This window comes from Sciurus carolinensis, chromosome 11 (genome assembly GCF_902686445.1).
Source record: "Sciurus carolinensis chromosome 11, mSciCar1.2, whole genome shotgun sequence".
Lineage (NCBI taxonomy): Eukaryota > Metazoa > Chordata > Mammalia > Rodentia > Sciuridae > Sciurus > Sciurus carolinensis.
Window position 1 is genome coordinate 28,481,516 of NC_062223.1, and position 72,089 is coordinate 28,553,604.

Consider the following 72,089-nt stretch of genomic DNA (forward strand, 5'->3'; position numbering starts at 1 on the left):
CCCCTTACTTTGCTCTCGATTCTGCATATGAGAGAAAACAGCCAACCCTTGACTTTCTGAGTCTGACTCATTTCACTTAGCATGATGGTCTCCCATTTCATCTACTCACTAGCAATGCCATAATTTCATTTTTCTTTGTAACTGAGTAAAACTCCATTATGCATTTATACCACATTTTCTTTATTAAAGATCTATTTTAACACTAAACATTGACTTATGATTTAACTGAAATAAACAAAAGGTACAGAGCATATTTTAAATCAGGGAGTTAGGAAGTAATACAGTCAGATGAGATTAAGATTGGTGTTGTTACCCAAATAATCCAGGCTTTTTAAGGATAGCTCATAATAACATGATATTATATGTTTTAAAAGCCTGAAAATGTGAAATTATTCTTCTAGAATATAATTGCTATGCCTTCTTAGTTTTCTATAGAATAACTGAAAATTGAGAATGCAATACTTCCAAGTAATTACAGAGCACAGATTAAAGTTTTGGACTCATGCAACATATGGTGTTTGTATAAGATTGATAAAGTATATTAAATGATAGCTCCTTTTAACATTCTCTGCTTTCTAATAAACTGAGTTGAATACATATATGTGATTATCACTGTAAATATTTTTGTGTTTTGTCTGAAATATCAAAAACAATAACCTGCATTATCAAAGTCCTTAGTTAGTTATGGGGATAATTTTTTGCTTATCTGTTTTCCAGTTTGGGCCTGGAAAGACATAAACCTAATGACATTTGCACGATATTTTAAAGCACATTTTGTCTGTTACTTGATAAAGAATATCAGAGAACTGCAACCGATAGGTCAGGCAGAATATTAGTATACAGGTCAGGTCAAAGGCCTGAGAAAAAAGTGAATTGGTCAAACTCATGCAGTAAATTACACATGAGAAAAAGACTACACTGAAATGAAAAATTTAACTTGCAGTCATTTTTACTAAATCAGAAGGATGTAACTTTGGGGAGAAGTTAGAGCCCGACTAAATTATTTTACATTTTTGTTATTAATTTAAAAGCTTACAGTGCAATAGTTAATTGATTGAAATGTCTCACTTGAACACTATAAGAGCCCCTCTCCTGATTATTGTGGGTAATGATTGCCAAAAGATAATTTTCTCACAGTTAATACTGACTTTCATACTCTGGAGGGATTGATTTTTTTCACTTTTTATACACAAATTTGAATGGTAACTTTACTGAAAGGGAAAAGACTTATAGTACTTAAAGTAAAATGTAATTGCATTAGTGCTGATCATTTGTCTTATATAGCTGATCTTAGAGAGTGACTGGTGTGATTAAGTGAATGATCAACATATTGATTTTCAATAGTTCTTCCTTTGTCCATTGATCCCATTTGAAATTCTATAAATAGTAAGCAAGTTCTTTACCCTAAGCCTTTTTATAGCCACAGAGACATGAACACACTTGAACTTGCATTACTTTGTGACAGTGATAAGGAGGAGGTAAAAATAATGGAAGGAGCAGGAAAGAACCAGCCTAAGATTCCTGCACTAGTCATGTAAGGGCTGAAAGGAGTAAGCATTCTCAGGATGGTTGATGAGGAAAAGCTGGAACGCTTATGTACACCAATTAAAATAAGTTTATTTTTGTGTGAGGAGTGAAGACATCAGGTAAGATTAAAATGCAAAGTAAAATTGCTATTATTGTTTTCAAATACCTAGTTGAATGCCAAATATACATTATTATTCTAATATGCTTTGAAAATGAAGATAATATTCCTCTCATGATGGTTTTAGTTGAATATGAAAAACAGTTCTTTACTTATAAATTAAGTAGATCTAGAAGTTTAAACAAATTTATAGGTTAAACACAAGAGAAGTCATGTACATATTCCTCATGATCCCAAATATCTCAAATTGTTGATTTTCTATGCATATTTTTAAATAGAATATACAGAAGGGAGTTTCTCACTTAAAATATTACCTACATATTATTCTTCAAATATTTGTATTTCTATAGTATTTTAGCTCAATGTTTCTTTTTGTAGATATTTCCTCAATAACAAATAGGAGAGCAAATCTCTGATCTGATTTTTTCCCCACTAAAAGTGTCAATTCTATCATTCTATTGGTATTTAATATCCATTTATGTTTCATAATACATGGGGATAAAACTGTTAGATGTTCTCCATTATTCTGCAATGCTAGTCTTCATCTCAGTTATATAAGATATTTAGTAATAATTAGTATTTTCAACAAAGTGAGAAAAGACTGTAGGAAATTCTTCATAAATAAGAATGAATTTTCCATTTTCTTCAACTTTTAAATCATTTCCAGCATACTCTGCTTCTACCTGGAGGGCCATATGATCTATCAACATATTTAAATGTAGCCCAATAATCATGATTCATCTAATTACAGGTGACCACAACCTGCTCTGGATCATGGAATATAAGAATAACATCACAGAATTTATTCTTTTAGGACTTTCTCAGAAAAAGCAAATAGGCATTCTCTGCTTTTTTCTGTTTTTACTTTGTTACATTGCAATTTTGACTGGAAACCTGCTAGTCATGATCTCCATCAGCTGTAGTCAGCTCATTAACCAGCCCATGTATTTCTTCCTGAGCTACCTGTCACACTCAGATCTTTGCTACACTTCCACTGTTACCCCCAAGCTCATCATGGACTCGCTATTGACCAAGAAGTCCATTTCCTATACTGGATGCATGACACAGTTCTTTTCCATGCACTTCTTTGGGGGCATCGAGATCTTCATCCTCACAAGGATGGCCTATGACAGCTTTGTGGCCATCTGCAAACCCCAGCACTACACAGTCATCATAGGCAGGCAGAAGTGTAATGCCATGATTGCTGCCTACTGTGCTGGGTCATTCCTGCATTCCTTTCGTCAGTTTCTCCTGGCTGTCTTCTTACCCTACTGTGACCTCAATGAAATAGATCACTACTTCTGTGATGTGTATCCTTTGCTCAAACTGGCCAGCACTGACACAAACAAGAGTGGTTTCTTGGTCATTGCCAATTCTGGACTGATGGGCATGGTGATTTTTGTGGTCGTGCTGATATCTTATGCTGTTTTCCTATCTACTGTCAGGTCTTACTCTGCAGAATCGCCACAAAGCCATCTCTACCTTGCAGTTCACATATCACTGTGGTTGTCCTTTTTTTTTTTTTTTGCTCCTTTACTGTTTATTTATATTCAACCAGCAACTACTTTACCAGAAGACAAAGTATTTGCCCTCTTTTACACTATCATTGCCCCCATGCTCAATCCTCTGATTTACACACTAAGAAACATGGAGATGAAGAATGCCATAAAAAAAGTATGGGGCCGTATCATGAGAAGTAAAGGAAATAGACTGAGAGACTTCCCTGCATTTCACCACCCAGCTTCTTGAAGATGTTATTGCTACCTTGAAACCTTTAAAATGCATAAAGTTTGGCAATGTCTTCTACCTAGCAAGCTTATGTGTAGGTCTCTATTTCAGAAAAAGTTTATTGTTCTCTGGATGTATGTAGGACTCATCTCTGCTGTACTTTTCTTTTTTTTTACAGGGTTTTTTGGTACATATTGCCTCTCTTCTGTTTCATTTGGTGGTTGTGTGATTAATGTTGATATTTGGCAGCAGAGTAGACAAGGCAGTTTGCAACCCAAATGAACACTGATGATACTTATCATCCAGTATTATGGATGACTGTATTCAATGAAGCCAGTTTCAGCCTCCAAAAGTAATTTAAAAGTAACCCACATTCATACTTTCACTCTCTCATACTCAGAGAATATTCTCAAAGATCTGGGACACAACAATATATCCCCAAACACTCATCTTTTACTCTTATAACCAGCAGCATTCTTGAGATTCTCATGTTTGCCAAGACCAAAGTTTTTTCCAAAGACATCAAGAAAACTCCATGTTTTGTTCTAAGGCACTTCCTCTCCTAACTCTGCTCATATTTAAGTCAATTGCACCTTTCTGGCCAATTCTAGTACCAAGAATTGGTACCAGTGTATTGTTTGAGCGCTCAGGTTCTGGATGAAGATCTGATTACTAACCATGCACGTAGTGGTCAACATGATCTTATATAACACAATCCTCCATCTTGTGGAGGATTGGCATGTGATGTGTTAAAGTCCTGCCTATAACATAGAACTTGCTTAGTACACATAATTTATTTCATTTCCTCATGCACTGCTATGATCAGAAAAGTTACGATTAGATGATGGCTTTCCTCAACAAGACCAGGAGCATGTGCATGAACAGAAAGAAAAAAAAATTAAGGAACACTCATATGTTTTCACTAGGTTTCTGTTACAAGTGAAATTAGAAGTTTTCTCTTGGAAAATATCACTTGAACTAGATGGGTGCACTGTTGCGTTTTGTTTTTGTCATGGTAAAAGTAAAATGTTTTGCTTGTGACAATTGAATGTCACCTGAAGCAAATTGATCTAATATAAGGGATTACTCAAAGTTGGTTGGGATTGTGGAGGAAAGAAGTTCTTATAAAATTTCAGTAATATTTAATTAATTGCCAGGAATTTATTTTCAGGCATAAACAGAAGGAACACTAAATAAAATGGCATTTGTTAAGAGTTGCTATGATGGCTGAAGCATATAAAAAGGAAAACACATACAATCCTGAGACTCCAGAATAAGCCCGAGCAGCACACAAGGCAAAGATCAGCTTCACTGCTCAAAAGGGGAGGATCACGTTCTGATGTACAATAATCATTTTGCCTCCTTTATGAAGTTGTAACTTTATTATTACAAATAAAATTTCAAAATTAAAACAGACATTTCTATCTTATTTTTATTCTTAGAATAAATGTTTTTAAAAGGTATTATTTAAAAACACGGAGCAAAAGTGGGAAGCCCAATCAATAACAGAAATTTCTATCTTTAAGCTGTTTGTACACTGAAGTTCATCCTTTTCACCTCACAGGGACACCTGTTCATCAGTTTTCCTCTCTCTGCTGGATCGTGATAGTTACCTAAAAACTGAAGGACAAATGGTCTGAGTCTTTGCAGTTTGGGAAATGTAGAATAGATCTTCCATTGAGGTTATTCATATTCCACTGAACTTGTGGAGAGTAATCAATAATTCTGTGGACACAGAAGTTAATGTATAGAATATAACAGCCGTGTCAATCTGTCCATAGCAGTGCAGACTATTTCCAGGGAAATGCAAGTGACTGTTTCCCTGTGTGTGTTTACCAGTTGTGTGGGTCTTTTAGCCATTCTCAATTCATGTTGGCATTTCTTATCAGATTAAAAATGTGTGGTATTTTGTGTTCCTTCTAAACTAACTATGATATCTTATTGATGTCTACCTGAAACTCTGACTTAAATACCCTCTTTCATATATTTTATTTGTATAAGTGTCATAATTATGTTTTCCTTTTAAAATTTACTATTTTGCAAAATAAACTTCTCTGAGACAAAATATCTTTTGTCTCTACTTTGCCGTCCCTCTTTCCTCACTTCTGATTTCTCCTCTTCCATTCTCATGGTTTCTAATTTCTGTCATCTCAGGTTTATTTTAAGGGGAAATCTTCCCCTCCACTTTTACCTCTCCTCAGTGACTGAAGCTGCTCTTTATGAAGACTATCACTGACTGTCATCTTGATATCTCAAGGTTTTCATGAAAATGATTCCTCCTATTTCACGAAGGCATTTCACTTGATTATGGGGGTCGCACCATACTCTCCTAATTCTCCTGAATTTCCTCTCTCAATTCCCTTTCTGGGCTCTTGATTATCTCATCACATTCTCTATAATGGAATGTTGCAGAGTGCCGTGTCCTTTAAATTTTGGGAACTGCATACACTCTCATGGTTTGAAGTACTCCCAATATTAGAGGACTCCAGAATTCTTGTAGCTTCACTCAGATCACTTCTTCCAACTTACACATACATCACTGCTCACTGACTAATGTAATACTTCCTGTTCATGCTCCCTTCTGAGCTTGTCTCTTTGCCTTTTGTTTTAAACTGAAAAAGTTCAGTCCCATCAAGGTCTAAGCCCCAGAATGCTGCACATTGTTTGGATGCCCCTTGCCTCTACACTGTCTGGTCCTGCTATTTTCTATCTCATGCATTCTGACCACCATCCTTGGTCTGCTCAATTTCCTAAATGTCCTCTTTGTGGCTTGCCCTGGAGGTTTCATCTTCCAGGTATATTTTCTTGGCTAGTCAATTTATTTGCTGAGCTTTTTACTCAAAGTCAACTATACAATTCTATTCTGTTCAACCAATATTAAAATTTCCAAACACATTTACATTAACACTTGTTCACCATGAATTTATAGTATCTAATATATTATGTGTTATACAGTTACTTTATGTAGTTCTGTCAATTAAAACAACAATCTCAATGAAGGCAGAGAATCAGTGATGTTTTTACCCTTTAGAGTAATGTTTGGCATGTTGTAAATCAGTCAATAAATATTCAAGAAGGCATAAATAGTTAAATAAATACACTGACAAAAATTTCAAACATGCAATATTACCTAAAATAAGAGCATATTCTCATACAAGACATTATATTTATATTCATTTTTATTTAATAAAAGTAACATTTATTATAGAACATTGAGAATATAATGATAACCAGAAAATTACTCATATTTATGCCCAAACCAATATTTTATGATGCAGTTTTCTAAGCAAGCAAACCCTTTTTTAGTGTTCATATTACACAAACTACTATAGATGTTTTTAGCAGTTCATTCAATTTTCAACCAATTTTTTACTACTATCAGAATCCTGAGTTTGTTTGTGCAGGCAATTCACCAGTCTTCCTTAGACTTAGTAGCTGTCTGGCACACCTGTAAGTCAATGGAACCTAAAAAATAGTTTGTCATAGAATTTTGGGAAATTTTTACTTCCTTATTAACTTTTGTTTCCTTTTCTTTTTCTTCCTTCTTTCCTGTGGTCCTCAACCCTGCAATAGTCATATTGTAAACATAAGGACGAAAACCTCATGAAAAACACGGTAGAGCAAGAATTTAGAAGAGATTTGATCTTGGATTGATGATTCAAACAACTCTTGCAGTGACTGTAAGTGGCTGTATCATTATTTCAAATAATCCAACGATCACAGAGAGCACAGGGTCCTGTTTTGGCTACTTAAGAGATGAACAAGTCAAGAAACCCCTAGAGGCTTGGGTTATCCTCTGCATATGGAGCTTCATTACTGTATCAAATCCATAATGTACCTAATAGCTTTCCATGATCTTTTAAGAAAACACTATTTTGTAGGAAATAAGCTATTCTATAAATTGATTTCATCAAGTCTTCTTGTCTACAGTCAACTAAGTTTGAAGTATGAATTTGTGTGTATTAGAGGAGAATCAATTACCTCAATGTTAATACAAATATTTCCTTACTAACTTTATTATATACAGACTTGAAGGAATGTAGAAGAAAAACTGAGTCATAAGCAAAGTAAGTTTTACTATTTTTAGATCACAGTCTGATGTTATAACTGTAAAATGAGCCATAAACTGAACTGGGTTCACAACACCAAAATTGGATAGAAAAAATCATTACCCTCACTCACAGAAAGTTCAAGATATATATTGTATGTATATTTTGTATATTATGTATATGTATGTGCACATATACATTTTATATATGGACGTGTGTATTCTGTGTAGTGTGTTTGTATATATACTGTGTAGTATGTATGTGTGTGTGGTGCAGGTTCTAAGACTCTTCCTCTTTGTTTCCACTAACTCATTCACTAAAGCCACTGTGATTAGCATATGATCTCATTGAGAGTGGTCCAGAGGACATGTGATGTGGTTGGTGTTTTGTAATTGTCAGGAAGTTAACTTTCCAACACAAAAGATCCATTTATGATAGTCCACTATGTGACTCTGGACATAATCCATATAATGTTCCAAGTATATACACATATACATACCTATAAATTAGATTAGATTAGATTAGATTAGATTAGATTAGATTAGGTATCATATATGTTGCCATAGTAGTTGCTTTCATTATTGGGATTTCACAGAATTTGCATGTGTTTTCCAGAGAAGTTAATCAGGCTAGTCAATAAGAAATTGTATCTAAACCTCTGACTTTGATGTTCAAATCTTTAAAAAACTTTGCAACATTACCTGTCCACTACCAAGTGCAGGAGTTCTGTTATTAATAGTAACCTAGTGAAAGAAGCACAGGTGTTTGGTTCCCTCAGTATTTGAGGATATCTATTGTTGAGAAGAGGGAAGTACAAATGTCTCTTTGTAACTTGGTGCTTGTCTCTGAAAGTAACTCTAAACTGAGGTAGAAATTTCTTTACTGAGAGCAAGACTGTGTCTTTTCTACCATATTTCATTGGAAGGAAACAGGACATTGACAAACTTTAGTTTGCTCTGCTCATTTTTCTGGCTCCATTCTTAAATATCAAAGTCTGCCCTGGATCCACAACTTGGATTTCTATGTGCTGTTAACAAAGTATATCTCCAAATATTTTGTTCTAAATGTTCTTTTTTCACATGTAGTATTGCTTTTCATACCTCAAAAATTTTGAACTCCATAATAAATGTGTAAATGAACATAGGTGTAATGATTTCATGGACCCACGATTACACAAAAGATAGGTGGAACACAATACCTTTAATTTAAACATTTTATTTATGTCCCACTACAGAAGATTTATTGCTGTATTAGTAAAACTGTGTCACTCACAGCCAGTTTTCACCTTCCATGTTTCCTCTGGGCCCATTAAATACTTCTCTCTTCTTCTAGTTGGATGATCTCATCAACTCTGAAGTTTATATAATCTGCCCATATTATGTAAGTGTCCATGTGCTGGACAAATGATTCCTTTAAAGCAAGTTGCTGATGGTAGATGCTTAAGCTTATGAAAATATCACAGGATAATGAATATTACTTCTAAGATTGCACATTTGCAAACATAAATATGTCTTAAGTGCTTTGTGTCTTACTACTGAGCAAAACATGGGTCAACATTTTAAATATATTTGACAGAGATATCCGGCACTATGTAAAAGAATGGAAAATAAATAAATACATAAAGTATAAACAGATACAATTTTAAAATACTTAGCAATTAGATTATGTCAATTCTATAACTTTGAGTGTGTATTCAATATACTGTTTAGTCATATGCTGTTAATAAGATTACATGGTTCCTTATGTTCAAAAGTAAATGATAATAAATTGCATGAATTATTGCTAGAGATAATTTTTTTCTGGAATGAATAGAATTTTCTTCCTGATATTCCACAAGATTTTAAGGTTGCAGGAGTAATAAAACATTAATGGATATGAAAGATTCTGATAGGTCAAACATCAGCACAACAGTGCCTGGTTCTAAAGGAAAATATCACTGCCTCTGCATCTTCCCTGGATTTCACCCTAGTTCTGAGGTAGGAGTGACTAAATCAGGAGATCTGTATAGATGCAAAGGCAGCAATTCTGCTGGAAAAAGACAAGTGCCTGGACCAGGGAAGACAATTGGGAGTTGAGAACAAAGACACAGAACTAAGACAGTTTATGAGATTTACAAGACATGGGAGAATAGAATAATTATAATATTAGTAATTACTTAATGCAGAAAATGAATAAGTTGAAAGTCATTAATGGAAACTAAGAGCTAAAAGGATTTCTTTCTCAGATAGGCACATGGAGGTTTAGCATAAATTTTTGGCCATTCAGACATCACTTTTGAACTATTAATGACATAAGTGAATGTTCTCAATTTGTGAGAATAACATATATAGTAAAATAGAGAAAATACTATGATTTGTTCTTAAAAATATTTTAATATATTTTGCAAGAAAAAAAGCATGTGGATTTTTTTTGTTGTTGCTTTTTGTGACTCACTCTCCTAAACATGAAGGAACAATTTTCTCTTTCATACACTATGAAATCCTAATTGGTAATAATGGAGTTCATTTCAATGTATGCTTTTCCAAACTTTTTTATAATTTTAAGAGCAGAAAACTTCATCATATTTAGAAGCAAATGTGTTAGGAATTTGTAAAATTTCTTTAGAAGACCTCCATATCATTTTATCTCCCTTCTTTTTTCTCTGCTTTTATCCTGATTTTACCATACCTCCAGAATTGTTTTAAATTCCTATAAAGTGTTTCCATATTCTAAAAGTCTTCAGGATCTCAATTATTTTCCTTTTTCATATGATCCTATAATGCAGTCCTTCTCCATAATAGTATCTTATTTTCCTAAGGAGCACTTTTCGATGCAGAAACAAGTTTGATGAAATTTACTTCTGGTGTCTCTAGAAAAATCACTCAGTAGTCTTTTTATATTTACAGGAAGATTTGCTTATTATTATTGTGAATCAACTTGTTTTAACAAATGCATTTATTTTTCAGAACCAAATTCAGTGGAAGGTACAGAGATTTCCTATATATACTTTAAATATGCACAGCACTTTGAAACTGATTTCATTGACTAACAATATGCATATAAAGTTTCTTGCATGTCTTTTTATGTCTTGATGACCCACTGCATATTAACATTAAGTAATAATCCTTTGCCTGTATTTATTGTTTGTTTTTTTTTTAAAGGTGGTTTGTCCACTGAAATAATGAATGACAAATCTGATTCCTTCAGATTGGAAGAGTTACAAAGAAGTATACTATAAATAAATTAACTATAAGATAATTTGCATATTTTAAAAATTAATTTGTGTGTTTCTAATGCATTTTTGTCTGTTATTTTTTTTTTCTTACATAGTAGCAGGAAAGTTTCTTGGATTAGACCCAATGCCTAGCCATTTGTTTCCTTATTAGGCATAAATAGGCAGAAAAACACATTTTATAAAAAAAGTTCCTTAGGTTTTATGGGAAATGCTACTCATTTGGGACAATAGGTACAATTCATGTAACAATATTTTCAGTATTTGCAATTGACTCCTTCCTTTCACTAGTTATTCTTGTTCTTTCACTGGAAATTCAGGATATTTGAAACCATGGATCTATGGTATAACAATTTCTACTGTGCTGATTTTGTTGTTGTCAAGCTGATTTCTAAATACCACTACATAATGTTTATGTGAATACCCTAAACTTAAAATTAGCATTTTAATAATGTTTCAATATTCCTATCACTATGAAATATGCATCATTTTACTTTCCAAAACCAATGTTTATATTTAAAAAAAAATACCATTTAAATCATATTTACTTTTTTTTTTTTTTTTTTTTTTTTTTTTTTTTTTTGCAGTGCTGGGGAATGAACCCAGGGCCTTGTGCTTGTGGGGCAAGCACTCTACCAACTGAGCTATATCCCCAGCCCTAAATCTTATTTATAATATAACTTACTGCTCAAGCATCACCTTACCTGCTCTGACTGAAATGTTTTCTTATGTACACAAGTATACCTGTGTAATCTCAAAAGTTCACAAAAATCAAGATTTCAATATTGTTTTAGGTTCAATTAAAATTGCATTACTCTTTACTTTAAATGCCTATGTCCTATTGTTGTCATTCACTCTGTTTAAGAGCTATGAGTTTCTAGCTACTTAATTGACATCTGGTCTTTTTTCTATTATAAGTAAACAGCTGATAATCTTTAAATTAACTATATGTTTCCTTTGAGAACAGAATATGAGGCCAAACTTTTCTCATTGCATTTTTCATCTCAGTATTTCTCAAAGTGTATATCAAGGGATTGAACATGGGAGCAATGATTGTGTAAAATAAAGCAAGCACTTTATCCTCAGGGAAAGCAGTAGGGGGCCTAAGGTAGGAAAAGATTGCAGGCCCAAAAAACAAGACTACCACGGAGATATGAGATGCACAGGTAGAGAGGGCTTTGTGTCTTCCTTCTACTGAGTGATTCCTTAAAGTGAGTAAAATAATGGCATAAGAGAGAAATAGTATAACAAATATAACCAGTAAGATCGCTCCTGAACTGACAAGTACAAGGACACCGGTCATGTAGGTATCAGTACAGGCAATTTTTAGCAAAGGAAAAATATCACAAAAGTAGTGATCAATTTCATTTGGACCACAGAAAGGCAAGTGCATTGTCATAGATAATTGAGGAAAAGAATGGGCAGCCCCACCAACCCAGGCAGCTAAAATTAGGAAGTTGCATTTTGTCCTGTTCATGATCATCATGTAGTGGAGAGGTCTGCAGATGGCAACGTAGCGATCAAAGGCCATGGTTGTAATAATGAAGATCTCAATGCTGCCAAAGAAGTGCATGGTAAAGACCTGGAACATACAATAATCATAGGTAATGGTTTTGGTTCCCTGCAGCAGGTCACTAATCAATTTGGGTGTAACACTGGAAGTATAGCAGATATCCAGAAATGATAACTGGCTAAGGAAATAGTACATGGGTTGGTGGAAAAGAGGGCTACATAGAATGGAAATGAGAATCAGAGAGTTTCCTACCAGTAGGGCAACAAAACAGAGTAAGAACAGTAAAAAGCAAAATATTTGCACATTCTTGTCATCAGAAAGCCCCAGAAGAATGAATTCTGAGATGTTTCTCTGGACTTCCATGTATTAAGTTGGGTATGTGTATTTCACAAATAAATTTAATATCTGTGAAAATAAACAAAACAGAAATTAAAGTGATAAATGAAAATCCTGATCCCCATAGTGTAAAATGCACTAATTAACTTGATATCATAGAATCATCATATTAAGTAGTATTGATTTACTGAAAATATGATGTTTCTTATTTATTATGTCTCATTTTTACAAACTTTTTTGTGTAAATTTAAAATTGGTGGTCAAACTAATTGTGCATTTTACTCATTTTTACTTGTAGTTATTTAAAAATATTTCAATCTTATATTGAAAATCAAAAACATGACTCTCATTCACATAATTAGATAAAATAAAAGCTAAATTTGTCCAAGACATTTTTTAAATGATGTGACATTCCTTTTCAAAATAGAAAGTAGCAACTATAGTGAGAAGTATCATTATAGTTAAATGATTTTCTTGCCAGTGATGATGGTAATGAAAACTCTTAAGAAAATTAAATCATAAAATGAAGAAATAAAGGTTATTAAGCAGTCACTGAACAGGAACTAAGTACAGTGGCAGTGCAGAGAAGTAGAAACCAGGAAGAATGAAGAATGAACTGACCAATGCGATCCTACAGCTGATTGTCAGTCTTTCCAAGCCTCGTTTTCCTCATCTGCACCAAGACAACATTGCAGAATTAAGAATGAAATGATGAATCCATGAAGTGTTGTGAAATACCCAAATGTCATGGGAGGGTGATGACAGGTTGGTATTCAGTTCCTACACTTTTTCCTCTTTAAGTTCATAGTGCAGCAGCAAATGAAGTTGGGATGCCCACAAATACTTCAGTAAAGAAATAAATAGAAAATAGCACAGTGTTAACATAATGTGAATTTAATGAATATGATTGGGTAAACTTCAATATTGACATAGTGTTTATAAATAATCGTAAGATAGACTACTGAACGTCAAGTTATTTTAGATCCTTTCTTAAAATTAATCATAATTATGTTTCTTTCATTCGTTCTTTTTCTTTTTCATTCTTTCCACACCAGCATAGGACTAGATGGGCTGGGCCGGGGAATGGAAGCAGAAACAGCTGAGTCAAAGTTGGAGAAGGAGGAGGGATTGAGGGGGAGAAGTAGGAGGCATTTGAGTTTTCAGGAAGAGTATAGAAGTGCAAGAAAGAAGAGACTTGAAGATAAGGAATCCCTTTCCATCTCCCACTCGCTTGCGGAAGCTATGTGCCAATATCTTTGGTAGCCACAATCCACCTTCCCATGGAGCAATCTTTCATCCCTGAACAGGCCAATTTGTGATTGGTAGTCATTCCTTCCCATACTAACATTTTAGCATTTACCGGGAAGGCCATACAGGGAGTGGGGAGGTTAGAGTCAGTGAGTTCTCTCCCAGTATCATAAAATGGCTGCTGGGAAGATTTCCCACCATCCAGAGGCAGCAGCTCTTTGGGGGGAACCTTGGAGCCCCCTTTGGGAGGTCCTGGAGAGAAGCAGTCCTTAAGGGTGGATAATGTAGGGCAGACTCTCAATGGGGTAACCTCCCCTAAACTGATTTCCCTCTTCCTAACAAGTTGTTCTACACGATCCCATGTGGACCAGTCAAATGAGTTTGCTTCAGGCAGACAAGGGGATGCCTTAGTGAGGGCCTTCCAGGTCTGAAATGCCTGGCTATCTGAGAGTTCCAATCCTCTACTTCTAAGGAGAATCCTAAGGGAGTCAAGGGAGGGGTCAGACTTGGAATTGGACTGTCCTATATTTTATGGGAGTACACTCACCCAGAGTCTGATTGGCCTGTTGGTGACTTCATCTTCCTCACACAGGGCACCAGTTGTTGATCCCTGTTGGGCAGCAAGGTCTGATGTACCTTCTCAGGGCCTGCCTGAGGAGAATACGGGGCCGAGCAGGATGATGAGTGTCGGGGGCAAAGGAAACACACCAGAGCCGGGAGGTCTGACAGCGCACAAGGCACAGCAGGAATCTTGTTTATTGAGGAAGTCACACAGGTTTTATGTAGGTTGGAGGCTAGGCAGGAACCAATCAGCTTAAAGGTCAGCAAGGCAAGGGGGGTTCACACAGGTGAGGGTCCCATAGGACTATATGGAAAGCATGAGCTGATCTCGTTCGCAGAACTGTTGTTAACCAATCCCTGATGGTGGTCCAATTTATCATCTAGCCCACTCGCCAGGGAGTAAGGAGTCAGCCTGAGTTAGTTAACGTGTCATTAGTCCCAAGAAAGATGGATGAAGAAAAAAAGAACAGTTTCATACTCTCCTGAGACTTGTGAGGAGGCCCAAGTGGCACACATGGCAAAGGCCAGCATCCCAGACCAAAGGGGAAGATCTCGTTCTGGTGTACAATAGCATTTTGCCTCTGTTTAAGCAGTTGTAACTTTATTACTAAAAATAAAATTTCAAAATTAAAACATACATTTCTTATTTTTATTCATAGAGTAAATGTCTTAAAGATGAATCATTAAAATATAGGGAACATAAGTGGGAGCCCAATCAATAACAGAAATGTCTATCTTTAAGCTGTTTATTTGTGCACAGGAGCTCATCCCTGTCACCTTGCAGGGACATCTCTTCATCAGTCTTCCTGTCTCTGCTGGATCACTCATGTCACTCTAAAAACTACAGGAAAAATTGTCTGAGTCCTTTGGGTTTGGGAAATGTACTGAGTAGCTCTTCCATTGAGGTTACTTGTATCCCGCTGAACTTGTGGAGTGTAATTTATAATTCTGTAGACACAGAAGTTAATGTATAGAAAATAATAGCCATGGCAATGCAGTCTTTCCATAGAAATGCAGATTATTTCCAGGGAAATGCAAGTGACTGTTCCCCTGTGTGTGTTTACCAATAGTGTGAGTCTTTTAGCCATTCTTAATTCATGTCGGTAGTCTTATTAGACTAAAAATGTGTAGTACTTTGCGTTCCTGCTGAACTAACCATAATATCTTACTGATTTCTCTCTAAAATTCAGACAAATAAAATCTTCCATAGATTTTATTTTATAAGAGCCATAATTATGTTTTCTTTTTAATATCTACTCTTTTACAAAATAACCTTGTCTGAGACAAAGCATCTTTTCTCTCTATTTTTCCTTCCTGATTTCTCACTTCTGATTTCTCCTTTTCTATTCTCACTGTAACTAATTTCTGACATCCCAGTTTTTATTTTAAGGGGAAGCTTCCCCTCCAGTGTCACCTTTCCTCAGTGACTGAAGATGCTCTTATAAATTTTATCAATGACTTTCATCTTGATATATCCTGGTTTTCACAAAAATTATATCCCTCTTTTTTTACTAAGACATTTACATTTTCATGTGATTTGGGGGTCACACCATACTCCCCTAATTTTCTTGCAAAACATCCAAAATCCTCTCTCAACTACTTTTCTGAGCTCTTAATCATCTCATCACATCCTCTATAATGGAATGTTGCAGAATATGTGTCCTGTAACTTTTTGTTACTGAATACATTCTCATGGTTTAAAGCAATCCCTATTTAAAACACCCCAGAATTTTTGTAACTCAAGGACATGTGATGTGGCATGTTTTTGTGATTGTCAGGAATTTAACTTTTAAATTTATAAGATCCACTTATGATAGTCCGATCTGTGACTTTGCCCACATTGCCTATAATTTTCCATGTGTATGTTTGTGTGTGTGTGTGTGTGTGTGTGTGTGTGTGCGTGTGTGTGTATCATCATAGATGTTGTTAGAATAGTTGCTCTCATCCTTAGGATTTCAGAGAACTCACTTGTTTTGTCCAGAGAAGTTGATCAGGGATTTGATTGGCAAATAAGGTATTGTATCTAGGCCTCTGATTTTGACATTCAAATCTTCAAAAACTTTGCCATATTACCTGTCCACTTTTGCAGCAATGTTTAGATTCAGTAATAAAGTAGGGTAGAGGCATTGATTCTTGACATTGGAGAATAAAATAACATGTTCAAAACCTCATTTCTGCCAGCCACTGGTATGCATATATGCAATTCCAGCAACATGGGAGGCTGAGGTAGGAGGACAGCAAGTTTGAGGTCAGCCTCGGCAACTACACAAGGTGGTCAACATCTTGGTGAAACTTTGTTTCCAAATTAAAAATGGAAAGTACTGGGGATGTAGCTCAGTGGTAAATCACCTCTGGGTTCAATCCAAAAAATACAAATAATTATAAATACTAAAATAAACATATTAGTAAATAATGGTAACAAATAAAATTAAATAATTAATGAAAAGAAATAAAAATAAAACCTCATTTGAGACAATTAGCAGAGCAATCTAAAGTATTTTTATACAGTTTTCTTAACTTCAGAGTTTTTGTAATTTTTTAAATTTGTTTTAATTAGAAATACATGACAATAGAATACATCATACCTCATTCTTTTGGTTGTATATGATGTAAAATAACACTGGTCATGTAGACATACATGTACATAGGGTAATAATTTTTAATTCATTCTATTATCCTTCCTACCCAATTTCACCTCCCCTTCCTTTATTCCCCTCTGTCTAATCCAAGTATCTCTATTCCTCCCAAGCCCCACCACCCTTATTGTGAATTAGCATCCACATATCAGAGAAAACATTTGGCCTTTAATTTTTGGAATTGGTTTATTTTGCTTAGTATGATTTTCTCAAACTCCATCAATTTACCAGCAAATGCCATAATTTTATTCTTCTTTAAGACTGAGTAACATTTCATTGCACATACATGTGCCACATTTTCTTTATACATTCATCTCTTGAAGAACCCATAGGTTGGTTCCACAGATTAGATATTGTGAATTGAGCTGCTATAAACATTAATGTGGCTGCATCACTGTAGTATGCTGATTTTAAGTCCTTTGGGTATAAACCAAGGAGGGATCAAATGGTGGTTCTATTCCAAGTTGTCTGAGGAACCTCCATAATGCTTTCCATAATGGTTGTACCAATTTGCAGTGCCACCAGCAAGCAGTTTATGAGTGTACATTTTCCTCGCATCCTGGGCAACACTTAATTTTGCGTGTATGCTTGATAATTGCCATTCTGACTGGAGTGAGATGAAATCTTAGAGTAGTTTTGATTTGCACTTCTCTAATTGCTAGAAATGAAATGCATTTTTAATATGTTTGTTGATGGATTGTATTTCTTTTTCTGTGAAGTGTCTGTTCAGTTCCTTAACCTATTTATTGATTGGGTTATTTGTTTTTTTGCTGTTGAGTTTTTTGAGTTATTTATATATCCTGGAGATTAATGCTGTATCTGAAGTTCACGTGGCAGAGATTTTCTCCCAATCTATAGACTCTCTTCTCAAATTATTGTTTCCTTTGGCAAGAAGAAGATCTCCTGAGTCCCTGATCTGCTTTGAGTGCCCAGTATTAAATTCCAGTAATGTCTCCCCTAAATCTTGATCACCTTGTTGAAAAGCTGCCTGCTGACTTTTCCTGGTTAACTGCGTGGATCTACCTGGAAAGTGATCTCTCTATTCCATCATCTTACCCCTTCTGCTTCATTATTAATATCTTAATAGATACAGATAACTCCATACTGTTTTGTGTGATACAATTAGGAAATAACAACAATAGCAAAAAGAATCAGACACATGTTAAATCCTCGACTTCTTATTCAAGTGAAAGGACAGTTTGAATTCATAGTTTTAGTTTTATTGATATGAGATACCTGGTCACTATGAACTTATTCATTGGATGTGTATGGTATCCTAGATGTTTTTAAAATTTCACCTCACTTTTCAAGTTTTTTTTTGTTTTTCATTTTTTAAAATGACAAATAATAATTCTACATATATGGTGCTTTGAATCACATAAAACCATTTAAGTTTTCTTTCCCTGTCGAGCTATTTCTTATTGTATAATCTTCTGTTCAGTTTTCCTCTACATTTTTAGCTATGTTTTAAGAATTTTATTTTTTTTAATATCTCTGATCTTGTTTCATTCCAACAAATGGATTTTATCCAAGCAATGCACACTCAACTTAACATTCCTAATAGTAGCAAGTCACAAATATATTGAAGATTCACTCCCTTGTTCACCTAGAGTCCAATCCCCATGAACTTACTCAATGCAAAGTCCCTTAGCCAAGAAGTCAGTCATCAAGACCGAGGGAATTCTTCTTAGCCAACAGCCTCTCTCAGCTCCTCAGATGTCTTCGGATCTCCTCAGGCATCCAATAAGCCAGAGGCTGGGTGGCAGTTTTTGCCATGGGAAAGGTGGTCAATCGTCTGGCCTCGGTGACAACGGTTGATCAGCAATCAGTGATAAAGTGGACAGCAGCCCGGGCAGTCAAGAGACAAAGTGACATGGAGTCCTCTGGTCATGGTGCTGCTGACAGTTTGCTCCAGAAGTCCAGGGGTTTAAGTAGTGATTTTAAGCCCAGTCATGCCCTGGTCTTCATTGATAAAGACTGGAACACAACTAGACTAGGAGTCACCACTCAAATCGTAGATAAGGGTTCATATTAGCATTGTTCAGGGGTGTCATCCTGCCACACAGCAAGTTTGTCACCAGGTGCCTTTATTTTAGTTTTACAAGTCCAGACAAATACCAAATACAGCTTAGTATTACTATATAACACACAACTATAGCAATTCCTATCATTTCCTTGTCTCATTAAAGTCACATATACTCTTCAAATAATAGCACAATCAAAAGCAAAATTAACTCTGAAGTGGATAAAATACATTTAAAGATTTCTTGCCAGAAGAAAGTGAAACCAGAATTGAGGACAGGCAGTTAGTGTGCTCACTTCTTGGGACTTCAGAACATCAGTCATGGCCCCCTTCTCCCTCCCAGGAGAAGTCTGTATTATTACCTTTAAATAAAACCTGCTTAATATGCTTGCCTTGGCGTGCTTCTCTGATGTTATACTTCAACACCTGAGGAAGCAGAACTCATGTAATGAGATGTAATGTTCAGACTTATTGAACACCTGAGGACATCCAAAGACATCTCTCTGAGGAACTGAGAGAGGCTGTGGCTGAGAAGAATCCCCTTGGTCTTGCTGACTGACTTCTTGGCTAAGAGACGTTGCATTGAGTAAGTCCATGGGGATTGGATCTTCAATGTTTTTGTGACTTGCTATTATTAGGAATGTTAAGTCGAGTGTGCATTGCTTGGATAAAATCCACTTGTTGGAATGAAACTTGATTCCTCTCTTACTCACTGCTTGTAACAACTCATCACCAGTAAATGGCAGTATCATAAGTAATATTATTTATAATAAATATTTAAAATATATTTCTTATAAAAATATGTAACCTCCCATTGTCAAAAAGAGATTCCTAATAGCCCTTCAGTCTCAATGAGATTGAATAAATCAGGAATGATTCTTTTATGAGACCATTAAAAATTATACATAAACATGGACCTTTAAAATATATTCTAAATAAAAATTTTCGAACAGTAGTGTAGAAGGAGGTTGACATTTTTCACATCAGAAGGATTTCCTTATATTACAGATTCACTAAAAAAATTATTCCTACTTGTATTGAAGGAATATTTAAAGATAGGCGGTCAGTGTAGGTAAGTAATTGGGTCAGATATAGAGAAGATGAAGAGGACTCTAGGGAACTGAAATGTTAATGCCTCCAGGGCCCTTCCTTCACCCTTACTCCTGCTCCAACCTGTTACTAAGGTAACCTGTCCAAGAATTGTTCCTCCCTGCAGGGAGTTGTACAAGTTCTTAATTAGCCTTCAGGGCTGCTCCTCTCCTGCCTGGATCACTCCACCTTTGGCCCTTCCTCCTTGCCCATTTGCTTCTCACCTTTTGACCATTATGCTGATATCTCCTGGACCTAGTTATTACACAGTAAGGAGGCAATAAGGGAGAAGAGAGCAGGAGAACAAAAAAAAAAAAAAAAAAAAAAACTAAAATGTATAAAAGGACAGGTGCTCCCACTTTTTGGGATACCAGGACACCAGCTATGACTCCCTTCTTCCTCCTAGGGGAAGTGTGTATTACTATTTTTTTTAAATAAACTTGCTTTCTATACTTGCCTTGGCACTTCTCAGGTATTTAATCTTCACATCTGGGAAACAGAACTCCTCATTGATAACCATAGTATCAGTATCACAGGAAAGACAATATATGATGAGACTCCAAGTTTTAAATATTAAACAACATACACAGCATTCCAAATATGCATTTTCAATGAGTTATTGTAATGCAAGTATAAAATATAGTTTTGTTGTGACCATAAAAAAAAAGAAAAAGAAAAGAAATCAGGTATGTTTGCTTCAGGGTAACATTTTTTGTTCACAGTAGGAGATTATATGTTATATACATATAATTTGGTACCTATTACTAAATGCATACCCTATTAGAAGGGTATCAAAAATAACAAAGTGCTCATAAAATCTGAGTTGGACAGGAGATTGGAGAATGATCTAGTTTAAAAAAGTATTTCAGTAAAATTCGAAAACATTCTTTTTCTTTTAGGGCTTTAGAGTTTTACATTGTAGTTGGGTTCATGATACTTCTAAATACATTAAAATTAATTTCAGTTCAAAATTTCCCCTTTTCCCTCACTCTCTTTGCTCCAGAACTTGCTCCCCTTTCCCATTCTCTTTCTTGTACTTTATTCTGTCTTCTTTTTGATCATCTGTTAACTTATATTTGATTGGTTCTTTATGTTCTTCTATTCTTCCCTCCCCCTTTCCTTTATTTTCCTGCATGGGAGAGGAAACACTTGATCTCTGAGTTTCTGAGTTTGGCTAATTTCACTCAGCATGATATTCTCCACTTCATAAACAATGTGTTATATTCTTGATGCATTAAAAATAAAGTTCTGAAAACCCTTACCTTAGAAGGTCTATTCATACTGGCATAAAATTTGACCTTAACAATTGTGTTCTGGTGTAGGCAGGAGGCACTGTTGTATTCCCAGGGCAGCATTATGACCCAGAGAGTTGATCAAGATGGTGAGTCAGTTGTAGGATATCTTAGAAATGCAGTGTTCTTTGAACACATTACACACCACCACATTGCCATTACCTAAAGGTTCACTTGCCTTCATGAGATTTTCCACATGTACTTAACCAAAAGTCATTATCAAATAAATAAACTAAATTTCATAGATACATAAGAAAGATGTACATTAGAATGAATCAACATAAGGGTGCCGTTTTAATCAGCCTTTTCACTACTGTGACTAAAAGATCTAACCAGAACAATTTTAGAAGAGGAAGAATTTATTAGAGGGCTCAGTTTCAGATGTCTCAGTCCACAGAAGGCCAGGGCTTCCGTTCCTCAGGGCTTGAGGTGAGGCAGAACATCATGGCGGAAATGTGTGGCAGAGGGAACCCACTCACATGATGATCAGGAAATAAAGGGACTCCACTCACCAGATGCAAATATATACTCCAAGGCCAAGTTTCCAGTACTTCACCTCTTCTAGTTATCACTCAGGTAATTCTTTCAGGGGATTAATTCACTGATTGGGTTAAGGCTTTCACAACCCAATCATTTCTTCTCTGAACTTTCTTGCATTGTCTCATATGTGAGCTTTTAGGGGACATCTCACATTCAAACCATACCAGGGGCTTTATCACTTCATCATTTCTATATTTCTTATGGATATAATGCAATGGTTTTCCATACCCTTCTACGCTCAATGACCACTGAGAGAGGATGTTTGAATTCTACTGTATCCATGGCAACATCATCACCACTGTGAACCTGAAGTATTTTCCTGGAACACCCCAATAGGTACTATTTTCATTTACTTCTCATCTCCCTCTGTACTAGTATTTCTTACCCATGGAGTAGTGCCCATGTCCATCTGCCACTGCTGTGCATGTTTCTTATTTCCATCTTCTTCCCTTAGATTGTAGTGCTCTCAGAGAAGTCTTTCAAATTTCTGTCTTCCATAAAGTCCTGCTGTTGATTAGATACTGACTGTGGCATTGATACAACTAATTTCCTACAACTATTAAGTATAGCTATGTTATTTCCAAGTGCAATTATTTCTTGCTTTGCTAATTCTTATGCAAATTAGATATATTCAGTTGCCCATTTTTCTTCTCTAGGCACTTTGGAAGTCACTTATTTAAATGAGAATTAAAAATCCTTCTCTAATTCTGTCTGAACAAGAATCACTTCAAACTTGCAATTAGAAGCTTTGGTTCTCATACACATTTTAGAAGAGAAGATAAGTCAGTTCCACATTTACCCATTTCTTAAACCCATAATCACACAGGATTCTGGATGTGAAGACTTCTTTTTTGCCATCCTGGGGAGGAGTCTTTATACACAAATGATGCTGAACATAGTAATCTGGAGGAAGACTTCTCTAGAGCGTCACTTCCCTCCCAATTAATAAACATAAACAAATGTGATAATGAATTAAACTTCAATTTGTCTTAGATTGTGGGAAAAAAAGGTGACCTATTGTATTTAATGGTGCTAATGTTATCTGTGCCATTTTTAATATAGTAAGAAATGATAGTTGTAGAGTCCTGGTTATTATTTTTAGTACCATTCTTCAATAGAAATCGAAGGGCCTCTTGATGAAATGAGTGATTTTAAGTCTGGGGTACAAATTATAAGATCTATTGAACAGTATGTGGTAGCACAAAGTAGGGAGTTATAAAATGCACATACATTAATGAACATATACAAAAAGGAAACTGGAATCAATGGATAGAATCCATCAAAATCAAACTATAAGTGAGTAACACAATATTGAAATATAGCCTAAACCATAAAATAAATATCCATGAGTGCCCAAGTATATAAAATATTGAGTAACTAACTAAATAAGAAAACATAAAACACATCCCATGAAAAGCTTCCAAATGATTTTACAAGTTTTACTACTTTAGGTACTTCATATAAGTAGAATCATACAGCATTAGACTTTTTGTGAATGGCTAATTTTTCTTAACATAATGTTCTCAAGCTTTACCCATGTGTAGCAAGTATTGGGACATCCTTTTAATACTGAATAACATTCCATGGTATGTGTATACCACATTTTTAAATTCATTCATTTGCTGTAGAATTCTTGAATTGTTTGTGTGTGTTGGCTAAATAATGCGACTAAATGTACATGATTGTACATGTATATCTCTTAAAGTCCATGAGTTCAGTTCTGTGTTTACACATAAAAATGGAATGGTGGGTCATCTAGTAGTTCTAATTTTTTAAGGAGAAATGTCTTTCATATAAGTCAATCATTTTATATCCCTAGGAAGAGGGAACAAATGTTTCTATTTTTACACATTTTTTCCAATTCTTCTTATTCTTTATTTTAAATAGTAGCCACCTGAACGGATTCAATGTTCTATTTCTCCATGCTGTTGACTTACATCTCCCTATGAACAGAGATGTTGAGCATTATTTCTTCTGCTTATTAGCCATTTCTTTATCTTCTTGGGAGAAGTGTCTACCTAGTACTTGGATTATTTTTAAAAATTGAATTTTATTTGATGTTTAGCCATAGGTGTTTACATATGTGTGTGTATATATATATATTTCTGGATATTATCTGTGATCACATATGACTGCATGCATTTCTCCCATTTCATGAGTTCCCTTTTCATTTTATTGATTATACCCTTTGTTGTAAAGAAATTCAATATTTAGATGCAGACCAATTTATCTATTTTTCTTCTGTTACCTGTATATTTGGTGTTTTATATGAGAAATTATATGAGGGGATAGCGGTATCCTGTGGTGGTGCTTCATTATGTTCTTTTCTGATATTTTTAGAGTTTTAATTCTGACATTTTTTATCTATTTCAAGTTGATTTTGTATGGTATAACATAATGGTCCAGCTTTCATGTCTGACACAAGGAAATTTAATTTTCCCAACATCATATATGGAAAATTATCCCTTTCCCATCAAATGATCTAAGCACTTTGATGGAAATGATTTGGTGATATCTGAGAGGTGTTATTTCTGAGTTCTTTAATTTTTTACATTGGTAATATGTCTCTTTTGTGTTGTGATACATTGTTTTGAATACTATAATTTCAATTTCTTCTTATTAACATATATTAAATTGTAAAAATTTGTGGAATCCACTATGCTATTTCTACAAAAGCAACACTGTGAGTTGACAATAATCACATACCCTCCATTCACCCTCATCCCCAGTGTCATCTCCACTGACCCCCATCTCGTTCCTAAGGAAACATCTTTAAGATATATAATTTTTTTCAGAATAAAATATACATATGAGAGAGAATGTACAGTATTTGTCTTTCTATGTGTGGATTATTATTTGTTGGTTTGTTTTTGTTTTTGGCCCTGGGGATTAAATGCAAGGGCACCTAACCATTGACCTACATCCCCAGTCCTTCTTATTTATTTTTTATTTTGAGATAGGATCTTACATAGGGCCTCACTAAATTACTGAGGCTGGTCTTTAACTTGGAATACTCGCCTCAGTCTCTCAAGTCACTGAAATGATAGGTATGAGATTCCAGTCTAGCCTGTCTGGATAATTTTACTTTTGCTTAATTGAAAATCTTCTTTTTCCATCCACTTTTCCTCCAACTAAAGGGATTTAATTTTTTTTTTTAATGTCAGAATAGCACTCCACAGTGTATATGTACCACATTTCTTTTATCCTTTCACCTGGTTATGGAAATGGAGGATGACTCTAAACATTAACTATTGCAAATAGTGCTGAAATAAGCATGCATGCGCAGGTTTCACTTTTGTATGCTGACTTCATTTTCTTTGAGTACACACCCAGGAGAGGGAGAGCGGTATCCTGCAGTGACTCTATTTCTAGTTTTTTGATGAGTCTCCATACTTTTCTCCATAGTCCCACAACAATTTACATTCTCACAAACAATATATGAGGGTTCCTTTTTTTTCTACATCCTTAGTAGGATTTGTTATTTGTGTGTGTGTGTTAATAATGTTGATTCTACTAGGAATAAAAAGTATTTCACTGGAGTTTTCATTTGCATCTCCCCGATGCTTAATGATACTGAGTATTTTCCCTATATTATTATAACTAGTTTTCTAGATTTACTGTCGTTCCTCCTTTTCTTTCTCTCTCTTACAGTCTTATTTTTTAGTTAAGTGATTTACTTCAAGTCTTTTTATTTCTTTCATATTCTTTTTTATTTATCTGTTATGGATTTTTGCTTTGTGGCTATCATAAGTCCTGCTAATAATCTTATGATGATACCAAGGTATTTGAAATCATGTAAACAAAACCAGATCATAAAGACAAGATTAGAAATCAAAACAAGAGAAAATACACTAATAAAATACTAAATATTTGTACTCTGTTCTTCCTCCCCAAATCATGAAGTACTGATGTCCTCTTTAATATCTTTATATTATTATTGTATTTTGGTTTTGCCTATTTCTAACATACTATCATTATTTATTTTATTGCTTTATCTTCATCGTACAGATATGAGTAATTAATTCAGCATATTTAAAATAATATAACTTTGGGAATTTGTACAGTTATTCTTGCTCATGAATTTTGTACCTTCTGGTTTCTTCCTTTAAAGCACTGACTTCTTTTCCTTTCAGTTTGAGAAACTCCATGAACTCCAATTAGCATTTCTGGTAGAACACGTGTGATGGGAATATATTCTCTGAACTTCTGTTTGCCTAGGATTGTTCATTTTTAAAGGATAGTCTTGCTGGGTACAGTGTTCTGAATTGGCAGCTTTTTGTTGTTGTTTTTCTGTGTGCTTTTTTTGTTTGTTTGTTTAAAGACCTCTCCTGGCCTTGAAAGACCTGCTGATAAGTCTTCTATTAGGTCAATTTAGGCACTTTTAGGAGTTTTTTTGTTTCTTCCCTATTGCTGCCTTGAACCTTCTTATCTTTTGTCTTCAAGAACTTGATTGTATGATATCACAGATTAGATATGGTTGAATTAAGTCTGACCTTTGGTCTTCCTGTACCTGAGTAAGCTGTCTACCATCTGGCATTCTCAAGTTCATCTTGAACCCCAATAGCTTAAATATTGGCTCTTTTACCTTTGGCTCAAAGGTTCCATAAACTTTGTTCCTTCCTCTCCATTCTGTTTTCCCTTTTGCTTCTCTGAATGTATATTTTCAAATCATCTCTCTTTGATCTTATAATTCTTTGTTCTGTTTGATATATTCTGCTATTGATGCTGCCATATTTTTATTTTCACATGGTATGTTTTTAGCTAAAGGATTTTTATTGCTTTTAAGTTGCTTTAATCTGTGGTATAGTATTGAAACATTTTTCTATGTTCTCTTGAAGCTTGATGGGGTTTCCTCTCGATGCAGTGTTCCTTTGTGTTGGGATAGGGGTAATGTGGAAAACTTTCTTTCCTGATTTAAAAAAAATGTGTTATTTCTTATTATTATACTACAATCAAACACTGTGGTCTTCACTTGACTTTGATATCTGTTTTCTGTTTTTTAGATACTTCACAGATAGGGGTTTATATCCTCTATTTGTCCATGTTTAGGTGGTGCATGTATATGCTGTGAAACCATCATTAATCAGGCTCAAGTTGTTTTTCCACCTCATAGGAAATTCTCCTTAAGTCCACAAATAGACCAGGAAAGAGAAAGCAAAAGAGTACTTTCTTACTCACTACATCTATTTCAAGACTGGTGGAATTGATTTTCTTCATGTTCAACAACTGAGACTTGGAGGACAAAAACAAGAAAATAAAAGATTTTTAAAAACCACCAATATTTTGGTCATTGTCCTCCAGTGCCAGGGTCCAGCCCTAGCAGGAGTCCATGGGTTCCACACTGGTAAATGGGGCGCGGGGAGACAGCGTCGGCGATGGATGGAGAATGAAAGACACAGACTCTAGTTCTGGTGCAATCAATCCCACTTTATTCTGGGGAAGGCTGGGTTTATATACATTTTTTTTCAAGCTATAATGGCAGTCTTGTGGTTAATATTAAAGAAGTTTCCAAAGCATAGGCAGAAATTGTTTTTAACAAGGAACAGAAAAATTATGAGAAAACAGTAACCTTACAGATTATCCTTACCTAATCACAATTATTTTAAAAACATCTAACTACGTTGATGAGCTAATACAATGTTTATTTCCTTAATATCTAAACTCTATGTGACCTAAGATGATTATTATTATTCTCGCAGTTAAAGTGATAGACAAGTAATCTCATGTGACCATCTCTACTAGGTACATCTGGTTAATATGTAAATTGCTGAGTTAAAGGCTACAGGAGGGCAGCGGTCGCAATGGTTCTCGTGGCCAAGTTTTTTTTTTTTTTTTTTACTGAATAGATTACCTTGTCTTATGTAGCTCTTTTTTTTTTTTTCCAGAACAGGGCATTGTGCACCAACATTTATTATAGGGGTGACCTATTCTTTGTAGGAAGGAAGGAATGTTGTGAAACCTTATTCTTTTACCCCACCACCATCGTTAGAATTTAACCAGCCTGTTGGAGACAAAGGCAGATCTATAACCATTTTCTCCAGAGGCTTTCAGGGACTCATTGCATGGTTGTAAAATTATTTTTAATTTTGTTAGTGGTAAAGACCCATTGTTTTTCAGATTGTAGGTAATATTTTCTGGAATTTTTGTTGTATTCCCCTCATCCCCTTAAGCAATCCGTTCAGACTGAAATGAATAATATATTATCAGAAAAACACAGCAGAGAAAACACCATGCTTTGGAGAAAAACATCTGGCAATTCCTTTTAGGATGAGCCTTTGCAATCATCCTCCAGAGGATCTTTGTCCAGCACTGGATGGAATTCCAGATGCCCCCACACTCCAGGGTCATCCAGGACCTAAAGAACAATGGGACCCCTCTCAGGTCTTGCAAATCTGGTGAGTCTCCCAATTCCCTCATCAGGGGAATCTAGAGAAACCTAGAAAACAGGAAGCCAACTGCTGCATATTCTGCAAAGAGAAGGTTCACTAGGAAGGGAAATGTTTAAAATGCTTCCAAGTTAATTCATATGCGGTCAGCAAGACCACTGTTACCCATCCTGGCAGATGTTAGAATTGGTAGAAAAAAATGGAAGGAACCAAGAATTTTCTCACAAATTTCTAAAAGTGACTCCTGAGAAGTTTCAGCTGACCTTCACATGAAAAAGAGGGGGGTTACTTTTGGGCCAAGAAAGGGGTCACTAAGTTGGTCTTAAACAGTCAGTAGGAAATGATAGTCAAAGACAAGTGCATTAATGTGAGGGTAAAAAAAAGTAAAAGAACAGTCATATATGGGCATTTAAAAGGGAAAGTCAATGATCCTTTCAAATGTAACTTGAGATGTTCACATTTGATAGCCAAAAGTTAAATGGGATTTTATGCATAAAATCTAATAGAAACTCTCAATGAGTCTTGAATCCCATTTCTATGCATAAATATAATGTACCAAGTAATAAATTTAAAAATAAAAAGTAGAAAAATAGAATCTGTTAAAATAATTTTTGTCTTAAATAATTTGATTCTGACCTAACAGATCTGTCTTTTAAAAATCCAAATCTTGAGACACCATTGAAGCTTACATGCCTAACCTCAATACACTGTTACCATTATTAAAACCCATGGTGATATACTTCTTAATCTCCTAAAAAAATGTGTGTTTTCCAAATGACAAAAATTCCATGGTTAAGTCCCAGAGCTCTTCTCAAGATCCAAAGGGCACAAAAGGCTTAGCCACTTTTAACATGTCACCGGGCAGATGGTTCCTATACACTGGTCACTCTATCAAGGTTGCAGGTAGCCTGGGCACCATGGTCAAGGCTTACACTAACTCACAGAGGTTGACTCTCTGGCTGCCATGATGCTACAGAAGAGGGGAGCCTTGGCTGCCTAGGAGAGGCATTATAGTTTTCTCAGGCAGTGTAAGAGCAATCCTAAAACAGGGGTGGAGAGACAATCCACAGGTAGAGGGAGGGCATTTCTACAGGAAATGGACAAACCTTTTTCACTTTGCAAAAGTTCTTATTTCTTTTTCTTCAATTTTCTCAGTTCCCTCATCCATGTGGTGATGGAAACTTGGATCTCACCCATGATTCTTCTCTTTCTAATCTTCCTTCTTATATCAGGGTTATCTGCAGCTTTTAAAAATATTTGGGGAACAATTCCTCTCTCTCTCTCTGTCAGTTTGTGTTCCACAGAGACAGAACTGGAGATGAAAATTTTTACCAAGTGACATATGGAAGTCAAGCAAGCCAATATGGTAGGGGAAAAAAGTTTGCCATCTCAAGTGAAGTCTGGCTTTAGCTTTGGCCTCTGCAACTCTACAGTACTCCTTATACTTAATAAAGTGGTCTGTGTGGAGACCAGGGGACACAAACCTTTTGTAGTATTTCGATAGTCTGTTATTGTCCACTTGATTCACAAAACAAGGTTCTATCTATATCACTTGTTAGATTAGAAATGCTTTCAATGTTTGACCCACAGTCCTTAACACTAAGCTTTAACAGTATTATGAGACATTTCCTGATCTTGGCCTCTCTGTCTCTCAAATATCAGAAGTAACAATTTACCTTTATACTAAGTTAGTGTGCAGAGGAATGCCTGCCACTAGTGGGGTTTTAATGAAAATAGTGTTGAATGAATAGATCATTTAATAACTACAGCTAAGTTGAATTGAAGCTTTTCTGCATTTTTTTTTTTAAATCTATGTGTCTACTACCTGTCCTAGGAATGATTTGACCTCTTATCTTGACTATTCACTCTACTGATCCCATCCTATCCCTGGGGTGTCATTTTTTATGTTTTTCCATATACGAATCCTTTTTCTTTCCCTGTCAAATTTATTTTATTTTATTTTATTTTAATTTTTATTTTTACAGGCTGCATTTTGATTCCTTATACATAAGTGGGGTACAACTTTTCATTTCTAAGGTCGTACACAATGTAGATTCATACCATTCATTTAATCATACATATACATAGAGTAATAATGTCTGTCTCATTCTACTATCTTTTCTTCCCCCCTCTCCCACCCCATTTTCCTCTAAACCCTCCAAAGTTTTCTCATTCTTCTTTCCCCCCCTGCCACCCACCCCCTTCATTATGTATCATCATCCACTATCAGAGAAAATATTCCATCCTTTGTTTTTTGGACTTGTTCTAATTTAACTTAGCATGATATTCTCTACCTCCATCCATTTACCAGCAAGTGACATAATTTTATTCTTTGTGGCAGAGTAATATTCCATTGTGTATATATAGCACAGTTTCTTTATCCATTCATCAATTGAAGGGCATCTTGGTTGGTTCCACAATCTAGCTATTGTGAATTGAGCAGCTTCTTGACTCATGCCCTGGATATCTGTTTGGTATCTATCCTGTATCACTTCATAGCACCCTTTCTGTCCTTACTCTTTCTAATACTCAGCATTAATTTTCTGCTCTTTTCTGAGAGTCTCTCAATTGATTTTAAGTTTAGAAAGGAAGAAGCTAATTGTACTTTAAGTCATACCAGAAACCCACCAATATATATTCCTTGGAAGCAAAATTATGTTTATTAATGAGTGAAGGAAGAATTGTATTAAAAATATTTAATCCTATAATTTCTTTGTGTGTAGAAAGATCTATGTGTTATGAAAAACAACTTTTAATAATGAAATATAACCACAAAGAAAAAAGAAAATTATAAGCACCTCACATTTGTAGAATAATGAGGTCCTCCTGAGGGAATACCAAGGTAAACACTTTTCACATATTGTGAAACTCAGTTCCATATTCATTCCCACTCCTCAGTTTAAGTGAAGGTTAGACAAATTTTTGTTTCATTTAAAGGGCAATTGAGAATTCTCTTCAGAATTCTCATCTGAAGAAAATAAAGGCAGAAAATTTTCCTGTAATCTCATGTAATCATTTTTAGTGTACATTTTATTGAATTCACATCTGTCATTTATACTTTTTAAAATTTATTTAATATGTAATCAGGTTCCAAACATTGTGCAACTTGTGAAAAATATTGGCAGCCAGTGGGCAAGTGCTTTATGGATTATAACTGCACTTTTAGTAAATAGGAATTCCGAAGTGACATTAAAGCACTCTTATTTAACTCATCACTCTTTCTAATGGGTTATCAGCAGGCAATGATATGAACAATACCCTGGTTCTAAAGACTAAAAGGAAACTTAGAAACATAGGTGAATCTTTCTTACCACTTGTAAAGTATATGAATGACCCGAAGAACTTAGACATCATAATATTAAAAGTATATGACCATTCATTCTGACTTATAAAATAATAATGAATAATGATAAAATATCTTAATGTATGTAATAGATAATCAAATAGTATTATAATATGCTAAGTACAGTCCTTTTCTCAAAAATTGTAACAAGTAAAATTATTGGTGACAGTATATGACTGGAGCTAAGTGGATGGTCCAGAAAATCAGTAATATTCTGGTTACTGGATCATCAGTACATCTGTGTCGGGGTGCCGCGGACCCCCAGCCCTTCGGCGTGGCCAAGATGGCGCCTGGCAAGGTGCCAAGGAAGTGCTGAGAACAAAACCAGGTACCTCCAGTAGACTAATTCTCTCTGCCAACAAGTGGCATTATTTAAGGAAGTTAATGTGATTGGTCATGGGTCCTCGTGGACACTGCATGATTGCTATATCCACACTATTGTGCTCCATTACTGTCCATGCTTTCCCCTCGTGATCTATAAGCTGATTGGTTGTTGTATGTAATGTAAGGCGCTTGCAAGAGCGGCCCGCCGCCGCGGCCAGCCAGAAGTAACTGCTAGCAGAAAATAAAGAACTTGCCCCGATCCGGTTTCGTGTTTCTCTGCGGGCAGGGGACGCGATACATCTGTTCTGATAACTCCTCATTTCTGTCAGGAACAATAGCAGAGTTTACCTGATTTAGTGTGATAGACAAAATTGATCAATACAAGTTTTTTTTTTGACATCTTTACTTTTATTAGAAGGAAACACTATAAATCCATATTAACAGATAAAGTTAGGAAAAACAGGACCAGATTTGGTAGAAACTTGTAATATGTGTAAATTGTCTGGAGTTAGGTTGTCTCCATTTTCTGAACCTATTTCTACTTCTTTCAAAGCAGAGATTATGAATAACAGTTTCTTTTTTCATGGTCTTCCAACATATTTTGCTGAGATATTACAAAATGTTCATTCATCCTCTCCTCTCTTGAATCAATGTTGGGATTTAGGCACATTCATTTATCAAATAATTTTCCTGCTAAACAATTTTCTAATGGCACTTTCCATTTGAGCATTTCTCAAAGTGTAAATCACAGGATTTAACATGGGAGTTATCATGGTATAAAATACAGCAACTGCTTTATCAATGGATAAATTAATTGGAGGTCTCATGTACACAAATATGCAAGGAACAAAGGATAAAATGACCACTGCAATGTGGGAGACCCAGGTGGACAGGGCCTTGCACCTGCTCTCCATGCTCTGTGTCCTCAGGGAGCACAGGATGACCACATAGGAGAACAGCAGGAGGAGGAAGTTTAACAAGCAGATGAACCCACTGTTGGCAGCAAGGAAGAGCCCCAGAGTGTGGGTATCAGTGCAGACCAGATTGAGCAAAGGGTTCAGATCACACATGAAGTGATCTATGACATTAGGGCCACAGAAGGGTAGTGGGAAGATGAAGAGCAGCTGAATGGTTGCATGGAAAAATCCTCCCACCCAGGACACTCCCACTAGCAGGTTGCACACTCTCCAGTTTATGATGGTTGCATAGTGCAAGGGTTTGCAGATGGCCACATAGCTGTCATAGGCCATCACTGTGAGCAGAATTATCTCAGCACCTGCAAAGAAATGTTCCCCAAAGACTTGGGCCATGCATTTGTTGAATAGGATGGTCTTCTTTTCAAGGAGTGAATCCACAATCAGCTTAGGAGTATTGACAGAGGCATAGCAAAGCATCAATAAAGGAGAGATAAGCCAGGAAAAAGTACATGGGGGACTCCAAGAGTGAGCTGGCAATGATGGTTATCACTATCAGCAAATTTCCTGCCATAGAGATGATGTAGATGAGCAAAAACACAACAAATATAATTTTCTGCATCTTTGGGTTTTGTGTAAGTCCCAGAAGGACAAACTCTGTCACATTGTTTGTAGTCTCCATGTGTTTCACGTGGCAATTTATTATATTCCTGGAAAGATTGACAGAACCTTGGATTTATTCATCTTTTCCATTCTAATAAATATTAAATGCCTGAATTCCACTGAGTTGTGAAATCTTAAGATATTTGAATGTTTTTGTGGTATCATTTATGTTTTTAGATGGAACAAAAGACTCTGAATTCTTGAGGATTTCTCAAATTGCTCCTGGATGAATAGTACAAAAAAAGTACTATATACTTTTGTAAACTGGATGATGGGTATCTTAGTACACTTATATATCTGGAATGAGTTTCACCCTGAATTGAAATAATGGATTTCATACACCACTAGTAGCTTAGCCCAAAAAGGGAGGTAGAAGATGAATCTACTAGATATCTATTTAAAGGTAAAGAATTATGCACCTTATTACTAGGAAATTGAGAATGACAAATGAGAATAGAGAAATGGATGAAAGGATCACAAGGATGTTTAGTAAGGGGACACATCTCATGTGTCCTTGATGAAGCTGAATGAGGTTCAGTAGAGTAGAAGCCAGAGGCAGGAGCCCCAGGTAGAAAAGTATCATAATATTTAATATAAATAATTTTAGAAATATAATTAAATATAAAAAGATACTACAAAATAACCTATATTTAGTGGCTAATTTCAAGAACCTACTAATAGTTGATAATGAAATATTTTAATGTGAAGTCTGTGTTTTCCAAGGTACAAAGTACTATGCACACAATTCATTTTAAAAATTAGAATAGCATTGTGTTTGGCATTATTTTGTACATTTAACAGGTAAGGAAATGATGTCAGAAACTAATGTTTACTGTTGTAAAAACAATGACAATATTATCTGAATCTTTCTGAACACTTCATGTGTTTTAAGCAATTTAATGGATTCGTGTTGCAGATTCTCTTACTTGGGGTGCATTTCCTGCCAATTCACACACCTAATAACAATACCTTCTCATTGTTTGTTATGAGAATTGATTTTTAGGTGAACAGATCCACCACAGAGCTGGGGATACACATAGGAACTTTCACTCATATTTATAACTGCATGCACTCAGCAGAGAGCAGAATTGACAGTTTGAGAAATCACACTGAGAAAATTTTGACCCTACAACAATCTTAGGAGGAATGATTTCCAAAATTACTTTTAAAGAAGTCAGAGAAACCTATATTATGCAGTGTTTCACAACAGAAAGAGTCCCACTTTTCTATGTTTAGACTAACAAGTGATGATTTGAGTCCATTAGTATTCATATTTAGGTCCTTTGTGTGTGAGTGGTGTATTAAATTTTGTTTTCAAAATTAACCCCAGTTATTAGTTTATATGTCTATTCACTAAATAATGGTTCCTGGTGCTAGACAACTGGGTTTTAGAAAGTGCTTCATCTTTATCAGTAACAAATTAATTAAAGCTAAATTAGGTTAATATTATATTGCAAATGAGCTTTGAAAATTTGGGGTACAGATGAGATTTTCTGATTGTATTTGACAAATATAGTAAAGTAATGTGAACTGTATATAAAAATAACAATATTTAATAAGCAACACCACTGTTGAATACCTACTTTTGCAGTTCTAGATGATTTTAGTGACATTTTGGTGTGTTCAGGCACAAATCCATCATCAAATGAGTTCCTCTTGCAATAAGCATATTTCAATATGAAAGATAAAATGGAGTTGAGAAAAAAACCACTCAATTCAATATCCAATCAAACATTTTTAAGGATGTGTCTTTTTAAGTTTAAATCTTTCTGTCTCACATAAGAGACTAGAGTGATTTCACAGAAATCCAGAGGTTTTAATTTAGAATGGATTCACTTGATTCACAATGGAGATATGATCTTCATCACTTGGTTCTGGTCCATCATGGCAGGATGTAGGAAGTGCAGAGGAAAGCATTTCAGTGGGTAACTGCACACACAAGGTGTCTGCTCTACAACAAGGAGCATTTACATCTCACACTCTCTGGATATTTAAAGTGGTTCCCATAAAACCTCAGGTACCTTGCTTTCAGCTGTGCATCCTCTCTCAGGAATTAGTTATCCCCTTGTTGGAAAGGCTTTGTTTTAGAAGTGATTGTCTTGGCATTATATTTGAGTGTCACCCACTCTTGAACTCAGATTGTGTTCCCTGAACTTTGAAGGTAAACAAGTGGGGATTGCTAGGAAAGCTGAATGCCATGTAAACAGTATGGTGGTCTAAGTCCAGCCTGGGGACCAGTGGTGCAGCTCCCTGATGATACTTGTCACAGAGGGATTTTTTAATTCTTACCATTTTAAAACCATTTAGGAAAACCCATTCTTGATTGCTTGGGAGCTAAAGCAGTGAAGACATAACTTTAATGAGAGACATTTTAAGTAGATAACTCCAAAGCTGCTTTTCCTAATTTTCATAGTCTTTTGGAAATAGCCAGAATCCCCAGATGACCCTAAATTAGTAATCCCTGGTCTCAGGGTCTGGTCAGTTTGGAATAATAAGCAGCATGACAAATTTGGAAAGATATTTGAAACACAGGAAGAGAGTTTCAATCTCTCCATATTTTGTCACTTGTCATTATTATTATTTTCCATTCTGTCATTCTATGAATTATATAGGTATAAATTGTTTGATTTTAAATTAAAATTTCCTGATGACTAACTACAGGCATTTTTTTTCATATTCTTATTTTTCATTAATGATAATATTTTGTGAAAATTCTATTATATCTTTGCATAATTTTAAAGTATTTTTCCTGATTTCTTCCTATTTCATTCGAAGTGCTCAGCATATTACAGATATAGTCTTTGTCAAGTCCAGTATGTGTAAACACATACACAATTTACTCAAAGCCTATGGATTCTGTTATCATTTCTCAAATAACACTTGTTTGAGGTATAATTTACACACAAAACCCATACAGAAATAATATCTTAAACTTGCTGTTGGGAGATAGCTATAAGTATAAGAAACTGTTCCCACAATCTAAATAATAAAACCATTCAATCACCTATCTTATCCTCTTCAGAATTGTTCCTCACCTCTTGTTTGTTACTATTGCTGTGATAAGAACATCTAACATATGATCTACCATCTTAGCAAAATTTTAAGTATGGAAAAAAGTACAGATAAGCATAAGAACTAAGGTGTATAGACTTCTAGAACATATTCATGTCATGCAACCAAGCTTATGCATTCTTCAAATAACATCTTCTCTTTCCCTCTTTCCTCAGTTCATGACTACGGATATTTCACCCTATGAATCTATGAGTTAGACTCTTATACATTTATCCTATAAATGTTGCTGTGTCATATTTGTCCTTCTGTTCCAGATCTTATTTTTTTGTCTTTTCATATTGTCTTCTGGGTTCATCCATTTGGTTGTAAAGGAAGGATTTTCCTTTTGTAAGTCTGAATAATGTTCTGTTATTTACATATGTTGGATATTCTTTATGCAATGATCTGTCAATGAACATTTAAATTTCTTCCAGATATTGGCTTTTGTGAACAAATATAATGGTCTCAAGAGTGCACATATAACTTGGAGATCCTGGTTTTAATTCCTTTGAATATATATCCAGAAAGAGCATTGCTAAACTATATGAAGTTCCATTTTTTGCAATAGTATAAAGGAATGTCCACACTGTTTTCTGTAGAGACAGAGCCAATATTTCATTCACATCAATAACAAGTTTTTCCTTTTCCCTATGTCATTGTCTCTATTTGTTATGTTGAGTTTTAGATCATTTTTATAATTTGCATCCTATCAGGTTAAGTTGATATTTTACTTTGATTTGGATTTTCACTTTTCCTGATGACTATTGAATTATAGACTGGGTTTCCTTTTTTATGGCTGCTGGGTTTCTTTGAATAAATGCTCATTTAAGGTCTTGATTTTTATTTATTTAATTTTCTTTTATGTTGAACTGATAAAAATCATACAAATTACACATTTCAGTGGAGTACTCTCTTATGATTTGATACATATTTTATAATGCATAAAGTTTAAACCAGGTATTTAGCTTGATATAAATACCTGAGGCTGGAATCACAGCCTCTTTCCCTTTCTTCTTTACTTCTTGGCCATGATCTAAGCAGTTGTTTCTGTGCCATATGCATTTCCTATGAGGTACTGCCTCATCACAGGGACAAAGTAATGCAGCCAACTGAAAATGGACTGGAACCTACAAAACCTTGGGGCAAATTTAACTTGCTTCTATATACACTAATCATATCAGTTATTGTAATATAGAGATGGAAAGAAGAGCCAGGTCAAGAATTTTATGTGAAAAGGATAACAGCTACCTATGAAGGATAGCAAGAATCTGTTTAAAAAAACCTAAGGACTTAATTGAAATTCATCTGTAGGAGCCATCAATACCACAGATATTTTACATTCACTTGGATCATGTGAATAATATGGTCTATGTAGCTGAATTCTGCCCTTTGTTGTAGAGACTTCTCTTCTTTTGATCCCCACACAAAACTAGAATTTTGTTTTTTGGAGGGGGCCATCACTGTGTAATTTGGCTGGTATAATCCACCCCAATGAGAAATATATTGTCTCTAAAATCCAAAGTAATCCACCAGGAATAGTACCTCTTTATTCTTTGTAAGAGGAGCCAGATGCATCAACTTTTTATTCACCTTAGAAGTCATATCTGGACATATCTCACATCACTGATTCCTAGATATTTACAGGGCTACTTAGAAGGTCCATGAATTTTAATCAGATTGATTTCTCTCTCCTACTCAAATGTGTTAACAATAAGTCTAGAAGAAGTTTTGCTTCTTCTCACCTAAGAGATTCAATCATAATAAACCAATCAATGTGATAGACCAGAATGATATCTTGAGGAAGGGCAAGTCAACAAGATACTTGTGAACTGTTATGAGGTGGTTCTGGAGCACTGCCATACACCTGAAGTAGTTAATGCTACCCTCTGAGCCCAAATCAAACTGTTCCTCTATGAGAAGGTAAGGAGAAGACTTTGCCAGACCATTAGCTACATATCAGGCACAGTGGAATGTGTTCATTTCTTCAAGCAATGAAGGCACATCTGGTACAGCAACTATAATTGGAACCTCCACTTGATTAAAATTATGGTAATGAACTCTCTTTTTCCCATAACCATCTGTTGTTTACACAGACAAAAGAGTTGAGTTGAATCAATATGTGGTAAGAATCTCCACTGGTGAATCTTTCAAGTCTTGATGGTGCCAGCAATCTCTGAAATACTTCCAGAAATAAAATTTATATTGGTAATGCAATAGTACTATTTATCATGCAAAATGCAGTCCTGCTTTTGGTCAATTTTTCTTTTTGGATAGAGAAAGTTCTGCTAGTTTCCACTTTGCTATTCCCACCATAATATTGTCTACTCCATAGGTCATACTGCCAGTGTGGAGATTCTACCAGTACCAAGTCTATTCGACTGGCTCAAGTCTGGAGGTTGATTTAAGGATCATTACTTTCTGTTCCAGTTATTCAATTGTGTCTTTCATTATAACAGAATTTTTCTGCTTAAACTGAGAATATATTACATTTTCTATATATCTCACTTCTGGAAATATTATAAATAACTAGTTCTTCCTAGATCAAATTATTCTGATTTCTGCTTTAACTCTGTTTTACATAATAGTAACCACATCTCCAGTACCTTTGAAAGTTGAGTGCTGCCACTTAGTCCCTGCAACCCTTTGATTTAATTACTCAATTTGTACTTAGTTTTTTCAGTTCAGGATCCATACTTAACCACTGTTAGAGTTTCACCAACAGGGAAGAACATTTACAGAACTGTTCAAAGATACTAGCATTCCTTTCACAAATTTGTTTCTCAGAGTTGTGATGAAAGTTATGTGTTCTGGACTATTCCAGTGTGGGTAAGTAGACCTTAAATTGCAAATTAAGCTACATTCCAATTTCCTAAGCTTTTAAGTACTTTTCTCATATTTAGACATAGAATGTCTAAGGATATCTATTTCACTCACTGTAAAATTCCTTTGGTCTTGTGGTAGTCAAGTAGCCAAATGAATCCTTCCTAATTCTATTAAGTGCAACAATAAAGGAAGAAACTTTGCTTATTGTGCCTGTAACAGTAAATTTGGGTTGATCCAAAAGTATGTTTGTTCTAACATTATCACAAGATCCCTGTATTCCTGTCTGATAAAATCATGTAGTCTTTGGAGTGCTTGCACCTCTTCCTGAGTCACATCTTGTAACTTCTTAGGGTCCTGCTGAGACTTGAATCTAGATATAAGTCTGGAAGCAAAGAAGGGAGGTGAAAGTTAAGCCAAGCAGAGTCAACATTGTCTTGCAGAGCAACATGACCTTTATGATTTCCTCAGGCAGTGTAGTTCTCTTTATTCCTTAGACAGGAGTGGAGAAAATACTGACTGGTAGTAGGATGGCACTCTACTGGACATGGAGAATCCTCCTTCACTTGCAAAGTCTCATAATTCTCTTTGTTCCATCATCTCAGTTCCCTCATCCATCTACTGATAGAAGCCAGACCTGGATCTCACCCAGAAATACTGTTTCTTATCTTTCTCAAATATTGTGAATTACCTGCAAATATTTGGGAATTGACTCTCTCTTTCCAAATCAGTGTTCAGTCTATAGAGGCAGAACCTGAGGTGAGGATTTTTATGAAGGTGACATTTGAAGCAGAGATTGGGGAAGCTGATAAGATCAGGGGAAGTCTGGTATCATTCTGGTATTGTGGTAGCTCTGTAGTACACATTGTACTATGGTTTCACATGGAGACAGGGGACCTAACCTTTTCATAGACCTGTAGTAATGTTTTATTGTCCACTTCAGGGCCCTGTGGTGTCAGGCACAAGCACTGGCAGAATCTTTCTTGCATTTTCTTTAGTGTAATTGTCCAGAGAGTATCAGGGCTGTCAACTGTTAGCAGCACATACTCACAGTAGCTGGTTCACAGGCACCCTGGCCTGGTGAAGGGGTTCTGAGCTGGATTTAACAGTGTATATCATAGTCCTTGCCAGAGGACCAGAGTCTAAACAACCAGCCTTTCACACTCGGATCTATGCAGTAGTCTTCTCTTCTCCTGCTGATCTTGCCTTCTTTATGCCATTCATTTTACTGTAATCTGAGGTAGTTTGGTAAAACTCAAATCTAACTGTAATACTCACTGACTTAAAAATACTTCTGATGCTTTCCCCATGGTCCTTACCATTAAGCTATATTGAGATTAGGAGACCCTTGCAGATCTTGTCTGTTTCTGTCTCCCGAGGGTGAAGAGTTGCAAGAGCTACCTTTATAGTATCTTTGCCTGCAATTTGGTGGCTGGCACTAGTGGGGTTTCAATAAGTAATTGTCAAACTAATGTATAGATTAATAAGACCATTCCTGTTAAATCAATTAGCTTTTCTGTACTTTTTAAAAACCTGTTATCTATCTCCTATTCTAGGGATGCTTTGGCAAACTCTTGCCTATTCCCTCTACTGACACCATATCATGGGTGCCATTTTTTAATGTCTTCCCATCTAGGAATCCTTTCTTGACCCAATCCCCAGGTCTTTGAGATGCTTTCAGTATATTTTCATAGCACCTTGTTCATCTTAACATTTATAACTGTCAGCATTCATTTTCTACTCCTTTCCAGGAGTCTCTCAATGAATTTTAAATATTATAATGGAAGAAGTAAATTATCATTTTATCCACATCTGAACCATCCCACTCCAATATGCATATACCTTAGGCCCAAAATTATGTTTTTATTTATTAGGTACCAAACATTTGAGTGAAAAATATTTAATCTTGAAATTATGTGCAAATAGCTCTTCTTATTTTGAAAAAAGTTTTGAATAATGAAATGTGATCAAAAAGTAACAAAAACCATAAGCAGCTCAGATTCATAGAACAAAAAAAATCTTCTTGAGGAAATATAAATGTAAAATCTTTTTATCATTTGCTAAGCAACACAATTCCAAGATTTTCTCATTCTTCAGTTTATGCAAGAGTAAAACCACAATATGGTTCTTCTTAGAATTCCATCTAGGATTCTCCTCTGAGTCTGAAGGAGTCCGAAGGTAGAAAATATTTACCTAATCTCTATCACACTTTTCCTACTCTATGTTTTATTCAATTCATATGTTACTTTATACATTTATTCATTCCTTCAATATTCATCAGTTGCCAGACTTTGAGAGACTTATGGAATGTATTGGTAGCTACCAGACAAGAACTTTATGGATTATATATGCACATTTAGTGAAAAGAAGTTCCTGTTCAACATTAAAGTGTTATTTTATTTGATTCATCACTCTTTATGAAGGGTTAACAGTCTATGGTGACATGAGGAATACCCTGCTTCTAATGTTCGAAAGAAAATTTAGAAACATGATTGAATCTTTCTTATGTCCAAGAGGGTAGTAAATGTCCAATTGTTTTTTACCTAAAAGCACTGAGATACCATAATATTACTGGAAATAGAAGAGCATACATTCTGATTCATAAAATAATGAGATATATGAATTATAATGATTTAATATTCAGTTATAATAATCATAAAAATTACAATATGCATGTATAGTATTTTTTTTCTCAAAAATGCTGACTGTATCATTATTGGAACTTTTTATTATCATTATCTGATAGCATATCATAGGAATTAAGAGAATGATCTAAAAATTTGTGATATTTTGGTTATTGGATCATCAGTATACCTCTAAAGATAATTTCTTCTTTCTGTCAGTGTCCTGTAATTGAAACACCCTACAGGTAAATTAGCAGAGCTAATCTTTATTGAGAATTATAGAGATTCTTACTCATCACCAGTATATTGTATTCTTTCTATTATTTTTCTTAAAGGAAAGTCTATGAATCCATATATACAGATAATTTAGAAAACCAGACCCAGGATTAGTAAGTTTTCAAATATACATGCCATGGTTTTTTGTTAGGTTGACTCAATTTTTAAAATCAACTTTGACTTTCTCAATGCAAAGTTTATGAATAAAAATCTTTTTAATATTTGTCTTATAATTATACTTTGCTGATACATTCCAAAACACCTTGCATCTTTTCCTCAGCCGAATCACTGTTGGGTTTTAGGCACATTTATTTGTGACCTGAAATACCTGATAAATAATTTCCTCATTGCATCTTTCATCTGAGCATTTCTGAAACTATAGACAAAGGGATTTACCATGGGATTTATCCTGGTATAGAATACAGCAAATGCTTTATCAAGGGTTAAAGTAACTGGTGATCTAATGTACACAAAAATGCCAGCAACAAAGACTAGGACAACCACTGTGATGTGGGAGGCACAGGTAGACAGGGCTATGCACCTGCCCTCCAAGCTGTGGGTTCTCAGGAAGCACAGGAATACCACACAGGAGACCAGAAGTAGGAGAAAGATTATAAGCAGATGAACCCATTGTTGGAAGCAATGAAGAGCTCCAGAGTGTGGGTGTCAGTGCAGGCCAGATTGAGCAAAGGATTCAGATCACACATAAAGTGATCGATGACATTAGGACCATGGAAGGGTAGTGGGAAGATGAAGAGGAACTGGATGTTTGCATGGAGAAAGCCTCCCACCCACGACACTCCCACTAACAGGCGACATACTCTCCAGTTCATGATGGTGGTGTAGTGCAAGAGCTTGCAGATGGCCACATAGTGATTATAGGCCTTCTCTGTTAGCAGAATAATCTCAGAACCTCAAAAGAAATGATCCCCAAAGACTTGGGCCATACCTCCATTGAAAATGATGGCCTTTTTTTCATGGAGTAAATCCACCAATCAGTTTAGGAGTGTTGACAGAGGAATAGCAGACATCAATAAAGAAGATATAGGCCAGGAAAAATTACATGGGGGAGCCCTAGAGTGAGCTGGCAATGATGGCTATCACAATGAGCAAATTTCCTGCCATAGGGATGATGTAGATGAACAAAAACACAACAAATATAATTTTCTGCATCTTTGAGTTTTCAGTAAGTCTCAGAACAAACTCGGTCAAATTTTTCTTATTTTCCATGAACTTTATGTGAAAGTTAGTTACATAACCTGAAAATGTTGATATGACCTTTGTTTAATTAAACTTCTATGTTCTAATAAATAATATTTGCCTGAATTCTTCCCAGATGTGGGAACTTATGTTTAATTTTTTTTTTTTTTTTGCATGTGTTTTTTATTTCTTCAAGTGGGACAAAGAACTCTGAATTGTTAAAGACTGCTCAGATAGTTTCCTGTTTCCTGTGTAGAGTTTTTTCAAATATATAGATGAAGAAGTTTTGTAAACAGACTAGGTTATCTGCCATTTAAGCATACTTAATTTTCTGAAATGATGTGTAGCAAGAATAGATTACACACACTGTTGCAGCTTAGCCCAAAAAGGGAGGTAAAAGACAGATGTAATAGATTTCTCAACACAGGTAAAGAATTTTGTTCTTTATTGTTACAAAATGAAGAATAATAAAAGATAATTGATAATGAATGGAGGATGACAGGAATTTGAGGAAGGGGGAATCTTGGCTACTATTCTCACAAATGACTTTGTAGATGTAGCTGAGTGGGGTTCAGTAGTAAGTGGAAGTCAGAGATAGGAAGCACAGGCAAAGTACTTATAATAATTGATATAGAGAATGATGGGAATCAATGAAAGTATAAAAGAGATACTATATAATAATCTACAATCCTTATTGACTAAATCTCATTACTATATAATTGTTGATATTCAAATATTTAAGGTGTATTTTGTGCATTCCAAGATACCAAGGGCTATGTACACTTGATTCATTTTAATAGTTAGAATGGTTTTTGGGTTTGTTATGACTTTATTCATTTAACAGGTAAGGAAATGATGTCAGAGACTAATGTTTACAGTTCTAGAAACAATAATAATGCTATCTGAAGCTTTCTGAACATTTCCTGTCTTTGAAGTGATTTTATAGACCCTTCCTGCAGATTCTCTTACTTGGGGTAAGATTCTCTTACTTCTGACCCTACAAAAAGCTAAGGAGGAATGATTTCCAAAGTTACTATATTTATTAAAAATATTACTATTTTTCATTACCTGAATACATCACAAACTCTCCTCTAGTTATCTGTCAATTGAAATTTAGGTGTCTTCCATATTTTATGTACTGTGAATAGCATAAAATGAATTTGGGAATGCACATGATTGGGATTCTGATTGAAATTCCTTTGGGTATTAGTATTAGTATTAGTTTTATTTTTTGAATGTTTTAAAAAGGAACCTTCATACTGTTCCATAGAGGCTGAATCAATTTACACTCCCACCAGTAGTGACATGTTTTCCCTTTCCCCACACCCTTGCCACCATTTGTGATCTTTTTTTTTTTTATTAATTCCATCCTATCAGGTTGAGTTGCTATCTCATGATTCTGATATGCATATTTTCTAATGATTATTGGTAGAAATGACCTTTTTATAAAAATGTTGGCCATCATTATGTCTTCTTTGAAGAGACATCCATTCTAGGTCATTTTGTTTATTTGCTTATTTTCTGTTTATTTTAAAACAATACATAAAAGCATACATTTGTACATGTTAATGGGGCACCATGTTATATTTTGGTGCATATACACACATGCATAAAGTTTAAAGCTGTTAAGTCATATTTCAGTCTTAAAAATTAGCATTTCCCTGTGGCAAAAACCCTTGAAATAATTTCTTTTAGTGTTTTGAAGTGTGTGAAAAATTATTAACTGTATTCACTCACTCATTTCTCTCTAATTGTTACTCTGTATCCATTTATCACTGTATCTCTCTCCTGCCTCCCTACCCTCTCTGACCTTTGGTATCCACCATTGTACCCTCAACTTCCATGAGTGCATATTTTTTTATTTCTCATATGAGTGAAATCATATGGTATTTGTCTTTTCTGTACCTGACTATATCATTCAACATAGTGATTTCTGCACACTTTTATCTATTTTGTTGCAGAAAACAGGATTTCTTTCTTCTGTATATGTACCATAATCTCATCTTTCATTTGTTGAAGGGCAACTAGGCTGATTCTGTACCATAGCTGTAATTAATTGTGCTACAATAATTTCTTAAGCCTAAGCATTCCTCTGTCTTTAAATGTTTGCCCTGTAATACATCTTAGTCACCAGAAATAATAAGTTATCCATTGTAAAGAGACAACATGTAAGTCATACCAAAATTTTTAATGGCTTTCATTTTTATGATACTCTATCGTACAAACATGGAGTATATCTTATTGTAGTTAGGATCCCAGTAGTCTTATGGTTGTACATGATTTAGAGATTCACTGTGATGTATAGGAAAGTTATGTCAGAATCAATCCACTGTCTTTCCTATTCCTTAATTTCCTTTTGATATGTATTCAGGAATGGGATAGATTAACCATTTCAAAGATCTATTTTGAGACTTTTGAGGAACCTCTATGCTGTTTCCATGGTGGCTGTATTCACTTATGTTCCCAAAAACAGTGAATAAGGGTTCTTTTTCTCCACTTTATCATCATTTATTATTGTGTTTGTATAATAGTTTTCCTGGGAATGTCTTTGTTTCTCCTTTTTTATGAGGGGAGGGGAGTATACTGGGGATTGAACTCAGGGGCACTCAAACACCGAGCCACATCCCAGCCCTATTTTGTATTGTATTTAGAGACAGCATCTCACTGAGTTGCTTAGCACCTCACTGTTGCTGAGTCTGGCTTTGAACTCTCGATCCACTTGTCTCAGTCTCTGGAGCTCCTGTGAATACAGGCATGTGTGACTGTGCCTGGCTTTACCTCTCCTTAATTACTAAAGCACAGTTTTGGTCCTGACAGTATTCTTGACTAACAGGTTTGCATTTTTTGTGTGTTTGTTTGCTGTGATTTTGTTTGTTTGAAATCATTTTAGGGATTCTCGGTCGTGTAAAGTTTTGAAGTTGAATGAAGGTGCATGACTTTTTGATTTAGTGATTCAGTTTTGACATTCTTTCACTTAAAATAAAACTTCTTAGCTTGAACATATCGAGAATTTATTAGGAATATATCTCATTTCTGGGAATACTGAAACTACCCAAGGGGATAGGTATTTTCTGGTCAGATTTTTCTGATATCTTATTCACTGTGCTGTTTGTCATTATAACTACAATGCTTTTGAAGGTTAAGGGATGCCACTGGGCCCTGGCTATCCCTGCATAAAACTACTCTCTTTACATTTAGATTTCTTAATTCAGAGGCCATAGTTCCCTCTGTAGAGTCTTTTTTTTTTAATTTTTATTTTGTGGTGCTGGGGATTGAACCCTGGGCCTTATGCACACAAGGCAAGCACTCTACCAACTGAGCTATATCCCCAGCACCCACTGTAGAGTCTTAATCACAAAGGAAGAGCAATCACAGAATTCTTCAAGGCTGTCAGGGCTCTCTTCAGAAATTTATTTCTCATATGAGTGATTAAATGTGTGTCTTCTGAACCTTTCCAGGGTGGTCAAGTAGGTCCTAAAGGACAAATCATGCTACTTTCCACTTTTTCTAAGACTTTGAGTCCCTTTTTCACTGTTAGAGCAGGGAAAGTTCAGAATTTCTAGTTTACTCATGAGCACTATTTTAGTGTCTGTTTTTCTTTTTTTACTTTTTCTTTTCTTTCCTTTTTTTTTTTTTTTTTAAGAGAGGAAAGATTTATTTTGGCTCACAGATTCAGAAGTTCAATCCATGCTTCACTGGCTCCATTGTTTGTGGGCCTGTGGTAAGGCAGTACAATATGGTGGAAAGGCAAACAGAGCAAAACTGCTCACATCATGGAGGCCAGGAAGCAGAAAGCAGTTGGGGTTCTAAAACAAAATATACCCTTCAAAGGCACACCCCCAGTGACTGACTTCCTTCAACTATGTCCACCTGCTACTAGCCCACTCAGGTATGAAATTATTAAGGAATTACTCCATTGATGAGGTTAGTACCTTCCCAATCCAAACACTTCCCAAGGACTCTATCACTGATCATTGCTGCTTTGGAGATGAAGCCCTCAGCAAACATGACTTTGGGGTACATTCTAGATGCTTTAAAAAGAAAAACAACTTTTCTTAATAGGGTCTTTTTTGTTGCAACCAACTTACTGAACCAAGCCCTTCTCTACTTCCCTGAGATAAAATACCGAAAAAAGAATCTTTGTGAAATAAACCTGTACCATTTGACCTCATCCAACTTTATGTTTGTTCCACTATTACCCCATCTTCATAATATGTACTACCACACATGTTCCTATAAATAAGTTACAAATTTTATGTAGCCCATTGGATTCCAGTGTGTCTATTCATGAGTCACACTTTGTAGCTTTTTTTAGGTTTCTTTTTTAATTTGAGTCTAGATGTAGGTCTAGGAGCCAAAGGGAGTGGTGGGTGTTAATCCAGAGTCAGAATTATCTTGCAGAGCAACTGTCTCAGGGGAGATGATGAGTTTCTTGCGGGGTGGGTAGAAAACCTACTGGTGTAGGGATGCACTTCTACTGGAGTTGGAGAAACCCCTTCCATGTAGGAAGACTTATAGTTCTCTGTTACATCTTCTCAGTTCCCTCATCCATCTAGTGACAGAAGAGTCATGATTGAATCAGGACTCTTCTTTCACTCTTCCTCAGTTATTTCTTTTTTATGACTTATAAATATTTGGGGAACTATCTCTTTTTTTCCAAATCAGTTTGTGTTCTATAGATGCAGAACAAGAGGTGAGAACTTTTATGAAGGTGATGTATGGTGGCAAAGACTTAGAGAAGTTGATGAGGTAGGGAAGGGAAGTCCATTGTGTAAAGTGAAGTCTGGCTTCAGCTGGGAAACCTGTCAGCTCTGGAGTGTTCACTGTACTACACTGCTGACTCCACATGGAGGCAGGAACCCAACTTTCATGGTCTTGTAATAGTCCTTTATTGTGAGCTTTGGGGTCCAAACATGGGGGGACATAATCCCTGGGTTGTAGCTTCCCTTTCACGTAGTGAAATTATGTGGAAAAGATTAAGACTGTGAACTGTTAGCATCCCAGACTCATACTAGCTGTGTGGGGCCCTCAGGCCTTGTAAGAGGAGATCTGAGGTGGATTCAACAGTCCACTGTACTTCCTACACAGCAGGAGTAGTGTTGAGTACACAGTCTTTCACACTCTCGTCATTACAATTGTCCTCTGTTAACCTGCTGTCAATCTTTTTCTCCTTCAAGTTGTTTCTCTTACTATAACTTGAGTTATCATTGTGGAACTAAAATCTAACCATGTTACTCACTGATTTAAAAGTACTTTCAATGTTTTCTCCATGGTTTTCACCATTAGGGTTTGACAGGATTATAGGAGCCTTCATGATCTTGCCTATGATTGCCTCTCCATTGTTAGGAGTCATAATTTACTTCATAGTAGCTTAGTGTGCAACTATAATAGCTTAGTGGCTAACACCTATGGTGTTTCAATGAATAATTTTTATTTAATAATTCCAATCATGTGCAGTTTATTAGTGTTCTTGCATGGTCTTTTATGCCTCCTGACTCTTGTTGTCTATTACCTGTCCTAGGAATGCTTTGACTCAATTTCTTGTCTTTGTACTCTACTGATCCTGTTCTATTCTATGGGTGCCATTTTTTATGTGTTTCCATCTAGGAATACTTTCCTGACCCTCCTCTTCAGATCTTTGTTCAGTGGTCCTCCAATGTGTTTTCACCACATCCTTTCCATTTTACCATGTATAACTCTCAAAAGTAAGGTTCTACACCTTCCTTGGAGGCTCTCAATATATCCTTAGCTCTGTGAAGGTGGTAGCTCTCTTGTAGGTATCTTTTCATTTACCTGCAAAGCTTTCAAAATATCAATATTCCTTTGACTCAAACCTATGTATGGCAAGAAGTAAATGTGAAATATTTTTGAAATTGCTTTTTGGATATGCAGAGTTACTTAAATTTAAAAATAGCATTTAGTAATAAAATGTGACCACCACATAACAGAAAAATCATAAATACCCCACATCCATAGGAGAATGAAATCTTTTTGAGAGATATTAAAGTAAAATACATGTTCGTTTGATGAGAAACACATTTAAAAATTTCTCATTCCTCATATTAAGTAAAAGTAAATATGCAATGAGGTTCCTCTAAGAGGTCTATCTGGGATTCTCCTCAGTCTGAGTGAGACGAAGGCAGAAAAAAAAATTTCCTTGTCTCTCTTACTCTTTCCTCCAGTGTATTTAATTTATTTATGTTATTTTATACCTTTAATCTTTCATTCAATACTTATTGGGTGTCAGACTTAGGTATGTTCTGGAGATAATTTTTAGCAAGTAAGCAAGATTTTAACTGTGTATTTAGTAAATAGAATTCCTGCCTGACATTCAAGTGTTTTATATTTTTAATAGTTCTTTTTGATAGGTTATGAGCTTAGGGTGACCTTAGCACTACAGAACCCCTCTGAAGATCACAAGAAATTTAGAAATATCATTGAATCTTTGTTACCACACAGTGATTAAATGCTCCATGTTTTCAAGCTGTAAAATCCTTAGATACTGTAATGTTACTGGAAAAATAGGAACATTAGTTGTGATATGCATATTAATAAAAATATTAAAGAAAGCTGTTCAATTATTAGTTATGATTACTTAGTATATATAATGTGCCTGGCACAGTTTTGTCTGCATTGAAACATGTGTACTTATATGATCTTTTTCTCATCATTTCCTGGCAGTATATGATAGGAGTTAAGAGCATGCTCTGGAAAATCAGGAGCTTTCTTGTTATGGGATCATCACTGTATCTATGTTGAGAGCTTCCTCATTCACCAGTATTCGCACAGGTAAAATGGAGATAATAACAGTTATTTAGCTTGGCTAAATAACAGCTTTAGCATGGCTATGACCAGAGTACTTGACAAAAACAACTTAGAGGGGGGAATGTTTCTACTCTGGGCTCATGGTTTGAGAGTTCTCCTTCTATAGACTTCTGACACTACTGATCTTGGCCCAAGGCAGTGCAGCATGAGGGAAGGGTCCATGGGAGGAAAGCTCAGCTCATGGTCAAGTGGGGAGGAGACAGGCAGAGGAAGGGCTGCAGGGAAGAGAGCCTTCCAGGGCAAATCCTCTGTGACCTCCTCCAGCCATGCTCCTCCTGCCAATGATTACCACCCAGTCAGTCAATTCAAACTAGGATAGCCTATCAGTTCTCTGCCCTCATAATCTAATCATTTATCTCTGATATTTCTACATTAACAGGTGCTTTGGGGACACACCTTTAATTCAAATCTTAACAGCAGTGTTTATATCTCATAAGTGTTATAGAGATTATTACCCAATACCACCATTTGTAATTATTTCTTTTTTATTTTCATTAGAAGGATAGCATATGAATGCATATACATAATTGAAGCTAGAGATACAAAGCCCTGATTAAGAAGAATTTTACAAGGCTGGGGATATAGCTCAGTTGGTAGAGTGCTTGCTTCCTAAACACAAGGCCCTGGGTTCAATCCCCAGCACCAAAAAAAAAAAAAAAAAAAAAAAAAAGAAGAATTTTACAAATATGAGAGAATCATCCTGGATTAGGTTTTCTCCACTATTTTGCACCCATGTATGGTTGTATCAATGAAGAATTTATGAATGACATTATGATTTTTCTGTATCCTTCAGGCATTCCTTGCTAAGATTGTTCAATATCTTTTGATTCTTTCTTCAGTTAAATCAATATTGGACTTGAGGTATCTTCATTTGTCATCTGAAATGGCTTTGCTGCAAACAATTTATTAATGGTATTTTTCATCTGAGCATTTTTTAAGGTATAGATTAATGGATTTAACATAGTAGTAATCATAGTATCAATGGGTAAAGTAGCTGCAGGTCTCATGTACACAAATATGCAGGGAACAAAGAACAGGACAACCACTGTGATGTGGGAAACACAGGTGGACAGGGCTTTGCACCTACCCTCCAGGCTGTGAGTCATCAGGGAACACAGGATGACCACATAGGAGACCAGCAAGAGGAGGAAGTTTAACAGGCAGATGAACCCACTGTTGGCAGCAAAAAAGAGTCCCAGAGTGTGGGTGTCAGTGCAGGCCAGATTGAGCAAAGGGTTCAGATCACACATAAAGTGATCTATGACATTAGGGCCACAGAAGGATAGTGGGAAGATGAAGAGGATCTGGATGTTTGCATGGAGAAAACCTCCCACCCATGACACTCCCACTAATAGGCAACATACTCTCCAGTTCATGATGGTTGTGTAGTGCAAGTGCTTGCAGATGGCCACATAGCGGTCATAGGCCATCACTGTAAGTAGAATGACCTCAGCACCTCCAAAGAAATGTTCCCCAAAGATTTGAGTCATGCATGCATGGAACAAGATGGTTTTTCTTTTTTTGCAGTGAATCTACCATTGGTTTAGGGGTATTGACAGATGCATAGCATTCATCAATAAAGGAGAGATAGGCCAGGATAAAGTACATGGGGGACCCTAACAATGAGCTCACCATGATAGTGATCACAATAAGCATATTTCCTACCATGCAGATGATGTAGATGAGCAAGAACATAGCAAATACGATTTTCTGCAACTTTGGATTTTCAGTAAGGCCCAGAAGAATGAACTCTGTCACATTATTCCTATTCTCCATCTACTTGATGTAAAAGTTACTCACATACTTGAAAAAAACAATCCAACCTTGAATTTGTTAAACTTCTCCAGTCTAATAAGTAAATAAAGTATAGATTCTAGTGAGTTGTGATAATTTATGTGCAGATTTTTTATTCATATTTTTGAGTGAGGTGAAAAAAATGTTCTGAGTCATGAAGATTACTGTCCCTCCCAGTGCAGATTCTGCAAAGACTATATATGGGAGAAAGGCAGGAGGCTGAGCATCCCTAATTGTCTGAGATGACTCAGAGACTAATTTGAATTCAGAGGCTACACTCAAAGTGTCATGTAAACCCCAAATCAGAGGTAGGAGCAGGATGTGACTGCCTTCAAGGTATAACTGATGAATGTTGCCATTTTTTCCTTAGGAAATGGGGAAACATGGGAGCTTAATAAGAATAGGAGTCAAGGATGATGGAAACTTAAGGAAGGGGAAATTAGATGTTACTATTGTAATCATCATTTTGTGTCCTGGATGAAGCAGAGTGGGGTTAAGTAAGGGGTGAAACCCAGAGATCATAATTCAAGTAGCAGATTAATTAATGATAACAACTGATGTAAAGAGAAGAGGATGACACTTAGGAAAATGTAACCAATGTACAAAAGAGCAACTATAAAATAATTCATAAAATTTGTTGAATGAATCTAATAACTGTATGACACCTAATTATAAAACAAGTAATATTTGTTCCGTGTATGGCATGCTACCAAGTGCTTCACATGCACAATTCCTCCTAATACTTGAGATAAGCTCTGTGACTGATGTTATTCCATCATTCTTACATGTAAGGAAATCACCTCAGAAGCTAACATGAATAACTGTAATAACCTTGATTATGTTAACTGACAGTAACTGAACTCTATGTACGTTCCAAACTTTTTATAGACATGTGCAGATCTAGTTCTCAAAACAAGGTTAATGAATGGCTAATGCTATCATTTCTTTTTACCCAGCTTTATGCTTATTTATATATGCACAGAGGAATTAAGGATCCCATTTCAGTATAATTTTCTAATAAGTAATAGAGTCAAGAAGAGAATAATTAGATTATTAGATTTTTTAAAATTCTAAGATGGGGTCTTATGACGTTACTCAGGTGACTTTAAAATTGTGATCCTCCTGACTCACCCTCCTCAGTAAATGGGATTTATAGGCATGTATTTCTGTGTCTGGCTTTAAGTTAGTCCTTTATTTATTTTTCTGTCATCCAATTCTTTAACATATATTGTTCCTTTCTCCTTAACCTATAATTCTCATACTATGTTATACTAAACAAAGATGAACAACTTCAGAGGGAAGTTTAGGCAAAGCAATTTCATCAGTAGACACAAAGACACATAATAATTCATTTCAACTCCCAAATGTTAAGTAAATGAGTGTTTCTTCATTTTGGAAGGGCTCCTTTCACTTGACCTGTCCCTCATACCCAGTTCTTCCTTCTCTTATACCACTATAAAATATGGACCCCAGAGTCAGCTGGAAAATGTGAACAACCTCATGGTAGTTAAGAGAGAGACTGGTTTGAGAGTCAGTAAGACCAGATTCAAATCCTATTTCTTCTGCTTGCAACTTCTTTTACCTGCATACATTTCCTGGTCGTGCACACGTCTATTTTATCATCTACAAAGTGAGAGTGAAAATATCATCTCTTGAGTTTTTTGAGAATTGATTGTTACATGAGCACATTCATTACAGTTCTGGGGACACATATAGGGCTTTCATTTATTTCCATAACTGTGTATGCACTCAGAAAAGCTAAATGTACAGTTTAAACAAGAATATAGAGATATTTTCAAGCCTCCAGTCAGTTCAGGAGTAATCCTCTGCATTAATGCTCTTAAAGAAAACACAGAGACCTGTTCTAACCACAGCAATTGATCCCAGAAAGACTTCCTGTTCGTACTAGGGCTCTGCAGCTGATGATTTGTGTCATTTAATATTTTTATCTAAGTCTTATGTGTGTGAGAATTGTACTTACATTTTGTTTTTATCTGTACAATTAGTCTCGGCTATTAAATGAGATGTCTCAAGGCAAACTAACTTTTTGTGTTGTTAGAGGTCTGTATTTTATACATAGTTTCATCGCTATGAGTCTCAAATTATCTAATGTTAAAATTTCTCAATGATATTTGCCAAATATCTTTTGAAAAAGTGGGATGAGGACAAACTATTCTATAACAGTATTCAGCAAATGACACTCTGACTGTATGTAACAAATCTAGAAAAGTAATGATCTCTACATATGAAAAATTACAAAATTAATAAATATTGGCACTGTTGAAAATCTTACCTTAGTAGTTTTAGATTATTTTAATTGTGTTTTGAGTGTCCATAAACAATTTCATCTTCATAGAGACCTCCTCTTGAAATAAGAATTTTAATATGAATTGGAAGTAAACTTCCAAAGATATTATTCAGGTAACCTAACATCAAATCAAATGTTGTTAAGGATGTATCTTTAAAAGACTAAATCTTTTCTTTTAGCATAAATGCTAAAATATTTTAATAGAAAATCTGTGATTTTAATTTAGAATGAATTTACTTGATACATTATGGGGAAATGAAAATCATTCTGTTGCACTGGTCCAAGAGTACAGAAGGCAGGAGGTTGGGAAGAAAAGTATTTAATCAGGTCACTGATGATGAATCTCATCCTCGATGAATCAACTGCAACAAAAATATTATCATCTCACAATATCAGGATATTTAAGAGCTTTCCAGAAGGACTTAGAGAACTTGCTTGTACAGGTGCTTTCTCTCCCAGGAATTAATTATATCTTTTGATGGAAATATAGAAACAGGTATTCTAGAAAGATATATTTGAGAATCATCAACCTCTGAATGGGGAATTATATTCCCAGAAAGTTGGAACATAATTTCTTTTTCAATCTGAAACTGGGTTGTTAGGAAAGTTGAATGTCATGTAAATAGGATTGTAGCATAAATCCAGGGTACCAGTGATGCAGTTTCCCTATCATGTGTGTCATAGAGAGAGCTTCTTTCTTACTAATATGAAATCCTTTCTGAAAACCACTATGAATCACTTGAGAACTAAAGAAGTGAAGGCATATTAATGATAGCTATTTTGAAGTTTTTTTTACTCCACATGCTGCTTTTCCTGATTTTCAATGTTTAGGAAATAGAAACCCAAGAAGGATCTATGTAACAGTGTTCTCTGGTACACAGCATGGAATGATAGGCAACATTACAGATTTGGAGAGACATTTAAAAGACAGTAAGAAAGTTCCAGTCATTCCACATTTTGTCCATTGTAAAAAATGCCATTGTTACTTATTTGCCATTTAGTCATTTTAAGAGGTCTGTGCATTTCTTTTTCTTAAAAACCATTTCTTTGAGGTAATTAAGATACAAAATGTTTACATATATGAAATGTACAACCTGAAGTCTTGGGAGATACACATACACATGTGAATCTGTCACTACAATCTATACCATGAAACTATTCGGTCACCTATCTGGTCATCTTCAAATGTGTCCACCTGACTTCTTGTTTATTGTTATGATGAGGATGAGGATGAGGATGATGAGAACATCTAACACAAAACCAGCCCTTTGAGAAATATTTTAAGTATACTGGACAGTATCCATCAGTATAGGCACAATGGTATATAAATCTCTAGAACTTATTCATGTTGTGCAACCAAGTCATCATACCCTTTGATTGACCTCTTCCTCCTCCCCTCTCCCCAGTTCTTGAGAACCACTGTCCCACTCCCTATATCTGTGAATTAGACTATGTTAGATTTATCCTTAAGTGATGTCATGTTGCATTTGCCCTTTAAAAATCTTAGAAGCTTGACACCAAAGAAAACAAGAACAAACAAAAACTACCAAAGAAACCAAACCAAATCAAAACCCAACAGCAAAAACAAAAAGACATATAACCCAATCAATAAGTGATGAAAAGAACAAACAGACATTACTCAAAAGAAGAAATGCAAATGGTCAACAAATATATGAAAAAAATGTTCATTATCACTAGTGATCAAACAGAGCCAAATTAAAACTGTACTGATAACTGGGGTTGTGGCTCAGTGGTAGAGTGCTTGCCTAGCACACATGAGGTACTGGGTTCAGTTCTCAGCACCATGTGAAAAAATAAAGGAATTTTGTCCACTTACAATTAAAAAAAAAAAAAACTTAAATTTCGTGTCACTGTTAGAAGGGCAATTGTCAAGAATATCAATAATGATTTTCATCTTTATAAAGACTGACATTACTATTTTTGCAATTATTTCAGGAAACTCCATACTCTTTTTCTGTAAAGACTGAACCAATTTATATGATCCCAAATAGTGGAAAAGGATTTCCTTTTTTTCACATCCTAAACATTTATCATCATTTTGTTTTTGCTTGTTTTATTTTTATAATTCCCATCCTATTGAACTGAATTGATATCTAATTGTGATTTAATTTACATTTTTTCTGATGTTTATATTGGTATCACGCACCTTTTAATTTATCTGCTGTCCATTGGTTTGTTTCCTTTGAAGAAATGTCCATTCAAGGTATAACACATTTTTTTGTTATCAATTTTTTTAAACTAATGTATAAAAATGTAAAAAACTGTACACATTAATGAGGCACCATTTAATACATGTACATATAGCATAATGTTTAAATCAGGCTAATCATGTATATCTCCTCATTTATCATTTCTTTAGAGTGTAAACTTTCAAAATTTTTTCTTCTAGTTTTTTTGGAATGCACTGTACATTGTTATTACCATCACCTAATTGCGCTATAGCACACCTGAGCTTTGTATTCCTTCCTAACTGCAGCCTACTACCCAGAGATCAGTATTCCCCCCATATATCCACCCCTTGATCTCTCCAGCCACTTGTAATCACCAGTCTACTTTTAATGTCTAAGAGAGCCATCTCTTTATGTTCCACATTTGACTGAGGTTGTGCAGTCCTATCTTTTTGTGCCTGGTTTACTTCCTTTAACATAATGATCTCTAGCATGTTGCTGCAAATGATAGAATTTCATTCTGATTTAAGCTGAATACTCCATTTTGTATATGAGCCATATATTTTGAATCTATTCATCCACTGATAGACACTGACATATACTCAGGTGTAGGATAACCGGATCATATGGCTGCTCTATTTTTAGTTTTTTGAGGAATTTCCACACTGATTTTCATAGTGGCTGGTAGAGTTAAACCTGACTGATGACATTGCTGCTTTTCCACCTGGTTATTCAGAATTTACCTAAGTTTAGAAAAATTTTTTTAATGATCCATTTGAATAGATCATATATAGGTTATCTACAACTTGGCATTTTCAAGTTCCTCTTCAAACCCCAAAATTCAAATATTTCATCTTTTAATTCTATCTTAAAGATTCCATAAACCTTGTTCATTTCTTTATATTCTTATTTTTTTTTACTCCTCAGACTGTATTTTCTAATAACAGTCTTCAATCATATTAATTCTCTTTTTGACCTATTTTTGCTATTGCTGCCCTCTAATTAATTAAATATAGTATATGTTGAGCTTGAGGATTTTATTTTTAATTTCTTTTAATCTGCATTAGAGTATTAAATGATTTTTCTGTGTTTTCTCTTGAAACATATTGTTTTTCTCTATGAAGGGTTGCTTGGGTTTGGGAAAGAGAATTATGAAATAGGTCTGCAACATCATCCCCTAAATTAGGAGATAGATTGTGCATTGCTGGCATTTTTGGATAATAGCTAACTGCTTCTGATGGTCTTATTGAAAGGTATGGGATTGAAGTCTTTACCAAATCATTAGTGATGTGAGCTACAAGGGGAATGTATTAATTCGTTCAAAAAATGAAACCACTTTTGGAACAGTAGCTGAAATTGGAGTCTCCATCTGATCAAGCATATGGAATTCCACTACAATTTTGTCATAACCATCTGACTTTTGCACAGAACAAGCAGTTCAGTTAAATGTGGTGAGAATCACCATTGGTGGATCTTTCAAGTCCCTGATGATGGCAGCAATCTCTGAAATCTCTCTAGGAATGCAATTGATCTTTGTAAATCGTAATACAATACTATGTTTACCATGCAAAATAGAAGTTTGCTTTTGCTTTACTATTTCCCTGGATAGAGGCAGTTCTACTAGTTCCTGCTTGGCCTTTTCCACCATAATATTCTTCACTCCATAGGTTCAGTAGTCACAGCAATGCCTGATTATTTCTCTTTGCCTAATGAATGGTTAACCTGAAAAACACTTTCAGGTATTGAACAAGGTGGGGAGACATATTCACATAAATCTGAAGCAGTTGCTCCTGGCTCCTACCTCAGGCATGATCAATTTCTCTTTGATTTTAGGAGTCTGGATATGCAGTGTGACTCAAGTCTGGAAGTTGATTGAGGGAACATGAATTTCTGATTTGAGGATTCAGTTTTTATTTCATTCACTTGAACTTTTCTGCTTAAATATATCAAGTAAAAACTCCTTAGGATTTCTATAGTACTTCATTACTAGGAAGGCTAAAATCAACCAGCCAAAATCACAGATCTTTTCAGGTCTGTAGATTTCTTCTTTAACTCTGATGTTCACTTGTTACCATCTAGGGGTTTGGGGTTCATTGTCTCTGTTCAGCAAAGAATTGAAGAAAAAGACACAGAGTGAGCAAGCAGCAGTTTTATTGAAAAAATGACAGAGACACATTTCCCAAAGAGAATCCAGAAATCTGGTGGAGTAGTTTTGGCTTTTTTTTTTTTTTTCATGGTTTCTGGAATTTCCTCTTTTCCTTTTCTTCTCCCCTGTCCACACTCTCCTCCCTATTATTGAATGGTGTCCCCTCTGTCCACTCACCTGTTTTAGTTTTTCTATTGGATCCCCACTAGGGGCAAGAGTACCAACATGTCAGTCTGATTGGATCCTCCCTGTGTCCAGGAGCACTCTCATCAAGCAGATCCTCTTGATGCTGCTTTGTTCTGGCCCATCTCCTGATCTCCTTACTCACCATCTTGCCCTGGCTCTAAGCCCTTCTATCCTCCCTCACAGTGTGGTAGCCACAACACCAAAACCTGGGAGGTGGAGTGCTGCCACTTGGCCCCCCTTCCCTGGGTCAATTGTTCACTTTGAAGTAAGAATTTCCAGTCCAGGGACCACAGTTTCCACTGAGGGTTCCTCTGACAGGGACGAGCACTCACAGAAGTCTTCGAGGATGTCAGGGCTCCTCTCAGAAACTTACTACTCACAGGAGTGATGGAAGTTAGTCTTCTGGATTAGTCTACTGGATGAATAGGTCTTAAGTGAAAAATTGCACTGCTTTTTGATTTCTCTATGCCTTTGAATTGCTTTCTAGTTCACTCACTGTGAGTCTCATTTGGTTCTTGTTGCAAATAGCCAAATAGAGTCCCTTTCAATTCCCTGAGCTGCAGTGCTAAAGAAACAATCTTTGCTTAGTGGAGCCTGTATCAGTAATTTGACTTGATCCAAATTTATGTTTATTTCATCATTCTTGCATAATCTTAACATGTATTAACACATATACTCCTGCCTTCATGTCTTCATAAATTAGAAAGATCTTAAAGCCTTTGGAATATATTTCACCTTTTCATGGTCACACGTTGAGATTCTTTAGGATCCTGCTGGGACTTGAGTCCAGTTAGAAGTCTAGGAATCAAGAAGGGGTCTGGGCTAGGAGTTAGTCCTAAAGAGAGTCAGCCTTGCCTCAGGGAATCTTCCTCAGGGGGCAGCCACTATGGTTTCTTCAGGCTCTGTTGCAGCATTCCTTAGACAGGCTGGGGAGACCACCTACTGGTGGTTGCAGAGCCCCTTTGCTGGAGATGGAGAGGCCCTTTTCACTTGCAAAGTTCTCTCCACTCTATCTCTGCAGTTCCTAATCCATCTAGTGATGGAGACAGAACATGCATCTCACCCATGACTCCTCTCTTTCTAATCTTCCAAATCAATTGATTACTTTGTCTATAGCTTCTAAATATATAGGTAACTGTTTCTCTATTTCAGTTTGTGCTAATGAACCTGAAGTGGGATTTCTATGAATGTGTCAAATGGAAGCAGGGACTGAAGGAGTCTGATGAGAGAGGGAGAAAAGTATGTGGTGCCATGAAGTCAGGCTTTAGCCTGGGCCTTGGCAGCTCTGGAGTGCTCATTGTGTAACCTGAAGCTCAGCCCATCACTGATGCCAATCCAATAAGGAAGGCAAGCTTTTGAGAAAAAATAAAAAGAAGTTTCATTGATTTGCTAGAGAAAGAGAAACACAAGGGGACCCTGTCCCAGAGTCTGTGATTCCCTCCATCAGGGGCAACAGAGAGATTTTAAAGAGTTGATTCAAAGGGATCCCAATTTTCTCCTGAGATTAGAAGGAGGAATTATGGAGAAGAAATGAGGAAGAGAAAGAGGGAGAAGAGAAAAAAAAATAGGTCTGTTTTAGAGCAGCGAGGGCTACATTCAAAGCATGAAGTTGACCACTGTTAAAATTGTAGTACATAATTTGTTCTGCAGGGGGAAAGGGCACACACAACCTTTTTAAGACTCTTGTGATAGTCTTTTAATTTTCCACTTGAGAACCATAAAATAGTGGAAATAAACCCTGGATTAAATCTCCTACTTTCTTTGTCATAGTTGTCCAGAGAAGGTTAGGTCTGTGAACTCTAAGCAGCCCAGAGCTACAGCACCTGGGTCTTGTGCACAGTGGCCTGGTGGTGGAATTTGAGCATGATTCAAGTGTCCACCACACTCTGCCTCTTCACCAGCAGGACCAGAATTCAATCCCAGCCTTTCACCGTCAGATCATTATACTAGCTTCTGTTCTCCTCCTGGTCATACTGGGGCCAAGTTGTTGTAATCTGAAATACGATTGAATCATTCACTATCTTAAGAATACTTTGTATATCTGCCCAAGGTTTCTACCATTAAACTTTAGCATGACTTTTGAGATTTTTTTTTGATTTTGTCTGTTCTTGTCTCATTCTCAGGAGTTACAATTTACCTTTACACTAGGTTGGTGTTCAGCTTTGTGCCTGGCATTTGGGTTTTAGTAAACAAATGTTGAATAAAAATATAAATTAATAATCACAACCATGTTGAATGATTTAGCTTTCCTGAATATTTTGTTTTTAACTTACCTGTCATTTGAATTCTTTGATCCAACCTCTTGACCCTTCACTTTCCTTACCCACTCCCCAGGTCTTTGTTTGTTGTCCATCCAATATTTTTTCAAAGAACCCCGTCCATCTAACATGTACTTATAACATTCAGCAGTATTTTTCTACTTCCTTATGGTGTCTCTCACTTAAGCTCCATGAAAGAAGAAGCTAGGCATGTTTTATTCACCTCAGAAGTCCCCAAAATATTAATACTTTTGGAATCAAATCTTGGGGTTTGTTAATGAGTGAAGGAGGTATTGAATGAAAAAACAATCCTGAAATTGCTTTTGTAAAGACAGATGTACCTACTTGACAAAAGAGGTTTTACTAATGAAATGTGACCACCAGGTAACAGAAAAATGATAAACAACCCACAAGCAGAGGAAAATGAATTCTTGCTGGGGGAATATCACAATATAATATCTGCTCATATGCTGAGATTCAGTTCTAAGTTCTTCCTCATTCCTCAGTTTACACAGGGGTAAAAACAAATTGTGATTTCCCTTAGAGGTCAGTTTGAATGAGAAAACAGTGAAAAAAAAATCTTTAGTCTTCAGATATTTTTTTACTGTATATTTCATTTAATTTATTTATGTTAGATTTAACATTCATTCTTTATTCACTATTTATCATGGGCAAAATGTTTTGCCAAACTGTAGAAAATATTGTTTGCCATCAGGCAACTACTTAGTGGAGTCCATCTGTGCTTTAATCAACTAGGAGTTTCTGTCTGAAACTCAAGCATTCTTTGATTTGATTCATCCCTCATTCTCCTGGATTATCAGAGAAGAGCAAACTGAGTGTACAGACTGTCTAAAGACTACAAGGAAATTTGGTTGAGTCTGCATTACTTCCAACCAAAAGTTAATGTTGCTTCAGGTTTGAAGCTCTAAAGCCCTTAGTTACCATAATACTCCTCAAAACATTACCATTATTTGTGATATGCATTTTATAAGAAATTTTTAATGAAAATCATTAGATATTTAGGTGTGAAATACAACTAGTATATGTAGTGTGTCCAATACTATCTTTTTTTCATAAATGATAATTAGTACAATAACATGATCTATTTATTATAATTACTTAGTCTTATAATGCAGGAATTAAGAGTATGATCCAGTAAATCTATCCTATCCTGATTACAGGATAATTGATACATATATTCAGATAACTTCTTTCTGTCAGTTTCCTGACAGATAAAATGGGGACAGTAATTATGCTCTGCTTATTTCTTTTGAGTGTTATAATCATTTTTGCTACATACTAACATATGTAGTTATTTAATTTTTATTATCTCAGCATATGAATCCATGTATGGAAATGAAGACAGCAAAAGCAAGTCCTGATTTGATAAAATTTCCAAATAGGCAGAGTGGTCATGAAGTAGTTATTTTCCTGCCTTGAAAGCAGTAGTGTTTTGATTATTTGCTTTTGATTTTAATTCTTTGTGTTTTATATTTATGAATAATCCTGGGAGGATTCATGATCCAAAATCACAGACAAAAAACCATAATTTGCTAAATCTCAAGAGATTGATCAAAATAATTTTGAATAAAAATTTTTTTAGTCTTATAAGTGCTGCTTGCTAAGATCATGCAAAAGGGCCTTTCCTCAGTTAAATCACTGTTGCTCTTCAGGCATGTTTGTCAACAGAAAGAAACCTCCTAGTAAGTAATTTTCTAATGGTACTTTTCATCTGGGCATTTCTCAAGGTGTAGATCAAAGAATTTAACATAGGAGTTATTGTAGTGTAGAAATCAGCACTGCGTTGTCAATAGGTAGAGTAACCGCAGGTCTCAGGTGCGCAAATAAGGAAGGAAAGATTAAAAGGATCACTGTGATGTGGGAGACACAGGTGGACAGAGCTTTGTGTTTACCTTCTAGGCTCTTTGTCCTCAGAGAGCACAGGATGACAGCATAGGAGACCAGCAGGAGGAGGAAGATTAGCAGGCACATGAACCCACTGTTGGCAATGGCAAAGAGGCCCAGAGTGTGGGTATGAGTGCAAGCAGATTGTGCAGAAGATTCAGATCACACATAAAGTGATCTATGACATTAGGGTCACAGAGGGGTAGTGGGAAGATGAAGTGGAGCTGGATGGTTGCATGGAGAAAGCCTCCCACCCACGACACTCTGACTAGCAGCATGCACACTCTCCAGTTCCTGATGATTGCATAGTACAAGGGCTTGCAGATGGCCACACAGAGGACATAGGTAATCACTGTAAACAGGATGCCCTCCAAATAAAAGTTCCCCAAAGATTTATTCACCTCCAAATAAAGGTTCCCCAAAGATTTGGGTCATATATCTATCGAAGAGAATGATCTTCTCTTGTAGGTTTCAAACACATATATTTGACCTTTCCTTGGCTGCCAACACCCAGGGTCCTCTTAAGTGAGCCTGTCTGACTGATGCTGCTCCCATGTTGCACACTCCCACCAGGCTCCAGACCCTCTCCACTGCCTAGTTATCTGTCTTCCTCGATGTTTAGCTGTATCTCACCTACAACACGGGCTGCCTTCATTCTTTTGCTAATGCTATTTTTGAAATCTTCAGACTCAAATCACTCAAAAGCTATTTCAAATGTATAGACAGAGTAGAAGTGAAAGAGTAGGGTCCATGGAATCAAATGAACCTGGATTTAACCACTAGCCATGTGACCTTCAGCAAGTCATTCACCTTCTTGATGCCTTAGTTTCCCTGCTTTTCTTCAAGTTGAAGTGGTTAAGTGATAAGGTAAATACAGAAGCAGATGCACAATGCCTGACACACCACCCTTTCCCCACATTTGCTCTTCTTCACTCTTTATCAGCAACCAGTTCTAAGTAGGTGCCATTGCCAAATAGGCTAAGCTTGCATATTTATTATTCACCTGTGTAGCCCACAGGACACTGGCCTTGAAGGGATTAAGCAAGATGCCTTGGCTATTTCCTAATATAAAGAAATTTTAAAGATAATATAAAGAAATTTTCATTATGTATGCCTTCCCCTGTGCCCCTGGAGGAGCTGTTCCTAAGTCCGACTTTCAGCTGGAAGAAAATCTGCTTAAGGAAAAACCTTTCAAAAGCCTCTCTCATGCATTGTTTGTGGAACATAAATTAAAACAGCCATTGTGGAAAACATTATGGAGGCTCCATAAAAAAGTAAAATTAGAACTACTGTGTGATCCAGTAGTTCCACTACTGGGAATATTTCCAAAGGAAATACAATCTTGTGTCAAAGAGACAGCTGTCCTCCCATTTTTATTGCCAAGCTATTCATAATAACCAAGATATCTATCTTGATGCCCATCAAGTGAGGAATGAGCAAAGAAATGTGGTATAGGTAATACATGGACTACTACTATGCCATGAGCAAGATGGAATCCTGTTATTTGCAACAGCATGGAGAGACATGGAAGAAATAATATTAAATAAGTCAAACATAGAAAGACAAATGTCACACTATTTCTCTCCTAAAATGCTGAGGCTGGACAAAGCTGATCTCAGAGAAGTTAGGAACATAATAGTGATTACTGGAGGCTGGGGAGAGCAGGTGGGAGGAAAGGTGGGGGGGCTGGTAAACAAGTACAATGTTACAGTTGAACAGGAAGAATGTATTATGGTGTTTCATTGCACAATAGGGTGAATAGGGTTGATAAGAATTCATAGTATATCTAAAAATAGTTAAAAGAATTTTGAATTTACTCACTGCAAAGGAATGGTAAAAGTTTAAGGTAATGGACATGCTAAGTACCATGATTTGATAATTATAGAATATGTGAATAAATCAAAATACCACATTATACCCCAGATATGCACAATCATTTTGTGTCAATGAAAAGATTAAAATAATTTCAAATAATTTTTCTCTTCTATTCACAGTGGGCAGAGAACATAGAATCTCATCAGTGTACTATGGTTCCAGCAAAGACAGGAGAGGCACAGAAATGCCCAGCAGGGAAGGACTGGAAGACATGGGGTCTCTGCCCCAGTCAGCATTGGTAGAGTACACAGGCACAATCTTCCCTAGAAATCATTGGGTGGGTAATACTTGGAGCTCATGAACTATATTATTGTCTTGTGTAACTGTAAGAAATAAAAATTAGGACAAGAAAGTGAAGGTGTGAAAAATACTTTCCAATAGAAAGAATCCTATGCAATGAGAATATCACTGAACAGGATCCAAAATGGAAACTCAATATTAAAATTACATTGATTAAATTCCATTCCCATTTTTTATTTGTTGGTGTGTGTGTGTGTGTGTGTGTGTGTGTGTGCATGCAATGTGTTAAAAACAGCATGAGATTTTGCAATCTGTTAGTGGACTTGTAATTTTCTTCTATAGTATCACATTTTAAAGTTTTTAAATAAAGCATGAATCCAGAAATTCTCATAAAGTATTTCCATTTCTTTTATGAAGCTCACAGTTGAAAAAGATTTTTGAAATTATGTTCATCCATTCACTCAAAAACTGTCCACTGAAATCAAACCATGTTATGAAGCACTGCCCTAAGCCATTATCACACAATGTTGATCAGAAAAGATAATGTCCCTAATCTTATGAAGCAGTTATTAAGTGGAGGGAAATTATACAAGATATAAATAAAAATGCAAAACTCAGTGATAATAAGTCCTATGGGGGAAATCTAAATACTGTGGAGTAGAAAAGAAGTACTGGAGGAGGTGTTATGACTTAGTCAAAAAAGGCCTACGAATTGACCTTCGAAAAGAAATATAAAGGTAGACAGGGAACAGGACAGAGAGACACGTGGGTGGGGAGTGTTTCAGGCAAAGGGAAAGGTGCTCATTGCAATGTCCTTAACATAGGTTAATAAACAGCATGTGCAGGAATTGCAAGAAGGCCAGATGAGTCTAGGGCTAAGACACAGGAGATGGCATTAAAAACTCAGGGATCATCAGTTCTGTCTGTGTCTTTCAAACATTCAAGAACCTCAGGTTTTTGCTCTGAATGTGTTATGGTTTCGATGTAAGGTGTCTCCCAAAAGCTCACATGTGTGACAAGGCAAGAAGATTCAGAGGAGAAATAATTGTGTTGTGAGAGCCCTAACACAATCAGTGATTTAATCCTCTGATGAGGATTAATTGAGTGGTAACTGAAGTGGGAGGGTGTGGCTGCAAGAGGTGGGAACTGGGTCCTGGCTTTGGGTATATATTTGTATCTGGTGACTGGAGTCTCTCTTAGCTTCCTGATGGCTCTGATGTTCAGCCTCACCTCAAGCCCTGAGGAATGGAGTCAGCCTGCTATGGACTAACATCTCTGAAAGCAGGAGCCCTCAAATAACCTTTTCCTCCTCTACAGTTGTTCTGGTCAGATTCTTTAATCACAGCAGGGAAAAGCTGACTACCACAGAATACAATGAATAGTGATTGCTAAGTTTTGTTCTGGAGAATCAGGGAACGTCAATGAAGTTTTAGCAGAATCTCTCTGACTGCCATGCTGAGGAGCATTAGAGGTGGAGCAAACCATGTGAAAGTAGATAGACCAATTAGAAAGTTATTACCAAGATTCAGATACAAAATTGATGCTCTACTTGGCCAGTATGATAGAAACAGAGGTATGAGACATCAAGGACTCATCTAACAACCCATGCTATATAAAGAAGCATGGACCAGGTCAATCACATAGTAGAGACAAGATGTTTATCTAGATAAGAATGGGTGACCATCATGTCTTGCCTTCCTCTAGGAAAATTAGGACTTAGTATTTTTACAGGCAACAGTGTGACAATATGGAGTATGTTTCCATGTGTTTTCTCTGTATGGAATTCTTTTTCTCATGAGTAGTTTGTATAAACTCCTACTGGGCCTTCATAACTCTGCTTCAATGTCTGTTGAACTGGAAAGCATCTTGATCCTGATGGTTATCTCCATCTCAGCCTCTAGACTAGATGAAAGATTGTTTTACTTGCTTATAGTAAACATAACAGATTCCCACGTACTTGGCAACTTAAAATAATGCAAGATGAATTATCTGACAGTATTCAATCCAGGTGTTGGCTGGATTGATTCCTGTTGGAGGTTCTGAGGGAGAATCTGACCACAACTTCCTCCTGTCTCTGGTGGCAGAACAATGCCTGGTACTTCCTGGATTGTGTCTTCTTATCTCCAGTATCTGCCTCCATCTTCAGATACACTTCACTAGGTGTCATATGAACTTCCCCTAGGAATCACAACCCCATTTTTCTTTTAATGACACTGATGATTAGATTTAGTACTGGCTTAAATCCAAAATGATATCACCTCAAAAATCTTTAACTTAACTCCATCTGCAATGACCTAATTCAAAATAAGGTCACATTCACAGGCATTGGGGCTTATTACTTGGAACTATCACTTTGTGTTTGGTATTGTACCCCCACAGGGCCCCCCCTTATTCCTTCTGAGAACCTTTGGCACACTTCATATAGTACTTATTATACTGTTTTGTAATTGTTTTCTAAATGGACAGTTTGACAGAATACCTCTGAGCTTCTGAAGTATGCAGACTATCTCTTTCATCTCTGTCTCTAATTCCAAGCATAGATTCTGCCTGTAATACATAATCAATCTCTCCTTATTGGACAAATTAATTACAAATCATAAAATAGATTTATGCAATACTGGAAGATTTAGCCAAGTCTCAGCAGGAGTTTAAATCTCCCATTATCAACTGAAAAGACAGGTGTTGGCATTTTCCAAATGCTTTGGCTCTGAGGGCACATAAAGCTCTGTAGTGGTCCACTCATGGCGCACTGGAGACAGCACTGTGAACCCAACTCCTAGGTCTGGGGGTTTATGGAAATATGAACTTAGCAAAGTGCAGCAACAGAAGCAGAGGACTACCACTTTAGTGAAGAAACCCAAGGCTTCATGGAAGACATGAAGTGTGGGTGACCCTACCCACAAGGCTTGTGTGAAACAGGAAGGTGACAGGAATGGCAATGGCTATGTGAATCTCAGAAGTTATGGTGGAATCCAGGGCAGAAGCAGCCAGAGGAGCAGGCAAACTGTCTTCTGTGGTTCTGTACTCCCTGCACCTGAGACCACAAATCCATTTTATCACTCCCCATCTTGGATGCTGTAGGAATTGGCCAGTGTTTTCCAAGTAACTCCTCCATACCTGAAGTGCTCAGAAGCAGTTCCAGGGAGCATGCTGGAACCTCTGGGCCTCAGGTAACCTGCCTCAGCTTGACATCAGCACATTTACTACATCAGCAACTTTTGCATGAAGAAATGTAGGAACTTAGGGAGCAGCACAGAAGCTGCAGGCAGCCTAGTTATGCCACAGAGTCCACAAGCCAGACATCGACCATAAACATCAGTGTGACACCAACCTTCCCTCTGCCACTCAGGTACCCATGTAAGTACTTAAGGTCCAAAGAAAAAGTTCCTTGGAGCATTATGTTTGTCCTTCACACTTTGACTATATCAACCCACTGCCTTCAGGGTTCCAGGGTTCTGATGAGGACTTTGTGGGGAAATTATGATGGAAGTACCTACCATCTCATCCTCACATATGGTAATAATGTCCCTATGTCCCTATGTCTTATGGAACAAAGCATGTATCATGATGTGTGGTGCTACCATCCTTTGGACACCAGTCATTCCTAGTTGAAAGAAAAATGAATTTAATATCTTGGGTGTAGATATGATAAAGTCTTTACAAACCAAAAGTTATAGACTTTTGAACTCAAAATGAAAAGGTCATTGAAGTATTCTACAGGTTTTAATTTACAAACAAGTAACCATCAGTCTCCATAATCCCCTAAGGAAATAACTTTTCAAGCCTCTCTTACTCTTATTATGAAAGTGGAAATAGTCTGGGAGACCAGAAAGAGAGACAATTATTGTACTTAATAGCCAATTGTGACTGGGTCATTTCCTGCTCTGACCTCACAATGGCCATTGTGGGGGAATTTCAAACACCAGAACACCAGTTATACATCAGGCCCTGGTTATGACTATATCTATATCTATATCTATATCTATATCTATATCTATATCTATCCACCTATCTATCTATATGCAGATTTAGTACATACCCTCATTTGGTGGTTTGGGTTTTAGATCTTATTTTTTTGGAGGAGGTGATTCTTTATTTTCTTTTTTCTTTTTCCTTTATTCTTTTTTCTTTCCTTCCTTTTCAATTAACATTGTTTCTTATTGTAGTGAGAATAGTGGGTTTAGTGAAGGGATGAGGTTCTCTCAGTCAACTCCTTCTTTAATGATATGCTCATGAACCGTAATAATGTTCTGAGGGACATTGTTTATTCCTTTTTAATCCCACCCCAAAATGATATAAAAGGCATTATCCAGCTGAATAAATAAGAAAACACAGGCTTCAGGAGAACCAATATTTCTCAATTTACACAACACTGAATATCAAAGCACCAGTCACATATTATTGAAATTACTGGTTTACACATAAAGTATTGTCATCTGCACTCACAGAAGAGTAAGATCCCTGAGATTCTCATGTTTGTGTCTCTCCTACTTCCCAGCACAAAGCCTGATACATATTAGGTACATGAATGGCATGTGTTGAAGGACTAAATGAAAGGATAAAAAAATACAAGAACAAATGTAGCTCTAATGCATTTTTCATTTTAGATTCAAAGTCTTCATCCTCCCGAGGAAGTAGAACCAACATTTGGGAAATAGCTTGGTCATAGTCTTACTTTCTAATGTAATTTTAATGAGTCCATGATATAGAAAACAAAATACTCTAGAAGACATTTAAACTCAGGTGACTCATCTTCTCCCTGCCTAAGAACTCTCAGTCATAGCAGGTCATAATGACATCATAATGGGTCATTAAAAAAGGACAAAAAATTATTATAACAACACCACAGGCAATTATGATATCATTAAAGGTCATTATGACACCACAGCAGGAAACTATGACATTAGAGCAAATCATTATGACCCCAGAGCAGGTCAGTATGACATCATACAAAATCATTATGATACCATTGCAGGTCCTTATGACACAATAGAAGGTCATTATGGCATCTTGGTACATCATTATAACATCATGACAAATCCTAATGTCACTATAGAAAGGCATTATGACACCACAGCAGGTCTTGATGACATCATGAGTAGTCATTATGACACCACAACCAGAAATTATGACATCATAGCAGATTGTTATGACACCACAGAAGGTCTTTATGACAGCATAGCAGGTCACTGTGACAGAAGAGCAGGTCTTTATGACATCATAGCTGGTCATTATTACATCATGGCAGGGCATTATGACACCACAGTGGGTCATTAGGACATTATAGCAGATTCTTATGACACCACAGGTCATTTTGACACTACAAGTAGTGATACTGACACCACAGCTGCTCATTATGACATCCTAGCAGATCACCATGACACCAAAGCAAGTCATCATGAGAGGTCATTTTGACACCATAGCAGTTCATTATGATACCACAGGAGGTCATTATGACATCATAGCAGATCACATCTTAGGACTGGATCATTGTCCCCTGTGGTATGAGAACGAATGTTCATTGCTGGTATTTTTGGATAAAACCACAGTACAATTGATGGTCTCTTATTGAAAAGTATGGAGAAGCCTTTGCCAGATCAGTAGCTACATACCAGGCACCAGGGGAATATGTTACTTCTTTTCAAGCAAGGAAGTCACATCTGGTTCAGCAGCTACACATGGAATCTCCTTCTGATTAAGCTTATGGAATTCTACTCTAAGTTTGCTATACCCATCTCTATTCTGCACAGGACAAAGAGTTCAGTTGAATGTGCTGAGAATCACCCCTACACCTGTGTATCTTTTAAGTCCTTCCTGGTGGCAGTAGACCCTGAAATGCCTCCAGGAATTCAATTTGTATTTGTAATGCAACACTATATCATGTAATACAGTTTTGCTTTAGATTTGCTATCTTTCTAGCTAGAGGCAAGTGTTTTCCACTTGGCCTTTCCCATCATATTCTTTTCTCTTTTTAGGTCAGAATGCTAGTGTGGAGATTCTACCTCTCCTGAGTTTGTCTTTCCTAAATTTAATTATAGAACAGGACAAATGACCACCAAATGAGTGTGGGGACATACCACACTGAGAGAAAAACCTGAATTAAAATTTGATTGATCACCTAAACTCCATGAGACCATTCTCTTCAGGACCACTAATATTTGGGTGTTCTTTATTTAGTGTCAATTGATATTTGAGGTTCAGTTGTCACTGAGGTACCCAATTATTTCCCTTTGCCTAATGCACTGTTACACTGAAAAGGATGTAAGTTACCTTGAATAAGGGTGGGAGAAAGGCTCACATAAATTTTAGGCAGCATTCCAGCTTCCCTCCTCGAGCACACCCAACTTTTCTTTCATTGTAGGGGTTCTGATTCTGCAGAATGGCTCAAGTCTGGAAGTTGATTGAAGGGACATGACTTTCTGTTTTGAAAATTCAGTTTTGTTTTGATCCTCTGAAACTAAAAAAAAAAAAAAAAAAAAAATTGCTGAAATACATCAAGAAAGAACTCATTAGGATTTCTGTAATATTTTCCTTTTAGGAAGCCTAAAACCAACTAGCCAATGTCATAGGTCTTTTCTGGTTTCATTACTTGGATTTCTTTGACTCTGTTATTCACTGTGGTGGCCACACCACCCTGACCTTGGAGGTGGAGTGCTGCCATCGTGGATTCAATTATTCAATTTATATTTATATTTTTCCTGTTCAGGGACCACAACTTCTACTATGGGGTCCCACCAACAGGGAAGAGCAATCATAGAAATCCTCAAGGGTATCAGGACTCCTATCACAAATATATTATTCATGGTTGTGATAAAAGATATACATTGAACTCTTCTAGGGTGGGTGAGTCTTAAATGATAAATCACTGTGCATTCCAATTTCTCTAAGCCT

General features: G+C 36.0%; 1 protein-coding gene and 3 pseudogenes across 1 annotated transcript; 1 reads left to right on the forward strand and 3 right to left on the reverse strand.

The window, feature by feature from the left end:
* The first annotated feature begins 2,419 nt into the window (after nt 1-2,419).
* LOC124959359 (olfactory receptor 4P4-like) lies at nt 2,420-3,394 on the forward strand (annotated as a pseudogene).
* An 8,179-nt stretch (nt 3,395-11,573) lies between these two features.
* LOC124960515 (olfactory receptor 4P4-like) lies at nt 11,574-12,509 on the reverse strand. The gene has a single exon (XM_047519333.1). It carries the CDS (start codon nt 12,507-12,509, stop codon nt 11,574-11,576), a length of 936 nt encoding a protein of 311 aa, XP_047375289.1.
* Nucleotides 12,510-32,601: 20,092 nt separating this feature from the next.
* On the reverse strand, nt 32,602-33,520 carry LOC124960314 (olfactory receptor 4C13-like; annotated as a pseudogene).
* Nucleotides 33,521-51,136: 17,616 nt separating this feature from the next.
* LOC124959360 (olfactory receptor 4C46-like) lies at nt 51,137-52,073 on the reverse strand (annotated as a pseudogene).
* Between the last annotated feature and the right edge of the window lie 20,016 nt (nt 52,074-72,089).

Excerpts from the sequence above, each read along its gene's own strand:
- LOC124960515 (XM_047519333.1), bottom strand. The coding sequence starts at position 12,509 with ATGGAAGTCCAGAGAAACATCTCAGAATTCATTCTTCTGGGGCTTTCT.